The 72089-nt window shown below is 39.1% G+C and overlaps 1 protein-coding gene and 2 long non-coding RNA genes across 5 annotated transcripts; 2 read left to right on the forward strand and 1 right to left on the reverse strand.

Annotated features, from left to right (window-relative positions):
* Positions 1-6523: 6523 nt before the first annotated feature.
* Positions 6524-10618, forward strand: LOC148803267 (uncharacterized). The gene is made up of 2 exons (XR_016085471.1): positions 6524-6946; positions 10479-10618. It is a non-coding gene; the product is annotated as an uncharacterized LOC148803267 (long non-coding RNA).
* A 10882-nt stretch (positions 10619-21500) lies between these two features.
* LOC148803268 (uncharacterized) lies at positions 21501-47745 on the forward strand. Its single transcript, XR_016081431.1, has 2 exons — positions 21501-22164; positions 47424-47745. It is a non-coding gene; the product is annotated as an uncharacterized LOC148803268 (long non-coding RNA).
* On the reverse strand, positions 45770-53133 carry LOC104590805 (protein FLOWERING LOCUS T-like). Of its 3 annotated transcripts, XM_088896754.1 has the most exons (5): positions 52870-53117; positions 52565-52626; positions 49958-49998; positions 47391-47607; positions 45770-45935 (listed from the first exon to the last, which is right to left on the reverse strand). In XM_088896754.1, exons 1-5 carry the CDS (start codon positions 53065-53067, stop codon positions 45920-45922), a joined length of 534 nt encoding a protein of 177 aa, XP_088752880.1. In that variant the 5' UTR covers positions 53068-53117; the 3' UTR covers positions 45770-45919. The 3 variants fall into 3 exon arrangements, with proteins under 3 accessions (XP_088752880.1, XP_010247850.2, XP_010247853.1); XM_010249548.3 differs by lacking the exon at positions 45770-45935 and having other exon boundaries at positions 47089-47607; XM_010249551.2 differs by lacking the exons at positions 45770-45935; positions 47391-47607 and adding an exon at positions 49049-49495 and having other exon boundaries at positions 52870-53133.
* Between the last annotated feature and the right edge of the window lie 18956 nt (positions 53134-72089).

Raw genomic sequence — 72089 nt, forward strand, 5'->3', positions numbered from 1 at the left:
TGATCCTTACGAAGGATCAAGTTCTTTTGAAGAACGTTGCTGATTCTGCTCCACCCTGCACTGCGCCATCTTCAGTGGGAGCAGATTTTGGATCCTTCCTTGGGCGTGAACACCTCCATTGGGAGATAGTATTTCTCCGTATCAGGTATAATCCTCTCCCACTCTTTTGGTTCAGATCTGGTTCAGTTTATGGTTCAAGATTGATCCTTGAAAATATGATTTTCTAAATGGGGAATACGATTCTCAATTGAAGGGAGAGATAAAATTTTTGAAATTCGCCCCTTATTCCGCAATCTTTGGGCATCCATAGGATGGATCTCTCATCCCTTCAGCTAGGGGCTCCATTGGCCTGATACGGATCAACATTAAGAATGAGGTGTACTCTTGTACATGCACCCTCACAATCTACCGGATGGTCGCCAAATCCTCTTTGGATAGCTCAACCTTAGTTGGTGCCTTCACCTTGGTCTTCAAGATTGACAATTTGGCAGGGAACGCCTAGCCCCCTTAATGGCACACGAAGAAGAACCCCTCTTTCCAGTGCTTCACCAATAGTAGTATCTCTACTGGTTCTTCTTTAGGTGTAGAAAATATGTGAACATCGGTAGGGTGAAGTTCACGTCATGGATCATGTAGTTGCAGAGGAGACCGATGAGGTACCTAAAGGAATTTGGCATAAGTTGGACCGGTTAGATGCGGTGCCACCTCAGCACGATCATGATCTAAGCATTCAAAGGAAACCTCTGCCCGACTATTAGGCTATGTTCATAATTACAAAGCTTGCCAGGGCATGCCAAAGTTGCTTGTTCACCTATTCTGGGACACCTCATCTCATACTAATATAGAACAACTCTCTAATAGGAGCTAGGTCCCGAGGTGTCAAACTATAGGGAGAAGAAGCAAAGCGGTCACCAAACCACAAAATAGTACCAGGCCCCTCCTCAACCACTATCTTTACATCTACATTGACCTCATTAGTTCCCTGACTTCGGCCTCTCGAGGAGCCTCAGTCTCCTCTGTCATTCACCCTCATCTTTAGGCCCCTTGACCTCAGCCTCATGGGCATTGATTTCATGGACCACGAGGTGGTAGCCTTTGGATGAGATCACAGCTCAGACTCACTACTCAACGAGCCACTAGAGCAAGAAGAAGAGGAAGAGGATGAGGAGGAAGAGGAACAAGACATCTTACCGAAGCTAAAGACCATAGAACATGTGAAGCACTAGCCAAAGATTAAGCACATATCGAACTCCCAAGTTCCTCAGCCAAGGACCTCAGAACTCTTCCGCTGCTTGGCCATGCACTCCTTGACTTCAGAACTAGGAAAGTGGTGTTTGAGTAGTGCCTGAGCTGGCCTAGATCGCCATATGTCAACTTTTGTGGCTGACTTCCTCGAACCAGGTCAGCACCGCCTATTACGGCCGCTTGACAGAAGGGTGTGCCAAGGATGTAGAATTCTACACGGACAGGGAGACACACTCCACCAAAGGAGAGGCAACCTTCCTAATACTTCGGAAGGCAACATCATCCAGACAACTCTGGAAGCCTAATCCAGATATGACATGGATGCTTGGCTATACATGGGCACCTACCACTCAAGGTAAAGGACTTTTGACTCTGAACTCACCTCAACACCTCTTTTGCTACCACATTGGCTCTTCTGACCGATCTCTTTCTCTTACTGACTTGAGCATCGAAGTGCCTACCTAGGGAATAACTTATCGGGCCTCTAATCTTCTTGTGGTTGCAGATCTCTTCAGTGCATGACCTCGTCCTTCCACTTCAGCTTCGTCTAGTTGGTAAGACTATCTGACTACATCCTTGGTTCGAGACACCTCGGATCAGACAACATCACTTGCTACTAGACCTTGACTACCCAAGACAAGATGATTCATACTAACTTGTCAACAGTTTTCAATCAAACATGTTTCTCCATGTGGCTGAGTCAAAACACATACATATAAAACAAAAGCAAATTTATTTTGAATAAGAAAATAATAGAAATAAAATTGTTTTGTGTGTAGAGATATTGTCTTTCTAGAGATTTTGTTCCTCTACTAGAATCTCTATTCTTTATTAATTCTATTTTAAATAGCTACCAATTCTTTAGCTATAATATTCATTTTTTAATGTGGTCAATTATTGATTCTCCTTCAATTAGTAGTTGGATAAACCAACTGAGCAATGTCTTGGGTGGCATGTTAGTGGATAGTCCTAGTAGAGATGCGGATTTGAATCCTGATGAGAGTAGAATTCATCACATTTTTATCCCCAAATGTTCTGTCTTGCATACTTAATTAGTACTTAATTGGACTCATATTTCTTGTATTTCGGTTCAGGGCATGAAAGAAGGCATCAGGAGCAAAGAAAGGCAAATCGGACGATTTTTTACAGTTTCGGCACCATTCAGTAATCTGGGCCTAACTCGCGTATCCGAACTCTGATTGGGCTGATTCAAGACCCACTGGATAGATAAGAGAAAAAGCCACAACTTTTATGTTTTGGGCTTTCGCATATTCGGCCTTCATCGAAGTTAAATCTGGGCCTGAAGTCGGGGCAAATTCGTAGGAATGCCCAATCCGCAGCTGAAGCCCAACTTGCAGGAAAGCCTGGCAGCAGCCCAATTCGTAGAGGAGGTCTAATACGAATCCAAGAACAAGAAATTGAGAAGAGTCTTATCAGATCTAAATTTATGATGTAATCCCATAAAGATAAAGAGATTGAGTTCATTAGATAAAGAGATAAGAGTAGGATTAGACTAGGACTTTCTATTTTTGAGAGATTAACTTCAAGAAAGAGTAGGAGACCACCCCCTCCCCTTAAGCTATATAAAGGGGTAGAGGGTGGACTAGAGGGGCATCAAGAAGCAGAGGAGCAATCCAGCTATCAAGCAAGAAGTCTGCAAGAAGGAGGTGGTAGCAGGGAGAAGAGGAGATCTCAACTCCAAGGGCGAAACCATGAGTTCTTTCTTTCCTCTTGTTTGTTTTATTTTTGCTAGTATGAACTAATTTATCTGTAGTTAGGGTTGTGGGAAGCCTAATCATATCAATGAATATATTTTTATTCTGATTTATTCAAGATCGTGATTTCCATATAGTATATGAATTATCTTGCTTAATGCTATTAAGAGTGACCATCTCTTAATTGATCAAGCGTATGTGAATGAATTGAGAGAGGAATTCACATAGCTGACCACATAATTCATGGTGTGAATTGAATGGTATATAAGGGGTATATACACATGATTCATCTGAATATAATAGTTTTTCCTTGGACTTAATGCGCTTCTATCTTGAGAACTCTAGTCGAGAGATCAAGGGGTTATCTGACAGAAGTAGTTTTAGTATATCTCGAGAGAGAATATTAAATAAAATTGGAAAGACTTCAGCTTATGGGAATGACAAATTATCTTGGATAATCTCATCCGTTAATATTCATTGGAATGGTTAGGTGGACTGAAAGCTCTAGCGAATTCAACCAATCGTTACATACTTCAGCATTGTTACTTCTGCTCTTGTTTTCCTTTTTCTATTTTTCATTAGTTCTTATTCTCAAATCTGAAATTTGATTGTCCAAATAATTAGGGAATGTTGTAGTTCTAATACTTATTTTGTTAAATCCCCGTGGGAACGATATTTTTATACTACTTGATAACTAGTGCACTTGCTAGGGTTATATTTATAGCTATCAAATCCCATTATTAACACCTAGTTGAAAAGCCAATGTGTTGTATTAAGTACTATTTTCACCCAATTTCTACTCGGTTCCTTCACCCTACCTCTCCGTACCCTCCTCTTAGACCCTAGGAACTTAGAAAAACAACCAAATCAACTTAAGACTTTCCAAAACCCAAAAATACCCTCCTTTGACACAATCAACTAGCCGAATAAGAACCTTGAGATCAACATCAATGTCCGATCAAACATTATCCCCAGACTTGAAAAACTACAACTTAGTTATATATCAATTTTCATGATTAAACTCCAAACATGCATCATTCATTACGCCAACTTCCTTTTTAATGGCTCTGATCTATGCGATATTCAAACTCCAACTCCCAAAAATCAAATCCAAATAACCCATCACCTCAAGATCACTAGGAAGCAATCAACTAGCAAATCCCACTACAAATCTACGACAACCAACTGCAAAGATATCAAAATCCCATTCTGATGGCCCTGAGTGATACCAAGATTGATCATATCTTTCTCAGATTAGAACCATCCACTTGAATCCTCCCCTTAATCTGTACCTACCCACCAAATTGTAGCTCAAAATTCACCCGTTTGACCTACCATTAAGCCTAGATCCTATTTCAACAAATCTCATTAATTAGAGCATACCGTCTATCATTCCGACTTCATATGACCAATCAGAACTTCCACTATATTCGGAGACCCAAAAAAACACCACCATGTCAAATTTCACAACCAAACACCTCCATTTGACCATTGAAAAAATAAGATTCCATTTTAGGCCCTCTCGTTGATTGGAAAACCATAAGCTAAGACCATGATCTGAACTAAATTTGTTAATCCAGACCTATGATCAAAAAATTGTAACTTCCATCAAATTCAGGACATTCAAAAGTACAAACCCACCAAATTTCATCTCAAAATTCTGTTATTTGACCCTTCATCAATCAAAGATTCTATTTCAGCAAATCTTGTTAATTTGAACATGTCATCCATTGATCATAATCATCCCAACCCTATTTGACCAATAAAAAAATAGTACTATGTTCAGAGACCCAAAAAGCCCTAGCATGTCAAATTTTGCATCCTAATTCATCCGTTTGACCGTTAAACTAGAAAGACGTTATTTCAACACACTAGATTGAATCATCACATCAGTTGTCTAACCCAGGATCTTAAGAGGGTGGGGACTGACATCTGCTCCTTTATTGATCCCATTAAAACACCTGGACCAATGAATTAGAGCCTAATAGACCCAAAAATCCCAAAAACCCTAAGATACCCCTACTTAAAACCAAGAAAAGACAAAGTAACATTTAAAAGTTCATCAAATTTACATTTCCTGCCACTGATAACCCCAAATACGAGACTGCCATTACAGACACGCCCTAAGCTCCCATTGGATGCACAAAACCCATGAAAGCCACCCCCAAATCGAAGAAAATGTTTCGCCAAACAAGAAAGCTTGACTAGGCATCTATTTCTTTGAAGAATTTTTGCCTATTTGTGTGAAACCTCTATTTTATCCCAGGCATTGTACCTGAACGAATTTAGACCTGACCCCCTCCCTTTCTCTATAAATACTAATTTAATTCAGAAAGAGAGAGAAAGAGAAAGGAGGGAGGAGGAAAACTTGAGAGAGGAAACCTGAGAGAAAAAGAGGAGAGGAGGAAACCTGAGGGAAGACCCTAGAAAGTGAAAACCAGAAAGAAAAACTCAGAGGGAAGGAGGAAAGCTAGAGAGGGACTGAAGAGAGAAACCTGAGGGAGGCCCCTAGAGAGAGGAAAAGAGAGAAGAGGGTTTTCTCTCAGCCTATATACTGCCTCTTATTCACCCGAAATTCGGAGGTACTTTGAACCTTAAATTCCAAACTCGTCTCCACCATTTTCAAGCAGAAGTTGTTGCAACCAAAAGAACTCCCTAGATTAAGGACTCATTTGAACTTCATTTTACCTCATCCTAGCTGTTGAAAACTTTTGACAAGGTATATACGAAAGGTAAGTCTTTTTTTTTTTTTAGTTTTTCTGTGTTGCTTAAGGTTCTAAAATGTTAGAGAACCATCGGTTGTAATTTGTTCTTGACTAAGAATAGAGGCAAAGAGGCAAGGGTCTTAGGGAAATCAGTACCTAAGACTCAATAACATCACATCAAAATCGGTCTTAGGAGAAGTTGGAAGTATGTTCCTCCAGATTTAGGAAATTCCTACAACTATTTCTGTTTTCCTTCGAAAGAAACTGAGCCTAAACAACTCTCTTATTGGGCTGATATAGTAGCTTGGAGAGAGGGGTGTCTAATACCTTCCCTCTCCCAATCCTTGGGACCTGAAATCTCTTAGTTATGTGCCTTTTTCCATGGAGGACCGAGTCACTATCAAAGACTTAAGTCGAAAATTTCAAATCTAAAAATGAGGGCCCACTTCCTCTAAAAAATGTGTGGCGACTCCATCTCTTTGAGCCGGCCAAGAGTTTCCCGGAGCTCACAAGTACCAAGTACCAAAAACAATTGTAATTGGATATATGTTTCAATAACTTTACCATAGAATTCTTTCATAGCTTCAAACAATTCCTTAGCTTTTATATACTATTCAAATATAACTTCTATATTAGGCTCCATAAAAGTTAATAAACATTATTTAGTTTTCTTATTTTCTTTTTTCACATTTTTGATATTCACGTATAACATTCAATATATCACAATTAGTTAGAATAGTAGAACATGTTTTTTTTCTAAAAAATAATCAACATTTCTTCTTCTAAAATAAGAATTATCCCAGTTTGTAGGTTGGGAAATTTGCCCTCTGTGTTCTGTGCACCCGTGGATGCATTGGACGAGTGCACCCATGAATGGCAAAATGACACGTCAACCAGGCCAACGTTAATGAACGTTTGAGTGTTAACGTGGTCTGGTCTGGTTCACACAGACATGAACCAGTTCGTGTGAACACGAATCGGTCTGGAACCCAAGCAAAAAGCCCGTTTGGCCATTTCTTCAATTTCTTTCTTCCATTTCTTTCCACCAAACCCTACCCATACACAAAACTCTTGTCCATCGGCGGCAACAAAGCTTCGACGTGTCATCGATGGTGACAGAGCTCCGGTGGAGACGTATCCTTCTTCTCTTCTTCTTTTTCTCTCCATTCTTCTTTGCCTCTTCTCTTCTTCTTGGACAAATAGCTCCGGTGGTAGGGCCGGTGACCATTATTCTTCTTCTTCATCTTCTCCGGTGGTAGGTCAGATCTGAAGGACGAATAGGTATGACCGTTGCTTTCTCTTCCATGTTATTTTCTTCTATGTATTTTTTTCTTCTAGGTTGCTCAAATATGTATTAGGTAAAACCGAACCCTAAGTTATGTCTTATTATCTCATAAATCAAATATGCTCCTGCAATCCAGCTATTGTAAATGAATTGTCATCATAGGAGGCAGTATCTTCATTGTATGGCTGCCAAGGAAAAAACCCTTCGCTCCTAACTAGTGTCGTCTTCATTAGTGAACTTTGGGCACCAATCTATACAAAAATTTGGATAAATATGTTAGAAATAATTGGGAAAAAGGAAAATAGACATTAAAATCTTGGAAAGTTTTGATACCATCATCACCGTTCACATACTTATCTCATGAAGAAGACCAGTATGGATTTCTTTTGAATTGTTGTTCTAGATAAAAATATATGTAACATTTTCTTGCAAAAAGGGGTTGAATTTTTAATACTATTAAAAGTTAAACGAAACTTTAAATGTACTATTGAACTGATCTAATGACCTATACAGCAATAGACTGCCGATACCAAACTTACACTAGAGCACGGTTTTACGAAATATGGGATAAAACATCAGTGTGAGTAAACTTACAAGATGAAAGTAAACTGAACAATTGACATTAGTGTAATTCAAGAACAAAACTTACAGCAAGCCACCCATTACTATGGTTAGCTCTACCATTAGCAGTTGTTGCTGCATAATTTGGAGCCTTAACTTTCCGTTTTCTTTTGGATGCAAAGACATGTAGTTCAAAGTCAAACAAATGGTATCCAAAAGACAGTTATTTTCTGTTTTTGAATTGCAACTGAAAAAATATTTAATTAATAAAAAGAGAATATTCAATCATAAGAGCCCTTCATAGGCTAGCCTATCCATCAAATATAAAATAACTATATTGGTCAGTTTACAATGGACTAACCAGCCCTTCATAGACAGTTTTTTCTTGTTTTTGTAGATTTGTTTTTACCTGATGTGAATGATTAATTCTATCATCTTATATAGCTTTCCTCCTTTTAGAATTCTTAGAATGGGTACTTAAGATGAAGATTGTAGTAAGCTTCGCAGTAAAGATGAAATTCTTTCAAATATTGATTGGCATGTTGCACGTAAGTTAGTTTTTGATGATGGAAATGATGAGGAGGTAGACAAAACAATAGAAGAACCAGGGTAGGAAATGATGTTTGAAAACTTGGATGATGCATATTGTTTTTACAATGAATATGCTAGAAGAGCAGGGTTTAGCACTCGGAAGGGCAAGGAACATAAAACAAAGAGTGGGGTAATAAAAGACAAGACATTTTGTTGTTCTGCCTAAGGTTTTTGCAATCTCAAACCATGAGATAGTGTAAAATACTATCATGACAGTACAAGAACTAGATGACAGGCACACATGCTTGTTGAATTGAAAGAAAGTGGTCAATATAGCACTGTTCATTTTGAGAAACAACACAATCATGAGGTTGTAACTCCAAGCAAGACACACATGTTAAGGTCACATAGGAGAATGATGGTGGCCCAAACTTCTCAGGCTATTCTTGCAAACAAGTCAGGGATAACACCAAAAGCCACTATGGAGTATATGGTCAATCAAATTGGAGGTGCTAAGAATATGGGATTCACTCATTCTGATTATTGCAATTATCTATGGACAAAGAGACAAAAATATATGGAAATGGGAGGTGTAGGAGCCATTTTAAAATTTTTTGAAAAGTTGCAAATGGAGACTTTTCATCATTCCACTCCATACAACTTGATTCTGAAAATCAGATTACAAATGTCTTTTGGGTTGATGCAAGAATGGTAGTTGACTATCATTTTTTTGGTGGTGTAATCTACTTTGGTACCACCTTCAGAACCAATCGAGATCATCGGCCATTTGCACCGCTTGTTGGTATTAATCACCATAGGCAAACAGTAATATTTGGTGATGCATTAATGTACGATGAGACTGTTGAATCATTTAAGTGGGTTTTTGAAGCATTCTTGAATGCAATGGGTGGCAAAAAACCAGTAACAATCTTAATGGATCAATGTGTAGCAATGGCAAAGGCCATTCAATATGTTTTCCCGGAGGTTAATCATCGCCTCTATATTTGGCACATTTATCAAAATGCAGTTAAACACTTGTCCCATCTATTTTGTGTTTCCAAGACATTCGAGAAAGATTTCAACAATTTGATATATGATTGTGAAGAAGATGATGAATTTCTAAAGGCATGGGAAGAAATACTTTGTCAATATGGTTTGAAAGAAATTACATGGTTGAAAGGGTTATTTGAAGTGAAAGAGAAGTGGGCATTGGTTTACAGGAGAAACTATTTTGCTAGTAACCAAGGTTCAAAGTATCGACACGTATCGGCCCATATAGGCCGATACGTATCATTCTGAGACCCCTCCGATACACCCCTATAGTGAGTGTATCGGGGGTCTGACCGGTTCAGGGGGTGGAGGAGACCTAAATCGGCCCCCCTGAACCAGTTTCAGAAAAAATAAAAAAAAATAAAAAAAAATAGTATCGATTCGCTCGATACACCCATAGCGGCGTATTTCAGGCACATTTCAACAACAAACAAGCCAGGTATATCTGAAGTTAAATATAAAAGTTGTGAAGATAAAATGAGTTGTTTTTTTTCAAATTATTCAACATTTTCCTATTTGTTGTAGGGAAATGTTATAGATTCACAAAACTGATGTTTTGGCACAAATTTAATTGGAGGATGCCAACCAACATCTCAAGATAGGCAATAAGACCATGCTAGTGAGTGCACATTTTAAAAAAAATTGTTACTTGATCCACTTTTTTCACCGATCGAGTTCATATACTACCAGGAACTAACCACTTCTTCACTAGCTATCTATGGATCACTAACCCCTTCACTTGTTAGGTGATCACTCCTAGATCCTTTTTTTCTGGATGGGAGATCTTAGAGAAAAAGATCCCCACGGGAGTACCACCAATACACAGCAAACATGAATCTAAAATTTAATGAAGGCAAAAGTTGACTGATTGCATAGTGGTTATTTCTCAATGTTTTCTCAGTAGAGTGGCAGGGCTTTAATCCGGCATTCCTTCATCTTCCCAATGTTTTCTCAAAACTGGCTGATTGCATAGTGGTTATTTCTCTTTAGGTCCTACCTATTCTTTTGTTAACAAGTTTCTGGGTCTATTTGTTTAATTAAGAGCATGCTTTGTCTTAGTCTTGCAACAAAGTCCAAAATGGATTTAGTTTATTTCTTCTTTGAAATATTCATTCAAGTTAAATTCTTGTTTGGAATGTTTGTTTAGGTCTATGGCTCTAATTTGGTAGGTTGTGAAGTGGACAACACTTTTATATCTTTATGCATGGGTCTCTTTAAATTCCACATTGTTTATAAATCATGCATTGTCAAAGTAAACCATAGAACTTTCATGATATTTGGTCATTCTTTATTATAAATCACCAAAGGTGCTGAAGATGACAACTTTTGGAATACAGTTGATGCATTATTTTATAGTTAAGTACTAATTTGAATTTGTTGAAACAGGGCTTTCTTAGGGAGCGTGTGTGAAGAAACAAGAAGAGAATGCGTGAAGAGAGAATGATTTTCGGTTTTGTAAGGAAGACAACTATTATGTATATCATTGACATTGTTTTGTAAGGAAGGCGACTCAACTATTGTTCTAATCATGAATTTGGTGTTAGGGGGCCCCAACCCTAAGCCAAACCCAGCCCTGTTCAAGCTATCCATCTAATCATGCTGATTCTGTAGGGGGCCAAGTTAAGTTGGCTAAATTCGTCTAATTGTTTATATATCTCAATGGTAGCTCTAATCATGAGTCTGGTGTTAGGAGGCCCCAGCCCCATGCCAAACCCAGTCCAGTCCATTTATGGGTCCTGTTATCCTGACCGAGGGGCTTCCATCAAATAAATAGCTATTTGTGGTTTCTGTTTTAGTTAAGCCATACGGTATCCACTATCTTGTACTGGAACACAGTACTACATGAGCGTGAGTGAGGGTTCCACTACAGAGAGTACTGAATTACATCACTGTTGTTGTGGGTAGGGGTGCCAATTGGACTGGATTTGGTCCAATCCAATTCAGTCCAATGTGAGTCCATTATAAATGGACCAGGTCCAATCCAATCCAATAAATGTTTTGGACCGGTCCAATTCAATGTCTGGACCGTCCAATCTGTTTAAATTCATTTTGATTTAGATTGGTTTCAACCCAAACCCAGTCCATTGACATATATATTTGTATCTTATATCAATGGACCAGATATTGGCTTAATCCAACCCAATCCCATATAAATTTGTTACGGACGGACCAGGTCCAATCCAATCTAATAAATATTTTGGACCAAATTGGTCTAATCCAATATATCTTGTTGGTCTGTCCAATCCGTCCAAATTGATTTTGGACTGGACGGGGTCCAAACCAAAACCGGTCCATTGACACCCTTAGTTGTGAGGATTCACAACGATCTCAATCCATATCAAAGAATCTCTCTTGGATTAGTCATTCAATTTCTGGTTGGTTGACTCATTATTCTCAAAGATGGTTCCTTTTTCACAGTAATCAGGATCCATATCAAAGAATCTCTATTGGATTAGTCATTCAATTTTTGGTTGGTGAATTACTCATTTTTGGTCCCTATGGTGCAAACAACATTAATAGACAAAGTATAAACAACTAAATATTTTGCTGGTGTCCATCCACATTAGTGCTCCAAATCAAAAATTAAAAATTGTTTCACATAGGCCATTAATGATTCATGAATAGGAGTTGGAGGTTATGTTGGGATTAATTCTTATGCATTATACACTAAAATGAACCTAATCATAAAAATAATAATTATAAAACGTGTCATCTTCATTCCTTTAGTATGTTTTTGGTGCGAAGATAGCAATGATTCCAGTATCTTCAGACGACCATCCATATTAGCCACTAACTTGTCAAGCTCATCACTTCAGCTTTCTAGATCTTGATTACGCATGTTTGAAATGCCATCATCATCAAGTCATTCGGAAATTGCCCACGCAAAATAATCACACCGCTTACCATCTGATTTGTTTGCCTGCATAGATATAACTTTTCCCGGGCAAGTGTAAAACAACTTGTGCCAATTTTGAGGTGTTTTTAATACTTGAATTACGCAGCTCCTTCCACAATCACAAAACATTGGACTATATTTCAAGTCCTTATATGATGAATGATCACACGTGGACTGAAAACTCATACCTTACACAATAATGTAAAAAGAATTATAATCCAAATGTACGATAATACTTGGGGATTCTTCAGGTCAAAAATGTCACATGCTTAAGTGAAATTCAAAGACTGACTCAAATGACCTTCTACAAACTGCAAAGGGATGCTAAAAGTGTTGGTAAGTTATGTATCCTTTCAAGAAAGGATTGTTGAAGATCTAAAGGACTACTTAGTGTAGCATATTCTTGCTGGCAAAAAAAGATGGGGAATTTGCATAAAGTTGTAAGAACATCCTTGGATATAAACAAAAGTTGGCAGAATAGACAAAAAAATAAATCCTATGACTATAAATTCTCTTATTTATATATGTTTGCTTATTTAAAGAAAATCATACACATAGAGACATATAGAAAAATCCTAATCCTACAAATTCTCAAACATACAGAAAGGTAGTTGTGTCATTTGATATTATATAAGTATATGGGTCAACTACTCTATGAAGGTAGTTCTTTATACCCTCTCTTGTTCTTTTGTTCAAGTGAATCAATTAAGTTGAGGGGGCTGGTTTTTTCTTTATTCGAGACAATCTTGCCTTCTCTCTTTCCTTTTCTCTTGATTCAAAATAGAAACTTATAATTTGGCATGTGAACCCCAAGGCTAACCCTCACTAATTAAAGTTGATTGGGTCATAAAGCATCTGAAACATCATATTGATGTAATGCTGATGCACTCCAACAAAATTACACAGCTAATTCCAATCAACAGTTATGAAGTCTTCAAAATCATGCATCACATGTCAAATAGATTACCAAGTTCTAAATACCACTGAGGATGGTAATCTATTGCTTCTTTTACTAAAGGTTTTACCTAATGCATATTTGGGCAACCTAGAAGAAAAAGATTTATGAGATAATTAGCGAGGACCCGTGCGATGCACAAGAAAATCTAAAAGATTTAATTATTTTATTTATTATTAATTGATATTAAATTAATAATCAAAATTTTTGTTAATTAACAAAAAGTATTCAAAGTTATTGTTAATATCTAAACTTTTAATAATTGTAATTTTCATTTAATGTTCATTTACAGAAAATAGTTATTGTTAATTTAGTATGAACAAATATTTTTTAATAAACTTAGTTTTATTAATAATTTGTAACAATTTGAATAATTGTTATTATTTTTAAATGAAATTTTGATTAACTTTAAATAAATAAAAATAATTTCAAAAGCTAACATTTTTATTAATTTCACTAATAATTAACAATTATATAGGAATGACAATAAGGCGGGTTCATGGTGGGGCACCCCATCCCTGTCCCTGCCCCATAGTGAAGACATTCTACCCCATCCCCACCCCATCCCTAGTGTCAGGAGGGTTCAGGGCAAGGCAACCACTCAATGTTTGGCAAGTTCAGGGGCAAGGAACCCTACTCCACATCAAAGATGGGAAATCCTCAGATTCCCCCGCCCTGTCCCCTATATTGGGTGGGTTCAAGTAGAGGTGTAAGTCGTGTCATACTGGGCCGAGCCTTGGGCCAAACCAGGCCACAGACCGGGCCAAGCTATGAGAGGTCCATTTAAAAAAAAAAAAAAAAACAAAAAAAAAAACTGAGAAAGATGTTTAAATTTTTATTTCATATGATTTTTTATGTATATAATTATTTATATATACAATTAGACCTATTCATGGGCCAGGTACCCCGATAGCTCAGCCTGACCTGACCCGTTATTTTTCAAGCTTGGACAAAATTTCAAGATCGTGGGCTCAAGCTCAAGCTTTCTCAAATAAGCCCGACCCAATACTATTACATATATAAAAAGTTACTTATGTTATATATAATAAATATAATATATATATATGCTTCTTAAATTATTAATAAATGTCAATTTACTATTAGGAAATATAAATTATTTTATTAATTTATTAAATTATTACTAAACTAATATAATATTAGTTTTAAGTATACTAAAAATAAGACATTTTGTGTACAAATCGGGCTTCGAGCTTGGGCTCGAACTTTAGGCTTTATATAAGGGCTAGGCTCAGGCTCGAGATCTAGGCCCGATGGTCGGGCAGAATTCGAGCTCGGGGTTGCACATTTTCTGTTGATAAAGAGGCCTGTGTCAATTATAAAACTGTGATTTTTTATAAATTTAAATTTTTATTTAATTCTAGTCTAGTATAAAAAATATATAACATTTATATATAATAACATAAAATTTGTTATTTAAATACTAAATAAAAATATTTACCATATATGCATATAACTTCCAAGTTGAGATTATTAGGGGTTGTTTAGCTTAGGCCCTATCCGCTAAAGCCATCATTGGACTCCAAAAGTCTGATACCCAATTAGACTTCGGATCAGATTATCCTTGATAATGTGTGGGCATGGTGCATATCTCAGCTAGACCTAACTCAAAAGAAAATAGTTGCTTGAGCCTATAAATTTATAGACATAATCGGGTTAGGTTAAGTTATAAACGGTTTGTTACTTTTTAATATTAATTATTAAAATATTGTTAGCTATTAAAATATTGTAATAATTAAATTATTATATTTATTTAAAATATAGTAATTTTTGGAAATTATCATATTTTCAGAAATATTGCTAATTTCTTGGCTAAAACTAATTAAATGTAATTTTTTGGTAATTAAATGTAAATTTCTACTGTTTATAGCTTAAATTATAATTATTGTTAACTATAGTTTAAACATAATCATGTTAATTATATTACTATGAATAATTATTTTTTGCAATAAAATACAATTAATTTAATTTGTTAATTATTTTTAGTATTTTAATTAAGCTTTAGGTTTTCAAAATTTTAATTAATTTTTGGAATTTTTTCATTATTATTTGGTAATTTTTTGCATGTGAGTATTTTTCATTTTCAGTATTTTCATCATTGAAATAACTAAATAAATACCATAGTTAATAAAAAATATAGATAATTTTCAATATTTTTCAATAATTTCTGGCTTCGGTATTGTTTTAATAATTTTTTTTTGTATTTTTAATAATGAAATATTATTAATTGTACTTTTAAATTATTTTTAGTAAATACCCTTATTAATATAAAATATTGTTAATTTTCAATATTTTTTAATTATTTTTAGTATTTTAATTACGTCTAGGTTTTTTAGAATTTTTTGGAATTTTATTTAATTGTTGGTATTCTAATACTATCAATTAATATTGTTATATTTAAATTTCTTATTTTTATTTGCGTTTATTAAGTTGTATTTTTAAGTGGAATTGAAACACATTTTTAATATTTAGTAGGCTTTGTTAATATTTATTTTTAGTGAAAGTTTTGTGGATTTTTAAATTAATTATTTTTTGATTGTTTAACCTCAACCTATTTATATTATTTGATTTATATCATGGTTTTCAAAACCAGACCAGACCAGAAAAACTAGGAACCGCTTAGGTGACTGGTTCCGTTTTACCCATTTCGCTAAAAACCATGATTTGGTCAGCAAATCGCAGACCCGAGCGGTCAAACCATTTGAACCATCCAATGGTTTTGGTCATTTTTTATTTTTTATTTATTTTTTAGTTTTTTGTTAGAACGGGTCGTCCGCTCGGTTCGAACGGTCAGACCGTTGTCCGGTTCGGTTTTAAAAACCTTGATTTATTTTATTACTATTCTCTCTCTTTCTTTTAAATATAATAATAACATACATTAAAATAAGAGGCCTTGAAAAACCCAAATATCTCTCTCTCTTAATGCTATGTTTAGAAAAGATGCAATTAAATGTGAATGCAAATATGTAGAGTGTAAAACGGTTCATATAAATTGCAAAATTGGGTTAGTTTTGCACTGACAAATTTACCTTCTTACCAAACAGGCTTTTAACTATAATAGATGCAAACATGAATTGCAATAAAGCATATGCTTTTTTTATCAAAAGCCCACTTGAATGCAAACTTACTTCTTTTTTATTGATGTATTTTTACATCTTATTATCAATGTAAATATGCATTGATCTGTCATTTATTTGTCAATGCATAAATGTAATGTTGCCAAACATAGGCAAAAGTGAACCAAAGTACAAATTTACCTTGAATTGGGATTTACACTCCATTTGCATTGTTTCCAAACGCAACCTAATGGCGCTTCTCCTTAAAATACATGGCTACTCCTTCAACTTGAGAATACAGTAGGGACTATATATGTAATGTGGAGTGTGTCCTACGCTACTCTAGCTTTAAAATCATCTTGTTTCTTAATTCAAATAAAAAACATAGGCTGTGTTTGGAAACGATGCAAATAGAATGTAAATCCCGGTTTAGGGTAAATTTGCACTCTGGTTCACTTTTATTTGTGTTTGGCAACACTACATTTACGGATTGGCAAATGACAGAAAACACATTTTCCAATTCATATTTACATTGATAATATGATGTAAGAGTACATCAATAAAATGAAGTAAATTTGCATACAAGTGGGATTTTGATAAAAAAAATAGCATATGCTTTATTGGAATCCTTGTTTGCATCCATTACAGCTAAAAGTCTATTTGGTAAAAAGGTAAATTTTTCAATGCAAAACTAACCCAACTTTGCAATTTATATGGACCATTTTACACTCTACATATTTGAATTCACACTTATTTGCATCGTTTTCAAACACAACCTAAATATCTTTTTTAAATGTAATAATAACATGCATTAAAGTTAAGAGGCCTTTGAAAACCCAAAGGTCTCTCTCTAATAGTGTGCAACTTTATTAATCTAATCAAGATAAGCAATGATTACTATTTTATATTTTTAAAACAAAAGAAAATAAGAAAAAATACAAAAAATGGAGAAAATAAATAAATAACATCTCTCAAAGGAGAGGGTGCTGACATGAACAAACCAATTTTAATAAGACATAACTTAGGGTTTGGTTTTACCTAATGCATATTTGAGAAACCTAGAAGAAAATAACATGGAAGAGAAAGCAACGGTCATACATGTTTGTCCTTCAGATCGAACCTACCATTGGAGAAGAAGAAGAAGAGAAGAAGAATAATGGTCGCCGGCCCTACCACCATAGCTATTTGTCGAAGAAGAAGAGAAGAAGAATACGTCGCTGCCGATGGACAAGGGTTTTTTGTATGGGTAGGGTTTGGTGGGAAGAAATTGAAGAAATGGCCAAATAGGGCTTTTTGCTTGGGTTCCAGACCGATTCGTGTTCACATGAACCGGACCAGACCACGTTAATGCTCAAACGCACGTTAACGTTGGCCCTGGTTGACGTGTTGTTTTGCCATTTGTACCAAGCAAATGGTACAAATTGTATAATCAGGATGTGAGATCCCAAAATTGTATAATCGGGGTCGCACCAAAACCGTGCGACCTAGGTGGAAAAACTCGAGAAAAATCGAGTTTCGTCTTCATCCTCATCATTGCTGGTAATTGCCACCACTGCTGTTGGTAATCCTTGCTACCAGTAATCACCGTTGCCCTTCTACCTTTTGTTGTCATTGTCGCTGCCCTTTCCCCTTCTACCTTCTGCATAAGAAAACCGACAACAGATGGTTTCAGGAACCTAGATCTGTCACTGCTGGTAAAGCATGCGCATGAGGATGAAGACGGTTTGAACTTGATGGTTTCAGAAACCCAAATCTGCCGCTACTGGTAAAGCATATGCATGAGGATGAAGACGGTTTGAACTTGATGGTTTTAGGAACCAGATTTGCCGCTGCCCTTCTACCTTCTACCTTCTACATAAGGAAACTAGAAACAGATGGTTTCAAGAACCCAGATCTGCCACTGTTGGTAAAAAATATTCATGAGAATGAAGATGGTTTCCCTCATGCATATGTTGGGAATCACTACTAGTAGTGCTGCTTCTGGCGATTCCAGTTTCGCACGAGGTAACACCATTGATGACGATCCTTGGTAGGCATTCACCAGTGATGAGGGCGGATTGATCTCTGCAGATTGAACCTCCGAGATCTCTGTTTTGTGTTGGGTAGTTTTCCTATTATTTTCCCATGTAAAACCTAACAATGGAAAGTTAAACTTTTACACTTTCCCATCCCATCCCATCCCATCCCATCTCTTTCCATCCCACCCAAATCTTCCCACAAACCAAACGGAGCCTTAGTTTCTCTATCTTAATAAGTTCTTGAGACATAGCAGATGCAACCATTATTTTAGAAATAATAATAATAATAATAATAACAATAATAATAATAATAATAATGTTAAGAAACTAAGGCCACGTTTATTTACACCATAAATTGGTGTAAATAATCAGTGTAAAATATACATTGAAATTGTCAGTGTAAAATTAACGTCTCTTTCTTGTCGTTTTTTCTCTCGCTAGCATCGATGCATCTCTGTCAAACATCTAGAAGGAAAACCCAACAATGATAGTATAAGATTTCTCTCTCCTAGGGTGGATCTGAAACCAAGGCGGCAGTGGCAAAACCCAGTTGTAGCGGCAATATGAGATTTCTCTCTCCTAAGGCGGATTTGAAACCAGGGCGGCAGCAGCAAAACCTAGTTGCAGTAGCAGTATGAGATTTCTCTCTCCTAGGGCTGATCTAAACCTAGGGCAGTAGCGGAAAAACCTAGTTGCAACAGCAAATCTATGAACTCACCTCCGACCTTTCTCTCTCCATCTGTCTCTCTTTCGTTCTCTCTCTTTCTCTCTTCTCCTCCTCTTTTTTCTTCTTCTTCATCCTCTGCTTCCCTCCTCCTTCTGTGTCAACTACAACAACTCCCATCTCAGGTTTTATCAGTAACTCCCATCTCACCGAATTTACACCTTGACAACCAAACATAATCAGTGTAAACTTTCAAAATCTATCGGTCCCAATTTTCATCGACAACTAGACTGGTTCACATTTCTTGTCGGTGTAAAACTGAATTTACACCTAAAACAAATGCAGCCTAAGCTTTTTTGCACAAATCCAAAACTGGGGCTTGTTCTCAGTCCTTTGGCTAGTTCCAAAATACACAGCTGGCTCGTTCCAAGAGAGGTCTTGTGTTTAACCAAGTTCAAGAATTATTTTAATAAGAAGACAATCATTCTAATTTATTCTAGATAACAAGAAGCATTGACTCAAGAACCTATAAACGAAAATGTTTAGAATGCTTGTTTGGATTAAATAACCAATACAGATCCTGGGTAGGCTATTTGGTTTATCAAAGGCTATTTGGTTTATCAAATAAACCCCAAAACTTACAGATTTGCTCTCTAGAATATTCCAAACACTTTGCTATTTCGATCTAGAGAGAGAAAATCGCAAAAACCCTAAAAACATTTTAGGTTTTGCTATTAATATCACCCAATTCACCTATTAATAATCAAAGGAATCCGATGAGTTTCCCTTGCCACAGCTTAGAATACAACCAGGATTGGAGTATGAGGACTCTATCACCATAATAACTGGGACAAGAGTTATGGGCCTTGAGGCCTATTTATAATTTTCTTTTGCGGGAACATTGGGCCTCCTAACTTACTCCAACTTCTCTTGGTTCAGTCCATTCTCTCTTGATTGAGACAAGTGTCTTTATTCTCTGAGGGTTGGGATTTCTCCTAAGAATTTGCCACTAGTCCTTGACTCTATTCAAGTTATGATGATGCATGCTGACTTGGCAAGACCCTCTAATCAAACTTGTTTTTCCATGTGATTGAGTCAAAACACATACATATAAAATAAAAAAAAATTGAATAATAGAATAAAATAATAAAAATAAAATCAATTTGTGTGTGTGAACGTAGAGAAATTAATCCAACGGTTGAGGCTATGCATTGGGCTAAATGACTTCACACCTAAGTGTGGGTCACGAGTAGACCTGTTCATGGGTCGGGCCGGGTTCGGGCCAGGCTTTCACTCTGCATTAACAAATTTTTTTTAAGGCCCGAGCCCGAGCCCAAAGTATATAGTTCATGCCACTGCTGAAGCGGCTGAATAGAGAGACAGAGAGAAATTGTAAAGAAAAAAATAAAAATGCATTTATTAAATTATTAATATATATATATATTATAATAAATATTATATATTTTATATTATATAAATGAGTCGGGCTGGGCTCTTTTGACAAATCTCGAGCCCGGCTCGACACACAATCGGGCTTGGTGTTTTGGGCCTAAGGTCAGGCTCGTAGGCCTAATTACATGTCCAAGCCTGATCAGGTGCGGGCCGGGCCATTGAGCTACCCATGAACAGGTCTAGTCACGAGGGCCTATGGCCACTTGTTCCTTCATTTATCTCCCTCTTTGGTTAGGGGAGAACTTAACCTTTGCACACCCAAGTGTGGGTCACGAGGGCCTATGGCCACTCGTTCCTTCATTTATCTCCCTGTTTGGTTAGGGGAGAACCTAACCTTTCCACTAAGAGACATTACACACACACACACTCTCTCTCTCTCTTTCTCTCTTGCGCGTGCACATGCACACACGTTGTGGCTAGAGGTGAACACAAATCAAGCTTTTCACGAGGTATTGGAGGCTTGGAGCTTGGCACATGAAAAGCTCAATTCGACTCGATTTAAACGAGCTTTAAGCCGAGCTCGAACCTCATATATAGGCTTATTTATTGATCGAGCTGAGCTTGAGACCAATGAATCTCGGCTCGTAAACCTAATCAAGCATATATATATATATATATAGTATACTAATAAATAATTTTTATAATTCTTAATCAAGCATATATGTTTGAGCTGAACCAAGTTTGAGTTCAAAACTCTCCTAGCTTGAATCGAGTTTAAGCCTCATTTTTTTTCGTTTTTTTTTTTATATTTTTTACAAGCTGAGCTTGAATAACTAAACTTCGACTACACTCAATTCAAATCTACCCATAGTTGTGGTTTTAACAAATATTGGATTTGGCATCGATTTCTTATATAGTTATTATATATGAACCAGATGCATAGACAACCATCATAACATCTTTTATGATGAATTGGTTGCATATATAATCACTGCGGCAGTAGTCCGAGATATAATCATTTCTGTCAATTAGAGAAGGAGACTTTCACAGCTTTACCACACCACACAAGCATGATTGGAGTTGGGCGTTTAATGTAGAAAGCCAAACACAAAGACGAAGACACAAACCTAATTTGGATTTTGGATCTAACTGCCATTAAATTCCATTAAGATCCTTCTCCAGTCCACAAGGCGAAATGCTATTGGAGGGTTCATTACAATAGAGCATTATCATTTCGAGTGATGTGGTCGAATTCTATTGGTGGTCGCAAGTCAATAAGCAAGAATTGGGATCTGCTCTTAAGCGCGCTTCACACGGAACTCACAGCCACATCTCACCCTACGAATAATAAATTCAAGAACGAGATGCTCCCCAAGTAAGGCAGGACATTCTGCGAGGTCGGTGTGAGGCGCGCATTGTGAGTAACAGTTCTGGACGTGATGGGATTCAGTCAGATAGCCTTGCATTGGGTGGGAACTCCCCATGAAATAAGCAAATGAATACGGATTGAAAAGACAAATAAAATAAAAAAGGAGAAAATCGAAAAAGAAGAGAAGAGATGCGATCCAGGCAACACGGGATCGCCAGCTGGTTGGTACCTCCCGCCACCGTAAAATGAATACGGATCAGTTGCTACTTAACTAATCGTTCCGAGTACACTAGTGTTCCGAAAAAATGGAACCACTCCCATCTGTACGGAATACAACGTACATCATTATTTATTTATTTTGGTTCTTTCAGCTCTCTGATCGTTCTAGAAAAGTGTGAATCCTCTCCTCATTTCTCTTCTTCGTCCTTCGGCCCAGCGCCCATCTCCCTTCGTTCTCTCCATTTTTCCTCCCTTAATCTTTGCATTTCATTCCTTAAGATGGCGAAAACCGCCTCAAATCCGCCATTTCTGAGATAGATACCCACCTCTAAATCGTTCTACAGATAATACTTGTAGATGGAGAAGCATTTGCTTCATCAAATCGTATTTGGAGAACCTTTCGATCCGTTGGTAAACCATTTTTCCCGCAGCAGCACGCTTCAGAGCATTGGAGACATCTCATAAATTCGTTTTTCCTGCTTTAGGTATATGTGACCATGTGGTTTCTCTATTTGCTTGATTTCAGCTGGTTTTGGTAGTTTTTGTTAAGTTGATTCCTCTCTTATACCCATTTTCTTTCTTACGTTTGTGCAAAATCTTGGTTTGCTTCTTTAGCTTATTATTACTAGATTTTCTTTTTAGAACCATTCTCTTGCTTGTGCTTAGCAAATACTTAGTTAAGATCTCAATTTCAAAGCTGATAGCTCATGTTTCTTGCTTAAAGTTGATGCTAGAACGTGATTACGTGCACTGTTTTATGTTTTGTAATTGTCTGTTGCTATTTCTTGTTTGTTTTCGTTTAGAAATATGGATTACGACCTTGTTTTTGTGATTGGGTTTGTTTCCATTAGCACTTTGATTGCATAAATTTGACTTTTCAGTTTTAGTCAATTCTTCCTACATAGGGGTGAAGTGAGCAGTGTCGCTAAAAGTGCAGGGAAGTTAGTATAGCGAAGCACTGTTGGTTATTAGAAACAAGAACATTGGTGGCCATTGGCCACCTCCTTCCGTGTCTGATGTGGAAAACAAGATGTATATATGCTAAGATTTTGACTCAGAGAAGCCGATTAATGTTGTTCTAGCAAGAGGCTGAAATCATAGTTCACCTGAAGGATACCTTAAACCAAAGTTCAGAGGTACAGTTCACCAGTATGATTATATATAAACTTGTGGAGTGTACAACTTGCTACTGGCCAAGCCAAGCCAATACTCTGTCCATCTTTTGCAATACCTTCAGGGCCATCAAGTACTCCTCACTGTCTGGTTTCTTACAATGTGCATCTGTGATGCCACACTCATTGAAAAACCTATTCTATCCTCCCATGACCTTCCCCAACTTTACCCACTTAATCCCATCCTTTAACATTGCAATTTCTGAAGCAAAATGTCCACATCTCACACCAAATGAGTAAATAGTACATTCTTACATCACCATTGCTGTGAAAATTAACTCGTCATGTGGTAACAAACAGATAGTCCCATTTTCACCAAATCCAGTATAAAAAAAAGTGCACCTTTGTGATGTTGCCCTTCAATTCAAGCCTAGTGATGACTATCTTGAATGATTTCTAGGCTTGGAAATGACCTAAGATTGCTCTTTTGGATGTCTTCTTTGTCATTTTGGTGGACCCTTTTTTGGGTTTTCTACATTAATTCCTGAAGTGACAGAAAGTTCCACCTTCATCATCAACATGGACATCATCATCATCATTATCATCTAAGCCTTCTCTCAACTGGGATCAACTTCTTAAATCCTGTTTTGCTATTTCATTCTGTTTTGTTCCATATCCATTGTTAGAGTTTAAATAATTTCTTGCTACTTCAACCCATGTCCTCTTTGGTCTGCCTTTAGCTCTCCTACTCCCTTCAACTTTTAGCAAATCCTTCTTCTTATGGGTGTTGTAGATAGTTTTTTATGCATGTAATTTCACCATCTTAGTCTACATTTCTTATCACCTATTGGAACTACTCCTAGGTTCCTTCAAATGACACTCTTTCTAATCGTTGTCCTGTATGGTCTTTTCCACTCATCCATCTCAATATATGCAATTTTTCCATATAATTGTATATATTTCTTAACTGCCCAACACTCCAATCCATCAGCATTATTCGCCTTACAATTGTTTTATAAAAAGCTTCACCTTCTTAGAACTAAATTTAGTGCAATAACGTTAGTAAGCAACGTTTGAGCCTGTAAGTTTAATTGTATTGAACTTGATTAGAACTTTGGAAGTCCAAAATACATGCCGAGTCAAAGGCTCACTAATCCTTGCATAAGTTCATTTCCATACCTACATTGATGTTCTTTTATAGTTAATTATCCCTATATTGATGTTCAATTGAATGAGTTTTGCACGATACCACTTTGGTTGGGTGTAAGCATAAAGATTAATGTTAGTATGATGAGATCCGTTTGGTTTGTGGTCAAGATCAGAATTGGAATAGAATCAAAATCCTCTAGAATCAGGAATCAAATTTATCTATTTTTGATGCCTGTTTGGTTCAGATAGGATTCATAGTCGAATTCCAATTGTTGTTGTTTCGTACATTTGGAAGTTGGAATCATAATCAGTCAAAAACTTTCAGTTTTGTATTAATTTATTAATATTTTATTAGTATTATCTTATTTTTATTTTAATAATATTTTATTGATATTAAAGTTAGGTGTATTAGGGTTTGGAGGGTATTTTGTTAGAAATTCTTTACTTTTTAAAAAACTTTGGTATGGGAATGAGAATCTCATTCTAATCAAACAAACTGCTGGAATAGGAATGGGCCTTTCCAATTCTGAATCCAATCCCCTATTCCAGTGAACCAAATGACAAAAGTTTTAAACCTTGATTCCTTCATGGCCAATTGCAAACCGTAAAAACAAACTTGCATGTAGTATAGGAGATTTGATTACGTATGCATCCACCCCTATACGAATCAGTATAGCATACGTAAGAAAACCAATGTAAATAATCCATAAAAAGAGGAGCACAAGAAAAGATGAATGATTTATGTGCTTAGGCCTTTTGGCTATATACATATGAGAGAGATCTATTCTTCACCTCCATGAAAAATAATGTGAAATGGTACACACAATTATTTATCAAAAAAAAAAAATGGTACACACAATTCCCTGTGGTTTACACTTCAAACCAACAATGATACTTTATATGTTCGTTCTCTCTTTCCTCTCTCAAACTTGAAGAACCCTTATTAGAGATAATTACTCTCTCACCAAGAGTATATTTCTTTATCTTCAAAAGATATCATTCTTTCTTCTTTCAAAAGAAATGTTTAGTTAGAAAAAGTGTCTCTTTGGTATATATGATGCTTCGAGGGTGAGGTTGACTTTATAATGACAAACCGTCGGGTTTGCGATGAAATGAGAAAAGAGTTTGCGATAAGATTGCATCAGAGGAAAAGCAAATGACAGTAAAAGGAGTTTGCGATAAAGTTGCAATGAAAGAAAATCAGAGAGTTGTCAGATGTACTTCTCTATTTTGCATGTATTAAATACAAGAGAGATTTACAAATTTACAAGTGACGAGAAGGCAAATTAGTTGCAATCTTGAATTCTGTACAACTGTCTTGCCAACTCAGCGTATATTAGTTTTAACTGCCTAATTGCCGTGTGTTCTTGCTTACATATAAGAAGTGTGTTTTTCTATGTTGAGACAAGGAACACTTGAATCAATGGTGCAAGATTCAGACTACACTTGAATCAATGGAAGCAGGTTTTTTGATACTCCAGTATTTCAAATTTTTGAAAATGAACAAATCGGTGAAAAGTTGGTGAGAACCATTGAAAATCAGCCGGTTTTTAATGACCCGCTTGGGTCACTAAATTACCACAAACTTTAAAATGACATTAAGAAGACTTCAACGACCTGTTAACATGCCACCACTAATCTATCATGTTGTTTATGCTTATTAAAGTCTTTTTAATATGTATTTCAATTTTGATTAAATCCGAATATTATTTTGGATAAAATGTGAGTTAAGAGACTAAGAACCCTCATCACTTGAGTTAAGAAATAGACCATCTAACCACCACTTAGACATGTAATATAAAATATATTTATATGTATTTTTTATTTGACTTGTGGTCAGACCATTTAACTCGTGGACAAATTTGTATCCTTTCCGAATCTTATAACATTGATTTAAGTAATTTCCATATCTTTATTTATTTTAATCTAATGGAGAGGGTGTGGTTTGTTTCATAGACTCAAGTATGGAGAGGTTTTAGACTTTGAGTAGGAATGGCAACGGGGTGGGGATTATATTCTGCGTCCCTGACCCTGATTTTGAAATGAAATTCTATCCCCGATCCTTGAAGGAGACAGGTTCTTTGTAGAGACCTGAATCTCCCAAATTTTTTAATTAACAGTATTTTTTGAAAAGTAATATATATATATATATATATATTCAGGGTCGGGGCAGGGCTGGAACTTCATTCCTCATCCCAGCATCCCCAACCTAATGGGGTTTGAGTAATTTTCCCTTTTACTAAGGATTTAATGTGTTGTTTACTTAAATGGCAAAAACGTTGAGAAAAATAAATTATTGTACCACTAAACTGGATGCGCTCAAACTGTCATTGGAAAATAAGTGCACAATATATCCTTTCACGCTGTCTTCTTGTATAAAGTAATTAGATTTTTAAAAGGAAAATGCCAATAAAACTCACATAGTCTCAATATCTTCATATGGTTTAAAAACACAATCATCATTGATACTAGACCCGTGAGACTATTTAGAAGATATCCTTGGTCTATAGAATTAGTCACTTTGTGATACCATGGTGACTAACCGTTAGGAATCTGCCCAACTCAGGGCTCTTCGAGGGAGCCAACCTCCTGAAATCGTTGGAAGGAGAGAGAGAGAGAGTTAGAAAGATTAATGCCGAAAGAATTACCGTCTTATTTCTCTTTGTGCTTCACTACTTATATTGTTTACAATCTTTGATTTCTTTCTGTTACAGCTGTTGCAAGTGGACAATTAGTTGTGCTGATGTGGCCTCTTCCTGTAAAACTGATTAACTGTTTTTTGTTGGTCTGTTCCAGTAATCTTTACAATCCCCCCCTCCTTTAGAGTGACCTTGCCCTCAAGGTCTAATGTGGGAAAATTTGATTGCAGATCTAAGTAGGATTCACAGGTTGCATCCTCTCCTGCGAGTTTAGACCAAACAACTAATGCTTCTGGTATTACTCTTCCACTCCGGTGCACCCATCTGAAATCAATGATGCGGGCTGGCTCATTCTGCACTTGTCCTTCCTTTGAAAATGTGGGAAGGGTCGCACTTGTAATGACTCCTGGCTTTGGCCCTTTCTTCAGTAAGGAGATATGGAATACAAGGTGCAGTTTTGATGTTGCCGGTCCAACTTGTAGGCCACTGACCCTATTCTCTCAAGGATTTTAAATGGTCCAAAATAGCACGGGCTGAGTTTGTTCCACTGTCGGCATGCAACTGAAATCTGTCTGAAAGGTTGTAATTTGAGAAACACCCAATCACCGACTTCATATTGGACATTCTTGTGACATATCATAGGTGTGCTTCATCCATTGCTATGCCTATAAGAGATGATGTCTCAGTTCCTTTAACACCTTATCTCGTTGCATCAGCTGTTCTTCTAAGGCCGCTACTGCGGTGGTCCCTTTTTCATAAGGAAGTAGAGGGGGAGGGTCCCGACCATATAGAGCTCTGAAGGGTGTCATCCCAGCGGTGCTATGGAAAGTGGTGTTGTACCACCATTCAGCCTAGTGGATCCACTTCATCCATTGTCTTGGTCGATCTCCCGCAAAGCATCTCAGATATGTTTCGAGACTCTTGTTAACCGCCTCTGTCTGTCCATCAGATTGGGGGTGGTAGCTAGTTGACTTGAATTAACCCCGTACAGGCGAAAATGCTCAGCCCAGAAATGGCTCATAAAAATAGGGTCCCTGTCTGATACAATTGAGCTGGGGAGCCCATGTAGGCGCACAATTTCCCGGAGGAACAATTCAGCAACTGTGACTGTTGTAAATGGGTGTGATTGAGGTAGGAAATGACTGTATTTCGTCAATCTATCCACTACCACAAGGATAACTGTTTTGCTGGCAGAAATGAGCAATCCTGTGATGAAATCCATTGATATATCATCCCAGACTTGGGTTGGTATTGGGAGTGGTTGCAAGAGGCCTGCTGGTGTTGTAGTGGCCGATTTGTTTTGTTGGCATACTGCACACCCGGCTATGAAGTTCTAGATAGGTGTACGCATGCCTTTCCAATGGAATTGTGTGGCGATGCGTTTTTGTGTTCGTAGGATGTTGGAGTGGCCACCTGTGGGTGAGGCATGGAATAATTCCAGGAGCTTCCTAAGATGAACAGAATCTGCCGGAATTTCCAGGTGTCCTTTGAAGAAGAGTAGATCATTCTTAATGGTGTACCCGGGGTGCAGTGAGGGATTTGCCAATACTTGGGCCTTCAACTATTGTAACTCCCTATGGGACTGGGCTTCTTTTCGAAGTAGATCCATGTTATGGTCCCACGCGTAGGATCCCATCACGGGTCGGTCCACGGTGCGAATGCCCTGCCTTCCCTTGCGTCTTCCTTTGCGTGCAGACCCTATTGCGGGACTGAATGGGTGATTTGTCCAAGAGACCACCCGAACTCTCCTCACTCTTTTCTTGGCTGAAAAACTGAATGCTTTATTTCAATTCGTAGCTCCTTAAATAGGAGATTACAGAAGAGAATTCCTTGTTGGATTCGGCTAGGCTAGGGTAATCCAACTTAAACTAAAACTCCTAATTACCTACTCCTAATGGTAACACAACTCCTACTTAAGAAGATAAAATAAGACAAGGATAAGGGGTAGGATAAGATAAGGGATAGGGATAAGATAAGGATAAGGTAAGCTGGCGGCGAGTTGGCTTGACGTGTCCAGATAAGGGTGGGCCCACCCCTATGAGCTGTCGTGTGGCCCCCGCTCTGTTGCTGCTGCCGGGTGAGTGCGCGCGGCTCATGGTGCCGCTGCCGTGCGGTGCCGGGTGTGTGCGCAGTGCGTGCCGCCGTGCGGTGCGTGCGGTGCGCGCTGCTGCCTGGCGGTGCGTGTTGCGCGCTATCGGTGCGTGCTGCTGTGCGGCCTGTCGTGCGTGCTGCTGCCTATGACTGCTCCGCAGTGCGCTGTCGGATGGTGTGCCCATAACATTACACCCCTCCCGGACTACGAGCTTGTCCTCAAGCTCGTGTTCAGGATAGATGGCTTGGGACTCTACGAATGGATCAAACGGTTGCACGCTATTTCTTAGTCCACCAACAGTATGAACAACAGGGACTGCCCCGTCTCTCAGTGCATAACGCTGGACTATTTGATGCAGACCCCAGCCACCTTCTTTAGTTTCCAGCTCCCAGGCGTAACCATGGCTTACAGTGACTACCCGCTCTGCTGCACTCAGGCTAGCCACAAGGACATTGAAGTGTTCCCTACCTCCTGGGTCATATAGTTTGAAGTAGTTTTGTGGAAGATCCACATAACAAAAATCACGTATTGAACCACGACCCCGGTGTGCTATGTTGTAGATAATAAGAATGCATCGGGTATGCTTACAGTCGAGGACCTCAAGAGCGACCTTACCGAAGAGAACCATGCGTTTTAAAATATCCTCTCGGCCTTCCCCATATATATTTTCCTCAATATTACGAAACATAGGGCTGTCCATGAACACAAAATCTATGCCATCAGTATAAGCTTGGAAGAAAATTACCTCTATATCCTGCCCCTCCACCTTACATCTCTTGCACACTCCTGTTTCTTGGGTTTCTCTATAGTTACCATACTGTGGTGCCGCAACCATAGCTTTATTTCCACGCCGAGCCAAGGCCTTCGGTAAAGCCCCAGCAACATCGCCAAGCCCACCTGTCTCCGTCAAAGGAGTGCATTCTGCGGGTTCTACTATAATTTCGTGACATCGTCCCCGGCCAAAGGAGGAGACTTTATAGTTTCATCCTCCGTGCGCTGATCCTTGGAAATAACTGCGGCTGTAGGGGCAGCGATCTGTTGTTCGCTGCATGCCTCTGCCCAGTCCGGACGGAGTCTGTTGGTGTTGGCGATTCCCCCCGAACTCATTTCTTTGTTGGAGAGGAATGCTTCCAGCAGGCGTCGCATCTCCCGGACGTCTTCCCTGACTTCACGAACCTCAATGCTGGTTTCTGCAAGTTGGTGTTCCAGTTCGTGGACCTTGGAAGACAGCTGCTCCATATCGCCCGTGACGTTTGGCTCTGATACCAATTTGTTATGGTCCCGCGTGTAGGATCTCGTCACGGGTCAGTCCACGGTGCGAATGCCCTGCCTTCCCTTGCGTCTTCCCTTGCGTGCAGACCCTATTGCGGGACTGAATGGGTGATTTGTCCAAGAGACCACCCGAACTCTCCTCATTCTTTTCTTGGCTGAAAAACTGAATGCTTTATTTCAATTCGTAGCTCCTTAAATAGGAGATTACAGAAGAGAATTCCTTGTTGGATTCGGCTAGGCTAGGGTAATCCAACTTAAACTAAAACTCCTAATTACCTACTCCTAATGGTAACACAACTCCTACTTAAGAAGATAAAATAAGACAAGGATAAGGGATAGGGATAAGATAAGGATAAAGTAAGCTGGCGGTGAGTTGGCTTGACGTGTCTAGATAAGGGTGGGCCCACCCCTATGAGCTGTCGTGTGGGCCCCGCTCTGCTGCTGCTGCCGGGTGCGTGCGCGCGTCTCATGGTGCTGCAGCGCGCAGTGCTGCTGCCGCGCAGTGCGTGCGCGCGGCTCATGGTGCCGCTGCCGTGCGGTGCCGGGCGTGTGCGCGGTGCGTGCTGCGATGGAATGCATGTGGTGCGCGCTGCTGCCTGGCGGTGCGTGCTGCGCGCCATGGTGCCGTTGTCGTGCGGTGCCGGGTGGGTGCACGGTGCGTGCCGCCGTGTGGTGCGCGCTGTTGCCTGGCGGTGCATGTTGCGCGCTATCAGTGCGTGCTGCTGTGTGGCGCTGCCAGGCGGTGCCTGCTGCTGTGCGGCCTGCCGTGCGTGCTTCTACCTATGACTGCTCCGCAGTGCGCTGCCGAATGGTGTGCCCATAACAATCCAGGAGTGGAGAAGTTGGGGAAGATACTAGTAATTGAAATGATTGTGGGTGTCGTGAGAGGGCGTCAGCCACCCGGTTAGCAGCCCCTGCTTTGTACTCAATTATGTAGTCGTACCCCAGTAGCTTGGATATCCATCGTTGTTGTTTCGGGGATAGGACTGATTGATCCAATAAGAACTTCAAACTTTGATGGTCGGTCCGAATTATGAACCGTCTACGAAGCAAGTAGGATTGCCAACGTTGGATTGCTAAGACTAGTGCTATTAATTCTCGTTCATAAACTGATTTGGCTTACTTTTGTGATAAGGCCTTGCTGAAAAAGGCTAGTGGTCGCCTCTCTTGCATGAGAATAGACCCAACACCGTGATTGGAGGCATCACACTCAATGATGAAGTCTTTTGTGAAATCGAGCAATGTTAATGTTGGAGGGCTTGCAACTGCCTGTCTCAACTACTTAAAAGCTTGTTGGGCCTGGGTTGACCAGTGGAAAGCATCTTGTTTCAGCAATTGGGTCAACGGAGTAGCTATTAGGTCGTAGTTTTTTATGAAGCGGCGGTAGTACCCAGTCAGGCCCAAGAAGGCCCTCAACTCTTTCACACTTTTGGGTTGCGACTAGCCCATTATACTGGAGATTTTATCTGGGTCGGCCACTACAGTTCCATTCTCTACAACATGTCCCAAGTAGTGAACTTGGTTTTGTCCAAAGGAGCACTTGGACTCTTTAGCGAACAACTGGTGGGCCTCAAGTGTTGCAAGGGTGACCTGTAGATGATTCAGATGTTCCTCCCAATTGGGGCTATAAACCAATATGTCATCAAAGAAAACAAGGATGAACTTACGTAAATATGGCCAGAATATGTCGTTCATTAATGCTTGAAATGTGGCTGGAGAATTGGTCAGCCCAAATGGCATGACCAGGAACTCATAGTGGCCATCATGTGTCCTAAAAGCAGTTTTGTGAACATCCTCCCTATGTACCCTTATTTGATGATACCCAGCTTGTAAATCTAATTTTGAGAATATAGTGGCTTGACTGAGTTCATCAAGCAGCTCATCAATGACCGGTATTGGAAGTCGGTCTTTAATGGTGATATTGTTAAGGGCTCTGTAATCAATAAAAAATCGCCACATCCCATCATTCTTTTTGACTAATAATACCGGTGAAGAGAATGGGCTGTGACTGGGCTGTGTTATCCCTTGCTTAAGCATATCTTGAACTTGCTTCTCGATTTCAAAATTTTGAAAGTAAGGGTATCGGTAGGGTCTTACATTGGTTGGGGCAGCTCCCGGCATGAGGGGGATGCGGTGGTCATGCTCCCGGCGTGGTGGAAGTTCTAGGGGTTCTTCGAACATGCTGCCATATTGCTAAAGGAGTTGTTGTAGGCGGCTTTGGAAGTCTCTAGGCTCATTTGGGCTGTTGTTAGCTAAAGATGGGCTGGTCCAATTTGAGTCCATGTGCATGAATATGGGCTGATCCGGATCTCCTATTTGCTTTGTTAATGCTACAAGATTGATGGGCTTTGGACCCTTGCATGTTTGCCCTTGTAGGTGGACTGTAGAGTTCCCTGATGTGAAGTCCATGGTTAGACGGGCCCAGTTACAAATCACGGGCCCTAGGTGTCTTAACCATTGAATGCCTAGCACCACGTCCGCTCCACTGAGATGAAGAGGATATAGGTCCACTGCAAACTGGTGATCCTGAACCTTTAGTGGTAAGCCCATGCAAATGCTATTGCAGGATAGGCTATTACCGTTGGCCACATGAACCGTAAAAGTCGTTGTTGGTTGAATTGGGAGTCCCATTTTATCCACCAAGACTTGAGTTATGAAGTTAAGGGAATTGCCACTGTCTATGAGGATTGACACTTGGCGTCCCTGGATTAGCCCTGCAACTCTCATTGTTTGAGGGGACGCAAGTCTCGTAAGAGCTTGTAGAGATATTTTAGGTGTGTCATTGGGTTGTATTTCCCACCCTGGGTTAGATTCCCCGCAACCGGTTAGGTTGTCTTCCTCTTCGGCATCTGTTTGGAGTTGAAATGCTTGTTGTTTCTTGCACCGATGGCTCGGCCCGAATTTCTCTTTGCAGTTGTAACAGAGTCCTTTGTCTCTGCAGGCTTGCATCTTTGCCCAAGTCAGCCGTTTGAAAGGAACCAATGGGCTTGGGCCCAGTATTCCTTCCTCCTTGTCTGGTGCTGTTGTCCTGGTTCCTGGACCCCATGGCCGTTGCTCCCTTCTTGCCTGAGCAAACTTATCCTCGTACAATCTTGCTAGCGCTGCCGCATTTATGACCGAAGTGGGCTGCATCGCCATCACTTCCAGTCGCAGTTCTTCTTTTAGGCCGCCGACGAAGCTTCCCTTCCCACCAACGTCTTCTTCGTCCACCCTTGGACTCTCACGGCTAGCTTTTCGAACTCCACCGGTAATCTTTAACTAATCCTACCTGCCATAGCTTTGTCAAACTCTCATCATGATCTTCGAACCCAAACGATCCAAAACGGATAGTCATGGCATTAGTGAAGTCTGCCCAAGTTTGACGAGGGTGCCCCCGTCAGTACCATTGAAACCAGAGGATAGCTTCCCCTTCAAGATGCGTAGAAGCCAAAGCTACCCTGTCTTGCCCAGGTGTCTCATGGTAATCGAAGTACTGTTCGGCTCTGAGAATCCAGGGAGTTGGGTCGCCGCCTGAGAAAATGGGGAAATCGATTTCGGCTGCTCTCGTTGCCGCCGGCCCTGTTTTGTGGTTGTTTTCATTGCTACGCTCTTCTTGGCTTCCTCTGTCGTTGTCCGTTGCCACCTGCTCCAGCCGATTGAGGAGAGCAGTGAAACTTTCCTTCATTTCTTTGAGATCTGAAGACATTCGATGGATCTCTACCTCCATCTAATCCACTCGGGTGTCTACTGACGTGTTTCTTGTGTTGGTCATGCTAGCTCTGATACCAACTTGTTAGGAACCTGCCTAACTCAGGGCTCTTCGAGGGAGCCAACCTCCTGAGTTCGTTGGAAGGAGAGAGAGAGAGAGAGAGAGAGAGATTAATGCCGAAAGAACTACCGTCTTATTTCTCTTTGTGCTTCACTACTTGTATTGTTTACAATCTTTGATTCCTTTCTGTTACAGCTGTTGCAAGTGGTCGATTAGTTGTGCTGATGTGGCCTCCTGTAAAACTGATTAACTGCTTTCTGTTGGTCTGTTCCAGTAGTCTTTACACTAACCATTGGCTCTGATACCAAAATTGATGTAGCAGGGCTGGAATAAACTATCACAAGATGGAAAAGGGAGAGGAATAAATAGAGAGAAAGGGAGGAGAAAGGGTGGAACCACTCCAAGGGTTCTAGAATCACTCTAGGGTTTGTAGGAATCACCCCATACAACAAACTTGCAAAAGAACTTTCAAGAAATCTTCATTTATTAGCTTCACCATAATTACAAAAATGTCATTCCTTGTGTATCAAGAAACATAATATGTTTCTACCTACTAATGCAAATAAACTAAAATTTGAAAGATAAGCCCTAAGAAATATTATAGGAACAAGATGCTATGGTCCATGCCCACATGGGACAGGTTACAATGACGAAAATATCCCTACTGTCCAAAATACAAAATTACATAAAATTTCAGAAAATTCCAAACTTGATTCTTGAGCTCTTGCATTAAGTTGTAAACCTAAAAAACGAATGGAAAATTGAGTTACTTAATAGAAAAAAGATTGTTTTATGTTTTTTAATTTTAAATCATATGGTAGGGGTACTTTAGTTATTATGGGTCAAATAAAATGATTAAATTGAAAATCTAATAGAGCTAATAGAGTTCTTAGTTTCTCTCAAGGTTTTAGAAGCATTCAATGCAACAAGGGCAAAGGAGAACCTTCATCATTCTCTACCCATTCTTGGTCAATTTAGTGTGAATTTTTTTCTTACTATTCTACACTTTTTGGGTGACTAGAAATCTAGCATCCTAACTTTGTCATTATTTCTATTTTCTCTAATAGAAAACAATGTTGTCAAAGTCGTACTATTATTCAATACCATTCAAATAAATTCAATTAAGAATTAGTTCTTTGTAATTTTTTTTTTGTTTATATTTAGTTTTGCCAAGGGAGGCTTTTTTTTAAAGTCCTTATTAGAAAATGATTTGTGTACATTTTTTAAGACTAGAAATGGAGTTTATTTTCTATCATATGTAGGTTAAAGAGCCATTGTATGTATATTTGTTTGATTTTTAAGTCAAACTTAAATGATAAATTCTATTGTTTTAAGTACATATATGGTAGATAGAGATTAAAAATCGGGTAAAGTCACTTTCCTAGTCTTTTAATATATCTAGCCATCCTTTTTAAAACCTTGTTATTTAATAGAAAAGTTGATTGCTTTGTGTATGTGTGTGTGCTTAATTTTAAACCTTTATCCTTTTTAAAACCTTGTTATTTAATAGAAAAGTTGATTGCTTTGTGTGTGTGTGTTTTTAATTTTAAACCATATGGTAAGGGCACTTTGGTGATTATGGGTCAAATTAAAAGATTAAAATTGAAAGATAATAGAGCAATAGTTTCTTTTAAGGTTTTAGAAGAGTTCAATGCAAGAGGTGCCAAAAAGAACCTTTATTCTATGTTTATTCTTGGTCAAGTTTCGTGAAAATTTTCTTATTATTTTACACTTTTGGAAACTAGAACTCTAGCATCTCATTATTTCTATTTTTTCCACAATAAAAATACTGTCTACCCAATATTTGCCTCTAAATTATCTTCCTAATGGATTTCTTTTTTTGTTTGTTTTTTGGATAGATTAAACCAACTAAATTAGACCATCAAGTTTCTCCAATGACTCTCCCAATCTTCATTAAAGAGGAATCTATCTAATTTCGAACAAAGAGGGTTTTCTTGGAAATTAGACCAAGTAAAGTTGGCTTGTAAGAGAGGTAATTCCTTTAGGCCATAGTCACTAATAAATTCATTGAACTTTCTCTTGCTGGTAGTAACTGTTCTTTGGGGGTTATTAGTTTCATTACAGAACCTAATTGCATTGAAATCCCCCCAAGGCACCAAGGACCCTCCCATAATCCTCGTATTCCATACAACTCTTCCCACATCTCATTCCTCTCTTAGAACCCAAGTAAATCCATCCCCCACATTCCTGACCTTTACAAACACAGAGAATCTCCCTATTAGCTCCTCCACTAATTCTACCACATCCATACACTCCTCTTGATCTCCAGAGGCTCCCCAGGAGGGGGCCAATGTCCCACAAACTCCTCTTGATCTCCATACACTTCTCACCCACCTTTTATCCATTTCTGCCAACTTGGTCTCTTGTATCAACACTGTCTGGTTTCTCTCTTCTTGGTCTCCAATGACTCTCCCAATCTTCAGTTTATTTACAGTTGGGGGCTTCCTCTCACATCTTCATTGTGTGTATCTGATTGTGCTACTTCAAATCGAGCTCTAATAATATCATTAACTGAAAAGGCTATGAACATTTCCAATGTTTTTACCCAGTAAGTAGTTCTCACTGAGATAGCCTCCACAATCTCCTCCTTGGAGTTGTTTTTTTCATTGAAAATTTTGCTATTTCTTTCCTCCTAGATCGTCCAAACCAAGGCAGCTCTTAGTCCTTCCCTTCTAACTTAGTTCATTCTAATATTCTTGAAAGACAAAACACAGTTGAAGATCCCTCTCTTGGGTAGTGTTTGGTACCATTGTCATTTTTTTTCGTTTTTTTTTGAAAAACACTATCAGGTTGAGCCATGTAGGAGTTTTTTGCGAAGGAAAATTGCTTCTTATTTTATTTGTGTGGGGGCAATTGTAAAAAATAAAAAATAAAAAATTTTCATTGCCATATAAAAAGTTTCCAAATTTCAATGGGGCAATTTCCCACACTCACATATACATAGATATACCAATATTTGTGTGATATCTATCATTGGAATGGGAGGCTTAGGAAAAACTACACTTGTTAAGGAGATTTATAATAACGATGTTATTAAAGTCCATTTTGAATGTCTTGCTTCGATTTATCTATCTCAAGTGTACAACACTCAAGAGCTTTTGCACACCATAGCTAAGAGGGTTATGGGTTGAGCAATTCCCTTGAGAAGATGGATTTAGACAAATTGGAGGAGAGAGCTCCATGAATTCTTGAAGAAATGCTGGTATCTAGTGATTATTGATTGTTTTAATGGTTCAGGCCAGTCTTGTTTTGAGAGAAAGAAAGAGAAGAAGAAGAAGAAGAAGAAGAAGAAGTACAAGGTCAAATATGCCCCTACTTAAGTATGAGACAAGTGAACTAAAAATGTCAAAACAGATTTGTCACATCATCACATAACATAAAACATAATGAAAAGACTAATCTACCCTTACTCAACCAATTCTAATACTCTCCCTCAAGTTGGAGAATATATGTCATATAATCCTAGCTTGTTACATATATTGTTCACAGTCCCTCAACTCAAACCATTTGTGAACAAATCTATCCATTGATCACTTGAACTCGCGTGTTGTGTACTTATCTCTCCATTAAGGACTTTCTCCCTCACAAAATGGCAATCAACCTATATGTGTTTTGTTATCTCATGGAAAACTGGATTAGATGAGATGTGAATTGCAGCTTGGTTGTCACAATACAATCTCATAGGTTTGCTAATTGAGAATCCAATCTCTTGTAGAAGATTTTTCAGCCATTGTGCCATGGCTCTGTATTCGGCTTCAACACTACTTGCCACAACAGTCTGCTTCTTACTTTTCCATGTCACCAGATTTCCTCCAAGAAATATGCAATAACCTATAGTAGATCTCCTATCAGACACCGAGCTTGCCCAATCTACATCTCTATACCCAAGTATCTCAAGTCTTCCTCCTGGTTTGTACAATAACCCACGGCTTGGAGCTTCCTTCAGGTACCTTACAATTCTAAGAACTGCATCCCAGTGAGGTACTCGGGGATTTTGCATAAATTGGCTCAGCACACTAACAACAAAGGAGATGTCTGATCTTGTAATGGTCAAGTAGTTCAACTTCTCCACTAACCGTCTATATCATCTAGGGTCATCAAATATTTCACCTACATCACTGTTCAACTTAGCATTCGGTTCCATGGGTGTTTCAGTTGGTTTTGCACCCAACAGTCTCGTTTCATCCAATAGATCAAGAACATATTTTTTTTGGCACAAGTTTACACCTTGTTTCAACCTAGCAATTTTTCACCACGTCACTAAACTTCCCAAACCAAGCACGAGGAGATTGTTTTAGCCCATAAATTGCCTTTTCCAGTCTACACACCTTACCATCCTCCACCATCCTCTCCTTGAGCAACAAACCTTGGTGGTTTCTCCATATATACCTCCTCCAAAATGTCACCATGGAGGAAGGAATTTTTAATGTCAAGCTGAAACAGAGGCCAATCATACATAACTGTCAAGGAAATTAAGACACGAACTTGTTATGGATACATTCGTGGGAAAGACTTACCGCCGCCGACAGCAACAATAAGGAGGGGCCCACACGACAACTCATCAGGGGTCCACACTTATCTTGCCACGACAGCTCGTCTTGCCAACTCGCCACCTGCTTACCTTATCCCTTATCCCATCTACCCTTATCTTATCTTCTGTTCTAAGTAGGAGTTTGATTTAAAGTTGAATTATCCTAGCCTAGTCGAATACAATAAGGACTTCCCTGTTGTAATCTCCTATTTAAGGAGCTATGAATTGGAATAAAATCATTTAGTTTTCAATCTAGGAAAGAGTGAGGAGAGTTTGGGTGATCTCTTGGACAAATCACCCATTAGGTTACCACAATAGGGTCTGTACGCAGAGGGAAGGGCAAGGGGAAGCTAGAGATTCTCCCCGTGGACCGACCCGTGACGAGATCCTACGCCCGGGCCCATAACATTCTGGTATCAGAGCCTATTGTCATGGGGGAACAGGAGCCGCTGTCATCCAGAGTCCACGAACTGGAACATAGGCTCGTAGAGACCAGCATGGAGGTTCGTGAAGTCAAGGAGGATGTTCGGGAACTGCGACGCCTACTGGAAGCGTTCCTCTCCAACAAAGAAAGAAGTTCCGAGGGAACTGCCACCACCAACAGTCGCCGGCCGGACTGGGCAGAGACGACCGACGGACATCAGGTCACCGCCCCAACAGCCGCTGTTATTCCCAAGTACAGTCGGCTAGAATTCCCGTCCTACAACGGGACCAGAGACCCATTGGGATGGTTATATCGCTGCGAACAATTCTTCCGTAACCAGCGCACTGATGACAAAGACAAGATCAGTCTGGTCGCCTTCCACCTAACAGAAGAAGCACAACTCTGGTTCTACCGTCTGGAACAGGAAGAACCCGAGCTCAGCTGGGAACAATTTAAATCCTATTGCCTCCTCAGGTCTGGGCCCCCGCTGACAAGCAACCCGCTGGGCGAGTTAATTAACCTCAAGCAAACCGAAACCATGGCCGAATATCAACGCCAGTTCCAAACCCTTCTCGCCAGGGCAGTCTCGGTACGCCCAGATCAGCAAGTCGATATGTTTACAACAGGGTTAGTAGAACCCCTACGAGTGGACGTAGAGATGCAACACCCTCCTAACCTGGTCACAACAATGAACCTCGCCCGCGCCTTCGAACGGAAGATGCAGCTCTCCCACGGAAACCTCAGTATAGGTCGGCCGGCAACGACCTGGGCACCTTTGAAGATAGCAGGAGTGTCTCATTCTTCGACCGCCAGCAGGGAACAGAGGCCCCCTGCCGGTAACCCTCCCAGATCGGCATCAAGTATAGGGAGTAGCAGGACAGCACCCCCCATTAGACGGCTGTCCCAAGCCGAGATGGCAGAACGGTGCGCAAGAGGGCAGTGCTTCAACTGCGACGATCTGTACTCCTCTAGGCACAGGTGCAAGAAACTATTCTGTCTGCTGGTAGATGAACCCGAAGAAGACGAGGATGAACCTGCAACATCTGAACTAGAGATCTCCCTCCACGCCATCATAGGAATCAAAACATCAAAAACCATGCAACTAAGGGCACTGGTAGCAGGGCAACCAGTTCGCATTCTCGTAGACTCCGGAAGCACCCACAACTTCGTCAGTGAACAGGCTGCCCGTCAATTAGCGTTACCGATGGAAATCAGGCCACAGTTACAGGTAGCCGTGGCTAACGGGGAAAGAGTTCATAGCCCCGGTATTTGCAAGGACACCGAGATTCAGGTCGGATCAGAATCCTTCTGTGCTGTTTATTCGTACTCTCCTTGGATGAATTCAACATCGTCCTAGGAGTCAAGTGGCTGATCACTCTAGGGCCCATCCTATGGGATTTCAACACCCTGACAATGACTTTCCACCTGGATGGGAAACCGGTTACATGGCAGGGAACCAGAATAAGAACAAAAACACAGCTACATACACTCCAAGGTGAGAACTCGCGCGCAATAGATATGGAGAGGCTCCTCACGGATTTCTCTACAGTGTTCAAAGAACCCAAGGGGCTCCCACCTTCCAAAGCCTGCAATCATCGGATCCCTCTAATAGCCGGATCGGGTCCCGTTGTCGTCTGACCCTATCGCTACCCACACCAACAGAAAGATGAAATAGAAAGACAGTGCGGGGACATGTTACAGTAGGGGATCATCCGTCCCAGCCGCTCCCCCTTCTCATCTCCGGTTCTGTTGGTACCCAAGCAAGATGGGACTTGGAGATTTTGTGTGGACTACAGAGAACTTAACAGCCGGACGGTCAAGGATAAATTTCCTATTCCCGTTGTAGATGAGCTATTGGACGAGCTCCATGGTGCACAATACTTCTCAAAATTAGACCTCCGGTTGGGTTACTTCCAGGTCCGAATGACTCCCGAAGATGTAGAGAAAACAGCCTTCAGAACACATAATGGCCATTTTGAATTCTTGGTTATGCCATTCGGCCTCAGCAATGCTCCCTCCACATTCCAGGCCCTGATGAACGAGGTGTTCCACTCCCACTTCCACAGATTCGTCTTGGTATTCTTTGACAACATCCTAGTCTATAGCAAGTCGTGGGTAGAACACATGCAGCATCTACCGGTCGTTCTTGAACTCCTGCAGCAACACCAACTCGTCCTTAAGCGATCCAAATGCTCCTTTGGGGAACGCCGGGTCCTTTACTTAGGACATGTGATTAGTGGGCAAGGGGTCACTATGGATGACTCCAAGATTCAGGCAATCAAAGAATGGCCCAGACCACAATTCGCCAAGGCTCTCCGCGGGTTCCTAGGGCTGACAGGTTACTACCGCAAGTTCGTACAAAATTATGGACTTTTGGCGGCCCCACTAACCAATCTGCTCAAGAAAAATGCCTTCCACTGGGATAGTACAGCCGATGAGGCCTTTGTAAATTTAAGAGAAGCCCTCTCCTCCACGCCGGTTCTACAGTTACCAAACTTTGATCTCGAGTTCACAGTAGAATGCGATGCATCCGGCACCGGCATCGACGCGATACTACAGTAGCAAGGGCACCCGGTAGCCTTCTTCAGTCGCAACCTGGCCGACCGCCACCTTAAGTTACCCGCCTATGAACGTTGTAGAGAAGATGGGCCGAATGGCCCATAGGTTGCTTGTTCTTTCTTGTTATTTATGTTTTTCTGTAATGGGCCTTATTCTGGGCCCATCCTATCTATATTAAGTTCTTTGTAAATTCTTGCCCAACTAAGGGCCTCTTTGTAATTATTCAAATATATCTTAATAAAATAGTGTTAGGGTGCTGAGAGAGTGTAGGCTCGAAACTCTCATTCTCAGACCCTCATTGCCAAACTCTCAAGCTCTCCTCTCTTCAGTTTTCTTCATGGTATCAGAGTATACCCGAACTTCAATATTCTAGGGCTGGAAGCTTAGGCTCGTATTGCCTGATTCTTGGAGGTCATTGGAAGTGCCCAAGACTTGAATCTCTTGGAGAAGTAGTTCGGTGGCCAGGAAGAATCAGAGAAAAAAAAAAAGGAAGGAACTGTAAGTTGTGTTCAATTCTGTTTTGAAGCTCGAACTGTAAGTTGTGCTCAATTCTGTTTTGAAGCTCGAACTGTAAGTTGTGCCCAGTTTTCTAGTTGTTCTGTATTACTTTCGACTGTGTTTGGACTGTTGAAGTGTCTGAAAAATCTCTAGTTGTTCTGTATTACTCTCGGCTATGTTTGGACTGTTGAAGTGTCCGAAAACTCTGGTTGTTCTGTACTACCTTTGGCTGCCATTGAATCTGGTTTAACCCAGAAATTTTTGGGCTGTTTTTTCACTCCTTGGACTGTCAAAACTGCCGAAACTTGGACTGTCACATCCTTGTAACAAGGTTGTGGATTATTACTTATATTTGGCTGTTTTTTGGGGGTTGTACAAATTGTTCTTGAGGCCTTTTCTCTTTTTTGACAGTGGGGTTGTCTCTATTGCCCACACTGTGTTTGTAAAAAGGGCTATTTCAGCAATACCAAGTGGTATTTACCTTGAAGTCCAGATTTGAAAAGTGTGTTGCCTTCTTGTGGTCGGCTGAACTCTGTTATTGCTTGTCCTCATTCAGTATACTTGTAGAAGTCATCTGAAATCATATTTGGAGTGTTTACATGATGTACTCCTCAGAGTTTGAAAACAAAAGTGCTGCTGAATATGGATTGGTTCAGGGGACTCCAAGTGATTCCTTATTGACTGTGACCACAGTTAAACTAGATGGAACTAATTATCTGGCATTGTCACAATCAGTAAAGATTCATGTATGTAGTAGAGGAAAGTGGGGGTTCATTTTCGGGAGTAAGAAGGCTCCCCCAAAAGATAATTCATCCTACGAGAAGTGGATGCAAGAAAATTACACTGTCATTGGGTGGCTTGTGAACTCAATGCAGCCACAAATCAGCCAACACTATCTATGGATGAATTCTGCAAAAGAAATTTGGGACAGTGTTGCAGAAACCTATTCCCAAAAACTCAATGTGGCCCGGGCATATAAATTGAGAAGTGATGTAAAGAATTTAAGGCAAGGGGAGAAACCTCTTGCTGTATATTTCTCAACCCTAAAGTCCCTATGGCAAGAGATTGACCTAATAGAAGCTGTAACTTGGGACACCACCAATGATGCAGAGACATACAGAAAATTGGTTGAAAGGAACAGGGTATTTGAGTTCTTAACTGGACTAAACCCAGAATATGATATCACAAAACAGAATATTCTTTCCAAGGAGTGTGTCTCTTTGTCACAAGCTTATGCATTGGTGAGTAGTGAAGAGAGCAGAAGGGCTGTCCAGGTTCAAGGGGCTGATATTAATGATCACTTTGCCAATATGGGGATTAAACCTAAAGGGAATGCTGGAACTTCTGGTGGCACAGGAAAGAAAGAAGTTATATGTGAGTATTGCAAGAAGCCGAAGCACAGCAAAGACAAGTGCTGGAAATTACATCCTAATCTTGTTCCCATTCGGTTTCAGAAAAAAACATAATAGTAAAAGATCAGGAAGTGCAAATGTAGCTGTCGGGCCAGATAGTGAAGAGATGTCTGCTTCTACATAGTTGGCAGCCATGAAAGCACAATATGAAAACTTTGGGAAGATGATCAGTCAGCTGAGTGATGTGACCTCTCCTTATTCTTCTAAACTGCTGCCCAGTTGGGCTTCCTTGTATGGCGTGGGACCCAAACATTGATCTACACATCAGCCACATGGGTTCAGCCCAACCTTTGTTACAAGGCCTGGCCGAATACATTGTTATGGACAGCACACCCCTTGAAACCCATCTTATGGGCTCTATGGGCCCAACACTTACCCTAAGTGGTCCCTGGGCCAAGCCACCTTGTACACCCAGGGACTGTGGGCAGATGCAAGATTAGCCCATCAGGTATTATCCTCAATGGTCTTACACATAACCTCTCAGTCTATAAAGATCATACACTACCTGACAAGAGAGGACCTCTCTCTCGGCTGCAAGGTACAGTGTTGCACTCTCAACTTACATGGATCCCGGGAATTAAAACCTTTTGCAAACCATTTCGAAACCATAACATATATATATATATATAATATATATATATATCTTTATATAAATATATTTTGCAAAACAAAATCTCAACAATTGAAATCGGCTATCGGCAGTCTTGGTTTCCATTAGTGAGAGTGCATCCTTGATCATTACCTTTGTCCGACAAAGGGGCTGATCCTGTCACTACGATCACCCACTCAGATGAGCTCTCAGACAGTCCCAACATACCCAGGTTTTGACCCCCGCTAAGGATCTCACTGATTGGTACATCAAAGACAGCCCAATCTAACATCTAGTGTAGTATCATAATCGAGACTAGGGGTTAGGTGTAACTTTCCAGTTTTGCCCATCTATCTCCAAGGTCCAGGGCAATACTGGAAATCTAGTCCTGTTCAAAGGTTCTATTAATCCTACACTGTATGTGCCTAGGGTCTCACCCTGGCAGCTGAGACAGGCCACCCCAACCGACTTGGTGGCACCACAGTGTCAGCCTTGTCAGGATAGGTCTCCCCAGACCGATCCACTGGCTGTGAACATTCTAAACTAACACAAGTCTCATTAAGTGTCCAGTTTAAGGGTATTACACAGAAACATACCAAGGGAACATGAATCAAATATGCACTTTTATTCATTTACAATAAACTCATAAAGTACATCATTCTGATTGAAGCTAGGGGCATACAAAATTGTCTAACATGTAGATCATAACAGATATTAACTGAATGTCTGTTGGTTATCACTCACATCACCTCCACTAGCAACTGCATGATTAGCTCATGTAGGTGGGCCATGTAGATCATAATAGAAATTAACTGAATGTCCTTCCCTGCCATAATATGTACACTTCCTAGTAGTGTTGCCTCTTCCTTTACTACGACGTCCCCCTGAGTCACGATCACCACTACTTCCATCACCACGACCAAACATGGGACTACCACGACCTCCTCGAAATGCATGTCCTCCTCCTCTATTACCACGTCCACCTCCACTCACTACAACAAATACTGATTTGTCAGACGTTGTGGTACTCTTTGTGGGTCCCAATGAAATCCTACGAAGCTGAGCAAATACTTCCTCAAGTGTAAAAAGGGTAGAACCTCCCAATATTTGTGCTCTAACAGGTTCATACTCTGATTTCAGCTCCACTAAGAACCTAGTTACATCTAGTTGCTCCCTTTGTTGTTGTTGAATTTTAACATTTGGAGTTAGGGGATGATAGACTTTGAGTTCATTTATGAGGTTTCTCATACTGGTATAATACTTTTCTAGGGTTTGATTCCCTTACTGTAAATTGAAATACTCCTGATAGAGCTGTACTCTCATAGTATTATCTTGTCCAAAATAAAGTTTCATAGCATGTTCCCATATTTCCTTAGTTGTATCTAAGAACATAATGTTGACACTTATCTTGGGTTCCATACTGTTCCACAACCATGTCATGATTTGGGCATCTTCTTGTTCCCAGTCATCAAACCCTAGAGATTCAGCTGATGGTTTATCTTCCTTCACATGTTTCACCTTCCTCTTCGCCTTGAGAAAAACTTCTACTAACTTGGCCCATGGCACATAATTTTCACCATTAAGTTTAATTGATGTCATCTGCACACCTAGATAGTTTGAGGGGATCATCAAACCAGATTTCTGATCACTACCACCATCTCCAGTTTCTGCTATTGTGTTCCCCAATACTATTTCTAATTCTGAATTATCAACCACCAAACAAATACTGCCATTGTCTCCACATCACTTATAACAATCTCTCAATTAGTCACAATCAAAGAGCTTGATGTAAACCACCATTCAGACACATTCGGCCACTCTTTCAGCCCAATTTGTTTTTCTTTTTTTTTCACACCACTACTGATAACCAACCACCATGACTGTTATTCAAACAACCACCAAGAATCCTCTTGAAACTGCTCAATAGAGGGTCTGGAACACCACAAACACCACCACATGACTACTAGGGCTGTCACTCATGGTGACAACAGTATTAGAACTGTTGTCCTAGAGCTGCTGCACCTTCTTAACACCTGTAATGAGGATTGCGACAGTCCTGGATTACAAAAAAAACCTCGCCACAGCAGCCCAGAGAATAAGAAAAGAAGAAGAAGAGGAGATCGCAGGTCAGGGTACTTGAAACCGCAGCCTTCTTCTCCTTTTGTTTAGCGCTTTGATACCATGTTTTAATGGTTCAGACCAGTCCTGTTCTCAGAAGAAGAAGAAGAAGAAGAAGAAGAAGAGGAAACTGTCAAACTAGAGAAATTAACCCTACTAGTCGACCATAATCTCTATTATAATGTAATTAGAGTACAAGGTCAAATATGCCCCTAATTAAGTATGGGACAAGTGAACTAAAAAAGTCAAAACAGAATTGCCACATCATCACATAACTTAAAACATAATGAAAAGACTAATCTATCCTTACGCGACCAACTCTAACATTGATGAATGGACCATTGATGATTGGGATAGTATAAAAGCAGTCTTTCTTGACACTGTGAATGGAAATAGATTAGTTATTACCAATTGTAACAAGGAAATTGCCTTGCATGATCATCCTTTAACACCCTGTATGAATTGAATCTTTTAAGTGGTGAACATATTTGGATTTTGTTTTCAAACGAGGCATTTTTTGGAGGAAACAGGTGTTGGTATAGGGATGACTCCCAAGCAAGCAATTAGAAGAGGCTCCGATGAAGATTGTAGACAACTGCGAGGGTTTGCCTCTTGCAGTCGTTCTGTTGGAAGGCTTGTTATCAAGAAAAGAGATGAGCTGATCGCATCAATTGGCAGATTGAGCAAGACCAAATACCATGCTCTCAAATTTTGGTTTTGAGCAATTATGATTTACCCTTGAAAGTCATGCTTCCTATATCAATAGTGGATCAAGTAGATTGAGGATGGAAATCAATTTTTTGTTGATTCTCAATGATCTTGGCATGATGCAATAGTATGATTATCGTGACAATTCTGTCCATGGTATTAGATCTTGGTTCTTGACCTTTAGATTGTTGAAAGGGTAATGAATTTAACTGTGGAATTGCTGAACTGGATGGTCAGAATTGACCTTCCACTGTCTTTGGGTGATCTAGGAGCATTGAGAAGGTATATAAGGTGACATTTTACCTATTGGCAGTGAATTTCACGTGCATTTATTGATTTTTTTTTTAATTGATGTGTATTTGTTGAATATTTGGATGTATTTCCATGTCTACGATTTCAGGTTCTCAATGTGGTTTAAAGGGTTCAGACAGATCAAGCCAAGCAATAATCAAGAGCTAATAGACACTAGCCATTTTTTCTGTTAGAGGAAAAGGAAAAAAGTAATTAAAGAAAGAAAAAGATGAAAACACATAATACTAACACACGTAAATATAGTATTTTATTGATCCATTGATTTTACACCAGTGTTAATTGGTTTTATGACATCATCAACATACATACATACATATACCCCTACTCTTTCACTTATACACCTCATGATGAGAACAAAGGGATGTGATGAATAGTCTAGAAGCTCATAAATACCTTTATTTGTTTACAATTGCTATTATATTATGTCTCATCCATCCATGGATGAGCTCTATAGATCTTGCCATTTTTGCTGTTTTGTCTTTTTTGGGTAAATATTATTATTTTTGTATCTAAGAAATTCTATTTACCTCCTTCCACCACAACCCCCCTCCCTTTGGCAGTTGAAATAGACAGCAGCAGATGGTAGCCCGAGGTTGTAAAGCTCAGCAAAGTCTCTGGTGCTGAAATTTTGACGCCACCCTGGAGCATACACAGTCTGCTTACCCAGTTGCCGAAACAATGCAAATACAAAGCGGTGGATCCCAGATGTTGGATTTGGTCTCTCATAGCACACTATCTCTTTACCTGGAACAATTAATATAGGTTAGTAGTTCTAATTTCATAACTCAAGTGTGCCCATCTTACAGCCCAAACTCGTGCCTAAAAATATTGTTTCTCATACTATGGAAAGAAAGATGAAAGGAGGATGGTTTGCTTGACCCACGTGTATTGCTTGCTAATAAAACTTGAACAATAGATCACCAAAGGCAACATACTATTAACGACTGAGATAAAAGTGAGATTAGGGGTGCATGTTAGGACCGGATTAGGTTGGCTTGAGGTCAATCCTAGCCCAACCCGGCCGATGTTTTGAACCTACAACCCTCAACCTTAACCCAATCCGATTTAGTCAACCCTAATCCAACCTAAAATCCTGAACCCTCACCCAACCCAAGGCTTCGGGTTGGACCCAACCTGACATTAAACCTCTCAAATTCTCTTCGTATTTGATCAAGAGATCTGAACATCACTTTTATGACCATATGTTGAACATATTTTTTAGTTGATAATTAATTGTTTAATGATTTTATTGGCTCTTCCAGTATAAAAATGTAAAAGAAATGCTTCAAAAGACTAGAGTCCTATGAATTATAATAAACCTCTTATTAAAAAATCTAAAACCATGAAGTCAGCAATAGTAAAGCATATAATTATGGATTGAAAGTTATTAATGATGACTTGTTATTAGAATTAGGGGTTAAGAATTAAGATAAATGGATTATGATAGTATGTAGTAGGAATATAATACATACAATAACAATAGTAGATTTGGGTTCGGGTTGGCTAAGATCACCCAGAAGGCCAACCCTAATCCAAGCTGAAGTTGGGTGTGTAAAATTCAACCCTAACTCTAAACCTATCATCAACCCAACCCAACTGACTAACCCAGCCCAAAGCCCTAAGTGGGATGTATCCTTTTTTTTTTTTTTATATGAATAAGTGGGTTGTATCCTTTTTTTATATAAGTGGGATGTATCCTCTTACCTCTTTTGGAGTTTTCTCACGGTTGTACTGTGATTCCGTGTAACCCTTTAGCTTGAGAACCATTGACTCTCAACGGTCTATAACATGCACTTGACCTTTTCTACAACTCTTCTTTTAAATAACTGACTCTTAATATTTAGCATATATATCAATGACTTTGCAAATCGAGATATATTGTACGAGACACACTGATATGGTATAATAATATAAACCTTGCTTGGGGCTACAAACGGGAATTGTCTTGTCCCCATACCTATAATCTCACTGAGTTCGGATTTTTTACCCACGGCAACTCTATCCAAATCTATTTGCATAACATTACAGCCACATAATATAATGAATCTAATCCTCTTATATGCTATTATATAAGGGGAGATGTTCTCAATACATGGAGGTAGTTTTTTTTGAGCCTGAATCTTCTATTTATGTTTATCGCAGTCACACATAGAGAATTTCTCATCTTCTACATAATATTATGCAGGGGGAGATATTCCCAATTCACGGGGGTGATATATTGTGAGTAGACATGGGTAAGATTCTAGTGAAAAGAAGATCCAGAGTCGAATTTTCTTGTAGGTAGGAGATCCAGAGTCAACCCCACTAACCTTGGTGACAGCCGGCTTTGATCCCAAGTCTCCGATAAACCAGAAAGATTACTTATAATTGACCCACCATTAGTTGATGTTTGTAAGAGATTTTTTTTTTCTTTTTTAAATGCATAATTGTTGGTATCATCTAGTTAGAGTAAAAAATGATTCATTCTGAATACATAAAATCTTGTTCACCAAAAAAGAAGAAAAATATATAAAATATTGTCCACCAAGAAAAAAAACAGAATACATAAAATGCTCATCAATTACATCAATTACATCAAGGCTATTGACTTCTTTTCCATTTGGACCCACCTGACGCCAAATCTCTGGTAAACCTAAATCATTTGCATTTACATTGGTGTTAATGCATGGGAATGATGGTGGGAGGAATTTTATATCACCTTTTAACCAAAAAATAAAATCCTAGGCTGTGAATAAATCCTTAACATCTTTTTTTTTTTTTTTTTTTTTTCTTCTTTCCAATGCGGGAGATACACTCATACATGCATCCCGACAAGTTGTATTAGAAAATTAAAAGTCATTTGTAAAATTTGTTTCAGTATTTGCCATTCATTTTATTTTTTCTGCCTTTTAGAGAGGCTGGGTGGCATCATGCTTACGTCCTCAATTTCACGAGTAGAATGGAACAACGCAAGTTTAGACTGGTTTCAATTTTCAAGTGGTAATCTCTAAGTCGCAGGTCAGTTTTTTGGGGGAATTAGTCAACACATCACGTAAAAAATGAAAACTAAAGCTAAAAGATATAAAAAGAAATATACGGTGGTTGTTTTACTTACCGAAAGTTGCATCGGTTCCTTCAGGGATGTCAGTCACCAGCCTAGAGTGTTAAAAGTAAACAAGTTAGTACAACCATGATAACAATTATAATAAAAATCAGAGATTCATAGACACACCGAAAGAATGGCTAAATATACTTATCTACAACTCAGTTTGGAAGGAATATAAATACATATATGTACAGTATAAATACATACAAAATATAAGATTTTACACTATATTTACATTTCTACTCCTTCCAAACTCAGCTTACAGGAAAAATCTATACTGCTGCTGGCCAGAAAAAAACATGATACTTTGGACCAATCAAATTTTGTATGATACTGGTTAATTGTTACTTATCACTTCTATGATACTGGTTGATACCATTCTAGTCTCATAGTCAAGCCCCCTAAATCTCCAACAAAAATGCCTTTTTGAATCTTTTTCGAAATGCATGAGAGTGTAAATGGGTAGAGTAGATATTCTAGTTTACTTTTTATGAAAATTTTACAGAGATAGGAATACAAATTACCATTACTGATGAATAGATGTAACACTGAACGTGGGCTTGCGCTGATTTTAGTCCGGTTTGGATATGGGTTTGGGCCCAAAACATTAGGCCTGACTTTTTTTTGGGTCGGGCTCAGATTTCTCAAAAATCGCAGACCCAATAATACTTTATATAACAAAAAATATTTTATATAATAAAATTATATATAATATATATACTTTTTTCATCATCTCTTTTCTCAAGCCATAGTGAGATCTTTCAGTATTTTTGGGTTTTGAGGTTGTTTAGTATGAAAATAAATCAGTTTCCTTGAGTTTTTTTTTTTTTTTTTCACAAGGCTTTGAGCTTTATTGAGGGATGGGCTTAAGTTCAAGATTTAGGTTGGGTCTAGCTGGGGCTCAGGCTTGAATGCGTTCTGTTAATATAGAGGCAAAGCTGGACCCAAACCTTGCTTGTGAATAGGTCTAATTCCAATAAAACTTATCATGGACAAAGATGCTATTTAAAAATTTTAAAGCGTTACATTAGAATTAACAGAAGGGTTGTATTTGTATATTTAATTATTTGAAACATGGAGGGTGGTTTTCGGAGGTCAAAATAGAGGGGAAGCTTTTCTTTTCAGCCAAATATAGGGGAAGTTAGGTTTTGTTTGTTTGCAATGCAAATCTGAACCAGATACAAATTTTGCACTCAGTTCAGTTTTGCATGTATTTCTTTGTAATTATGATTTGTATTCTTATTTGAAACAAAATTTGTTAATTTTTGTCTCATTTGCAACAATTAACAGTACAAATTTTCTTCCGAAAACATCGATGCAAAATTTACAACACCATGCACATACTTCAATTATTTCTCATATAAAGTGGAACCATATAATCTAGCTTTCTACCTCACTATTAAACAAATAACCCTTTTACCTCTATTCTCTTGCATATAAGGGGGAGACAACATCATCTTAATTCATGTTTTACTTCTCACAGACAAATAAGACAAAATCAAATCTGAACCAAAAGAAAAATCAGCCTGAATTTACACAGCCTAATTGCGCTCCCATGCATTTACCCTAATGCAAATGAACAGCAACCAAACTATGCCCTAAGTATTTACTAAGAATCATAAGAAATGTTTTAATAACTTTCCATAATGTTCACTAAAAGAGCTACCTTCAAGTTAGAAGAAAGTAAAAAGTGTCTTATAAGTATATCATCTAATTTTCTAGAATAAGGAAGATCAGTCATCAAAATATCCATCCATAAAGTAACTTATTACTCGTATATCACCCAATAATTTATGTTCATTGAAATTTTCTAGTAGACATCAGGCTTTAGAATGCATGCCAACTTTTAATTGGGACCAAATAAATTTTACAAGTGGCATGTTTAGAGGATGAACTTCAATATGAATAGTTTTTGTTTATTTGTCATAAAAAAATTGATATGGCCATATTAAAAACCAGGAGAGATTACGTAGTAGGGCAGTTTCGTATCAGGTTCAGATATCCAAAACCCTACAAGGGCATTACAATGCAAATCTGAACTGGATATAATTTTTGTACTTGATTCAATTTTGTATCTATTTATCTGTTATAATGATTTGCATTCATTCCTGATACATTTTGTACTTGTACTTTTTGTTTCATTTACACAGTTAAACAGAATGAAGTGCAATTTTTTTTTTATGGAAACAACTAACTTAAAATTTGCATCACCTTCCTCCTATCTCAATCATCTCGTATATGGTTTGGATTACATCATCTTGCTTCGGTGCTTCTTATAATATAAACAAAAAAAATCTCCTATATTCTTTCTCATATAAAATGGAATCCACTTTATTTTACATCTTATTTGACTTCTCACATACAGAAAAAGACGAAAGCAAATCAAAAGCAAAATTAGACCTAAATTTACACTGAGCCAATTTGCATTTCCATACATTTACATTAATGCAAATGAAATTCACAGTGCAAACAACTAAACATGATGATTTTTCCCTACTATATTTTATAGATTCTATTTTGAAATCCCAAAAAAGTGGTTCCAACTTAAATATTTGCAAGGATAGAAACTTAGGGCACGATAAACTTAAGATTGAGAGAGAGAGAGAGGAAAATAACCAGTGCAAATACTCTCTCAGGTTTGGATCACTTGGACTTGGAGCATCAGGGTCGACCATTACCTACAACATGAATAACCAACCTGAAGCCACAGTTCAAGAAAAAAATGTAAAGCTATTAACAACATAAGCATCGTTGGATCAACCACAGCAGATGCAGGAGATTATATTTAAAGAAATATAAAATCTCCATCTAATCTCTCTATAGATTGATTTAGTAAATCATATGATGGTGTAAGAAAACCACGAAGGGTAGGAGTAACAAGAAAAAAATCCTGATTGTGAATTAGAATTGTAAGGACATACCAGCGTGTAAAAGATCCTGAGATCATTGCCTCCAATTTCGACCCTAGGTTGGTTTAACAGGGCCAAGGGCCGAAAGTCATAGCCATTATTGACCTCTCTATTGTTGTAAGTGATCCTAATAGATATGGATCGTTCAAAGGGATCTAACACATCCCCTATTACACGACCAACAACCAAAGGATCCCTTACCCTAGACATGCTACGTGAATGGGTAGAATTCGTTACAATTGGAGGGTGGTCGATGAGATCAGGTTGCCCGTATAAATAGAGGTCGCACTGGCTAAAACTGCCATTACATGTATTGCTGTGGCCCCAACCTTGATGCTCAAAGCGGTGCATGCCAGTCACAGCAATACATCGAAGGGCCTTGATTTACACAAAGTCGGTGCAAAAGTGGATTGCTGGTATCTTGGAATCTACTTTTTTGCACCACCCTAATGTCAAAAAGCTATAGACCAGTTCCATCATTCAACTGATGGGGGACTATTTGTGCTTTGTGCTTGTGGAGGTTAAAAATTCGGTTCAGTTAATTTGAAAAGATTACAAATACAAATGCGTAGAGTTCAAAACTTTATATTTTATATTATTTTGTATATATTTATATTTGCACTCCTTGCAATCGAAGCCTTAAATACAAATTATAAGGATTTGCATTGTAAATATTTGTATTTATAGTAATTTTACGGAATTAAAGCTAAGGCTGCATTTGGAAACAATGCAAATGGAGTGTAAATCCCAGTTTAGGGTAAATTTACACTCTGGCTCACTTTTGCCTGTGTTTGGCAACATTACATTTATGCATTAATAAATGACAGATCAATGTATATTTACATTGATAAAAAGATGTAAAAATATATCAATAAAAAAGAAGTAAATTTGCATTCAAGTGGACTTTTGATAAAAAAGCATAATCTTTATTGGAATTCATGTTTGCATCCATTACAACTAAAAATCTGTTTGGTAATAAGGTAAATTTGTCACTACAAAAATAACCCAATTTTGCAATTTATAGCAACCATTTTACACTCTATATATTTACATTCACATTTATTTGCATTGTTTCCAAGTGCAGCCTAAAGGGTAAATTACAGGGAATTAGCTTGTATTTTGATTAGTGACATTTAAGGGTTTGAAATTTTCACTTTTAACACACATCTATCATGTATTTTCGGATTCTAACACTATGCTCCTGCCATTAGCATTCCATCAGCTAAGTGGAGAAGATTTGCACATGATGTCATGTGGGTCTATAAACATTTCAAAAACACTAAACTACCCTTTCCTTATTTATAAGACCGTTTTATCCTCTCCTTTCTTATCTTCTTTCTTACACATGAAGAAATAGAGCATTGAAGTAACACATTCACAGAATATACCTGCATTTGCTCATCAACCTAAATATCCCAGAAGCTAGCGGTTTCATTCTCAAGCAAGCAGGTATGCACTATGAACCTATGTAGCCGTTATTCCAACCTTCATTTCAAAATGAGGTTTTCGTTTGAGCTTCCATTTAGGGTTCAGACACTACGTCGTTGCTCTTATCAAGAACTCATTTGGTGATGTTTAGCAATTTAGACTATTTCGTTTTATCTTCCTTAACAGGATTTTGGTAAGTTTTCCAAAATTTTGAGATTTTAATTCTTGTTCTCTATTTGGTTGTTTCTTTCTCCCTTTATTGGTTGATGGGTTTTGTGCTCCCTATTATAGAATAAAAATTTATTTGGGGCCCTCACCTAACAGCTTAAGTTTTAGGTTGAATTGTCACCCCATAAGGATGGCCATGTTAGATGGCTTCCCTTGTTCTATTACCTCAACCCTATATTTATAGAGAGGGTGCATTATTCCCTTTCCAAGCCTCTAGAGTTGTCACTTCGGCATGCCCCTCTCCCTTTCCCACCCCTAATAAATACATGTTGCATCAAAATTGTTTATTTCTACTAATCCTCACTTCACAATTTCCTAGAAGTCTTTCTAAAATCTCTCTCTCTCTCTCTCTTCACACCCCTAAAACCTCTCCAACACATTAGGAAACTTCTCCGATTTTTATGCTACCCTTAGTGGACCTTATCTTTTTGATCAACCTCCTATCATATTTATCATCTTTCCATTTTCTTCTTTCTCTCAACGTATTCCTCTTGCTTTCTTTTCATCTCGATGATCACATGTTAGATAACCCATTTTTTAAATAATGTTACATAAACATGACCCATTAAATATAATTATTGCCTTTAATCATGTATTTTACATATGCTACATGTAAAATTACATAATTAACCTGAACTTCCCTAAATTAATATCAATTTAATTTAATTTAACTTAGATTAACTTAAATTAACTTAAACTTCCCTAACTAGTGCTAATTTAATTAACCTAATAACTTAATTCAAGTTTAATCTTTTCTTGATACTATTTGCTATGTGTAAAGTCACCTAATTAAATTAAAGAACTAATTTATTTTAATTAGAACATTAATTAAATTTAGCTAATTAATAAATAAGCTATTTGAATAGCTAATTAAAGTATTACCTAATTAAATTAAGTAACATAACTATCCAATTAGTTCATTTAATTAAGTTAAATGAACTTAAATTAAGTACTGTAATTAATCAACTTTAAATTAAGCTACCCAAGTTAATCTACATAACCTAATTAATGAAGTTAATCTTAACCCAATATTTTAAAAAGTCAAATTGAAAATGGAACCATCTTTGCCTCTAGGTTCTAGGTTAGCAGTTCAATCATTGGGTTTGAAATGGATCCACTTATGATATTCATCCATGTTACCACTAGTTTAGGGCTATAGGTTCAATCATCATGTTTGAAATGGATCCACCGATGATATTCATCAATATTTTAAGGGAAATTGTCTAAAACTCACCATGAGTTTTCAACATTTCTCTTAAACTCACAACTTTTCAAAATGTCTAAAACTCACCATGTTAGTAAGTTTTTATTTTCCAAAACCCACCCTTCATTAGTGCACCGTTATGCTTCTTAATAGAGATGTCCATGTCAGCACAAATAACAAATTTCATGACCAAATTACCCTTGAATGGCGAGTTAGAGGAAAAATGGTCCTTCTTAGTTTTCAATTTTCTTATTTTTTTTGCATTTTTAGTGTTTTATTATAATTTCCAATGTTTTTTATAATTTCTATTTTTTTACATTTTCTATTTTCTAGAATCTATAATTTTTCCTATACTTTTTGTTATTTATTTGTAATTTTTGTGTTTTTCTATAATTTTTGGTGTTTTTTCTACAATTTTTATTTTCTGATTTTGTTTTTCAATTTCTATAGTTTCTATAATTTGAAAATAATTTTTTATTTTGTTTTGCAATTTCTATAATTTTTATATTTTTTTTGTAATTTCTATGATTTTATGTATTTTATATTTGAAAATATTTTATGAACTTTTTTCTTTTTTTCATGTCTAAATATTAAAATGGAAATATATTAACACACTGTTATTTTATTTTTATATATTTTATATTTTTCTATGAAGGTGAAAATGGTAATATATTAACACCCGTTGGTTTGTTTAATGTCAAGTTAGTGACATGGTGAGTTTTAGACACTTTGAAAAGTTGTGGTGAGTTTAAGAGAAATGTTGAAAACTCATGGTGAGTTTTAGACAATTTCCAATATTTTAAAAATCTACCTGCATCAAAACCACTTTGGCCACTGGATTTTGGGTTAGCGGTTCAATTGTCGGGTTTGAAATGGATCTACTTATGATATTCATCAATGTTTTAAAAACCAACCCAGACCCGGAATCACATTGGCCACTGATTTCTGGGTTAGCGGTTCGCCCATTCTTTTTGAATGGATAACCCATTCCTATTTAAAAAATAAAAATAATTAAAATTAAAAAATGACCAAAAATTGTTGTTTGGCTTGAATGGGTCAATGGTTCAACCGTTTGGATTAGTAGGTTGTTGATCAAGTCAACTGTTTTTGGCCCAGAAATGGGTTAAGAGTGAAATGGAACCGATTGCCTCGACAATTGGCTGAATGGTCTGACCATCCTAGTCAACGACAATTCGAAACCATGGTATTCATCATTAATATAACAAAATATTTAAATTATAAAAAATAGTTATCAATCTATGAACGATTATCCACTTTAAACAATTCAATCAATATACAATCTAGATCAAAGGTCCACTAACCAAATCAACTATATTTTACAAAATAATGAGCCAAGTGGTAATTAAAAAAATGTGACTGATGAGGGGTAATTTGTATTGACCCATTAGCATGTGGACACGTGGAGCAACCAGTTGATTAGATGACATCTCAACATTTTCTGAACACTTCAGCAGGCCAGGTTAGTTCGGGCACCTCGAGTACCTCGGCTAATATCGAGGTCTGAGTAGCTTATCGTGTCCCGACTTTCCGAGCTGCCACGTAAAGTCCTTCTAGAAGGGAGCCAGCTGTCTCCAATCTCTTTGGGATCACGTCGTTCGGTAGTAGGGCTTATCTATATCCCGTCCGAATTGGACGGACTTGGCTGGATAAGCCTTATCCACTCAGACAACTCTTGCCCTCAGATACAGAACAAAATCCCAGTCTAGCAGGCCAACGATCTCGGAGGTGTTTCGTGAGGACTATGGAAGCTCACCTATATAAAGGGACCACCATCATCCTTCTGAGGTACACGATTTAGCTCTCATACTCTCATACTTACAAAAAAACTAGCTCGCTACAAAGCTCTTTGTTGTTAGACAGAGTATGCCCTTAGCTCCAATCCGAATGATGTACATTATGACATTTAATGTAAATGAATAATGTACATATTTGATTTATATTATTATGGTGTGTTTCTGTGTAAACCCTTAAACTAGATACATGAGACTCGTGTTAGTTAGAATCTTCATAGCCATTGGATAGATTTGGGGAGATTTATCTTGCCAATGCTGACATTGATGTGCCGCCAAGTTGGTTGGGGTGGGTTGTCTCAGCTGTTAGGGTGAGACTTGAGGTACATGTAATGTGGGTTTTCTTGAAACCCTGAACCGAACCAGTATTGCCCTGGACCTTGGAGATAGATGGGCAAAACTGGAATGTTACATATGACCCCTAGACTCGATTATGATACTACACTAGGTGTCGGATTGGGTTGTGTTTGATATACCAATCAGTGAGATCTTTAGAGGGAGTCAAAACTTGGGTATGTTGGGACAGTTTGAGAATTCATCTGAGTGGGTGATCATAGTGATAGGATCAGCCCTTTTGTCGGACAAAGTGAATGATCGGGGATGCACTCTCTCTGATGGAAACCAAAACTGTCGGTAGTTGATTTCAACCGTTGAAATTTGTTTTGCAAAATACATATATACATATATATATATATTATATATATATGTATGTATATATATTAAGGTTTCAAAATGTTTGCAAAATGTTTTAATTCTCGGGATCCATGTGAGTAGAGAGTGCAGCACAGTACCTTGTAGTCAAGGGAGTGGTTCTATCTTGTCGGGCAGTGTTTGATCATTACGGACTGAGAGGTTAAGTGTAAGACCATTGAGGGTAATACCTAATGGGCTTAATCTTGCATCTTCTACCCACAGTCATTGGGCTTTTGTAAGGTGGCTTGACCCAAGGACTATTTAGTGTAAATGTTGGGCCCATTAAGAGCCCATGGTGATGGACTCAGGGGTTCACTGTTTCCTACAAGGAACTCAGCCAGGCCTTGTAATAAAGGTAGGGCTGAACCCATGTGGATGGTGTGTAGATCAATGTTTGGGTCCCACGCTATACAAGGATATCCAACTAGACAGCAGTTTGGAGGTTAAGTGAGCACATAGACTTAATGGGCCTAAAGCCCAATTGGAATTGGCTTAATAAGATTAATTAACGAGAGGCGGTTCTGGGTTTTAGATCAACAGATAGGATAAGGGATTGTCCCTATCCACTCAGAGAGTCCATATCCAAATAAAGATTTGGATCAAGAAACTCCTAATTAGATTAAGAGAGCTAATCTTTATTTACAGATAAGATAAGGGATTATCCTTATCTCTTAAAGAGAGTCCAAATCCAAATACAATATTTGGATTAGGAAACTCTTAATGGGATTAGGAGATGCTCTCTTTAAAACTATAAATAGAGGAGTAGGGCAAACCTCCAGATCATCCTTCAGTCTATTGATACAAGAGAGAAGATAGCATACAGTTGGACTGCCTCTATCTTTTGCTCTTACTGTCTCCTGATATTGCCACCATACTAGTTTGATCTCCACTCTGAGAGCGATCAAGAAACGGTTCTTGATATCACCTTTTGGCAGAAAAAGTGATCTGAAGTCGTGCTTGTTAGACAGTTGTATGCCCTTAGCTTCAATCAGAATGATGTACATTATGAATTTATTGTAAATGAATAAAGTAGATATTTGATTGATGTTCCTGTGGTGTGTTTCTGTGTAATACCCTTAAACTGAACACTTATGAGACTCGTGTTAGTTTAGAATGTTCACAACCATTGGATAAGTCTGGGGAGATTTATCCTACCAAGGCTGACACTGGTGTGGTACCAAATGTTGGGGTGGCATGTCTCAGCCGCCAGGGTGAGACCCAAGGCACAAGCAGTGTAGGATTAATTGAATATTTGAATCGGACCAGATTTCCAGTATTGCCCTGGACCTTAGAGATTGATGGGCAAATCTGGAAAGTTACACCTGACCCCTAGTCTCGATTATGATACTGCACTAGGTGTCGGATTGGGCTGTATTTGATATGCCAATCAGTGTGATCCTTAATGGGGGTTAAAACCTGGATATGTTGGGATAGTCTGAGAATTCATCTTAGTGGGTGATCATAGTGATAGGATCAGCCCATTTGTCGAACAAAGGTAATGGTTGGGGATGCACTCTCTCTGATGGAAACCAAGATTGCCGGCAGCCGATTTCAATCATTGAGATTTGTTTTGCAAAATATTTTTTTAATATGAGATATAAAAGTATATATATTATGGTTTCCAAACATTTGCAAAATGTTTTAATTCCCGGGATCCATGTGAGTAGAGAGTGCAACACTATTCCTTGCAGCCGAGGGAGAGGTCCTCTCTTGTCGGGTAGTGTTTGATCATTATGGGCTGAGAGGTTAAGTGTAAGACCATTGAGGGTAATACCTGATGGGATAGTCTTGCATTTGCCCACAGTCCCTGGGTGTTACAAGGTGATTTGGCCCAGGGACCACTTAGGGTAGGTGTTGGGCCCATAGAGCCCATGTGATGGGTTTTAGAGGGTGCACTGTCCATAACAGTGTATTCAGCCAGGCCTTATAACAAAGGCTGGGCTGAACCCATGTGGCTGATGTGTAGATCAATGTTTGGGTCTCACGCCATACAAGGAAGTCCAACTGGGCAGTAGTTTGGAAGGCTAAGTGAGCACATAACCTTATTGAGCCGAAAGCCCATTTTGAATTGGGCTGATTTGATCAGTTAAATAAGGGGCGAATTCTGAGATTAGATTAGCATATAAGATTGAGTCTTAACCCTATCCACTCAAAGGGTTTAGATCTGAATCATATTCAGATCTGGAAACCTCCTAATAGGATTAGGAGGGGGTTGATCTAATCTGCAGATAAGATAAGGGTTTACCCTTATCACTTAAAGGAAATTTTGATCCAAATATGATTTGGATCAGCAACTCCTAATCCCCCTTTAAGCTTATAAAAGGAGGAGGGGACGGCAACCTTTAGAAGATTTTTTATATTCACATCCTCTTCAGAGCTGAAATCACAGAAGAGAGAATTCAACATCATTGCGCTAAATCTCTCTTGTCGCCTCCTTCTTGCCGTCGCCATATTTGCCAATTTGATCTCCTCTTATTAGTAGGAGTGATCAAGATTCGATCTTGATATTAGTCCTTTGTGAAAGGGCTAATTGGAAGAAGTGCTCACGTGTCGTCCAGCTGATATTTGCGAAGGATCTGGTTCTTTTGAAGAACGCTGTTGATTCTGCTCCATCCTACACTGCGCCCATCTTCAGTGGGAGCAGTTTTTGGTTCCTTCCTTGGGCGTGAACACCTCCATTGGGAGATACTATTTCTTCGTATCAGGTATATCCCTCTCCTACTACTTTTGTTCAAATCTGGTTCGGTTCTTGTTTCAAGATTGATCATTGAAAAATATGATTTTTCTAAAATAGGGAATACGGTTCCTAGTAGGATGGAGAGAAATTTTTGAAATTTGCCCATTCTATTCCGCAAGATTTGGGCGTCCATACGATGGATATCTCATCCTTTCAGTGCTCACTCACCCTCCATCGAATTCTTGCTGAAGAATTCGGTTCTTGCTGAAGAACCACCTTGCTGATTCTGCTCCACCCTACGTTGTGTCATTTTCAGTGGGAGCAGTCTTTAGTATTCTCCTTGGGTGTGAATACCTTCATTGGGGGTTACTACTACTCCGTATCAGGTATATCCCTCTCCTTCCCTTTGGTTTCAGATCTGGTTCGGTTTGGGTTCAAGTTGGTCATTGAAAATGCAGTTTTCTGAAATAGGGAATGTGATTCCCACGTGGGAGAGAGAAATTTTTGAAATTTCGCCCTACCTTCTTGCAGGGTTCGGCCATCCATATGATGGATCTCTCATCCCTTCAGTGGTATTAGAGCCAGGTCCAAATCTTGAACCGAAATTCGCCAGATCTGAAACTGCGCAAATGGGCAGAAGGCGTTCTACCCGATTTGCGCAGATTGTTGATTTTCTAGGAAATCGGTTCCTAGATTAAGGGCAATTGATCTAAAATTATATCTTTTTAAATCTGATTTATATTTAGCATTGTTCTTTATATTTATCTTGATTTATGGGTTGTTCGTACGGTGGGGATCGAAATCTTGATTGACACAAGAAGTCTACGCTCCTACTATTCTTTCATTCTTGTTTGTAATTATTTTTTTTTTTAATTTTAAGACAGAATGTATAGGAATTATTTTTGATGTAATATTAATAGATAATTAGGGTTTTTTATTTTATTTCATTCAAATTCGAAGCAGATCGCGCAGAAGGAAGGAGTTTTGCAGATTAGGGTTCGGCTATCTGTAATTTGCACTTTGAGAAACTGCAAACTGCGAACCAACCTCTGTTTTGCAGGATAGAAGATCTATGAACAACCCTTCTACTGATTCTTGAATGTCTTTTATCAGTAATTTAATTTCATATCATGTTCTTGAATTAAAGATCAAACCCTAGACCCATTCGAACCAGATTAGACCAAACTGGTTGGACCGAATCTATGGTTCGATGGGGGCTGTTCTCAGCCCTTTTTTTTCACTCTTGGGTCCAGGAGTTGATAGTTAATTGCAAGATGCAGTTCAGACCACACCCGTAAAACCCAGTTTTAATGTGTTAAAACTGTTTTGGCCCATTGACTACATAAAAGCTATATGGGCCGAACTGCTCTTTGTAGTTCAGCCCATATACCTAGATAATATTAATCAGTAATATTATGGATAATTTTGGGATTTAATTATGGGTTTTACAGATATTAATTAATTGGATCAATTATGTTTTTCATGCATGTGACGTATGGATGTGTGATGTGCAATATTCATGGGCCATAAGTACTTGGCCCATGCTGACACGATAGTGACTCTTACGCACACCATGGTTGAATGCACATCATTGCCATGGTGTCCTTAGGATCATTGGATGATCTCCCTTCATGGTGGGCCCCACACTAGCTTCCTCCCCAAGAGGAATCGTGCGGATCCTAGGGCCCATTTAAATCTGGTTTTATGAAAACCAGTGAGAGCCACTTTGGTTTGACCTAAATTAAACTAGGGCGTAATATTTCGTTCCCTCCGCTGAAATATGAGTGCATGTGATAGGGAGATTCATATGATGAACTCTCTAAAGGCCTTCCATCATTAGCATGAAGATAGGTCATTCAGTAATAAGGAAACACACCATAAAATTGGGTTATCCATTTGCTGTTGGATCTGTTGGAATGTTTCATAAGATGATGGGGGCGTCATAGACCGATGTGAGAGGGGTCTATCCTAAAATGGAAGACTCTCTCACGGTACTTTGGCGTTTACGAATATGATGGGTGAGCACTCATTGGACAGAAAGGTTTAACCTAAAATGACAATGAACCTTGTCTGACAGAGGCCAAAGGGAAAGCTCATAAGATGAGTGGATATGATCATTCACAGAAAGGTGATGGGGTAATGCAGCTGAAACAGTTGGCTCCATGCACCCTATGTGTGAGATAGGAGGGAAATCTCGGAGATGAATAAATGGAAATGGAACATAGATTAAAAGCCATATCTATGTAGATAATATGAATCAAATAAGGTTGTTGACTAATATTTTCTTTTTATCAGAAATGTCAAACGAACAATTGGCAAAATTGTTGGATGACAATAAACTTAAGAGCCCAAACTACGCTGACTAGTACCGTAACCTTATGCTGGTCCTAACATATGAAAAGTTGGACAAAGTAGCTAAAAACCCTGCCCTGGAACGTTCGGAGATATGGCTTCTGAGGCCCATAGGAGGGACACCCCGGAATGGGAAGAGAAAAATTCCCTTCCTCGCTGCTACATCATAGCATCCTTAGACAATCCGATACAACGATAGTTCGATCAGATCGAATTGTCCAATGATATCCTAGACAGTCTGAGGATGATGTATGAAGAGAAGAATCGTTCTACTCGACAGAAGGTATTGAAACAGTTCATGACCGCGCAAATGTCCAAGAACCAACAAGTTCATGACCATTGTCTTAAGATGATGGGATACATCAATGAACTTGGATCCAAACTTGATCATGCCACTAAGGTTGAAGCCATCCTAAATTCTTTGCCTCCTTCCTTCAATCAGTTCATCATGAACTATAACATGAATAAGCTAAATGTTAGCATTCAGGAACTCAGCAATATGTTGTAGAGGGTCGAGGAACTGATCAAGAAGGATGAGCCCATTGCCATGCTTGTTGAAGCAGGTAAATCGAGCAAGAAGAAGAGGAAGGCAAAGAAAAAGCCTTAGAAGAAAGCTTCTAATTCCAAAAGGCAGAGGAAAGACAAAGCATCAGATGCTTGTCACTTCTGCAAACAGGCCGACCACTGGAAGAGAACTGTCCTCAGTACCTGGAGTCCAAGAAACAAGGTATTTTCGAATCCTTTGTCATAGAAACCAATTTGTTGGTAACTTCTGCTTCCTGGTGTATTGACTCCGGGGCTTCAACACATGCATGTAACACAATGCAGGGGTTCAGGACAAGCAGAAGGCTGAGTGACGGAGAGGTGACTCTTTACTTGGGGACTTCTACAACTGTTGCAGCTACAGCCATAGGAACTTTAGAGTTAATTTTTAGAGAAGGAATCATTGTACTAAAAGATTGTCTTTATGTATAGAATTTGAGAAGAAATTTGATTTCTGTTTCAAAACTATGTGCGGATGGATATTCTGTTCCCTTTAGTAATAAGATTACTATCAAAAGAAATAACAAATTCCTCGCATACAGAGAACTAGAGAATGATCTCTATGTTCTCCATCCTTCTCTGGAAACTAACATAATCGAAACTACGTCGGATGATATCCCCAAGAAAAGAACCCGTGATACAGTCAATCCCACATGCCTGTAGCATTACCGACTTGGCCACATTAACATAGATCATATCATAAGGTTGGTAAAGGATGATCGTTTGGATTTCTAACTATAGAAGATCTTCCAACCTATGAACCTTGCCTTCAGGGAAAGATGACAAAACGACCATTTAACGGTAAGCCTGAAAGATGTGCTGGCACGCTTGACCTTATACATACCGATGTATATGGCCCCATGAGTGTTAGGACATGTAACCAACACGTTTATTTTATAACGTTTACCGATAATTACTCTGTTAGACAATTTTGTATGCCCTTAGCTTCAATCCGATTTGATGTACTTTTGTTATTTAGTGGAAATAAATAAAGTACATGTTTGATTCATGTTGTTTGGTTTAATTCTGTGTAAGACCTTAAAACTGGACACTTATAAAGACTCGTGTTAGTTTTAAATATTCACAGCCATTGGATAAGTCTGGGGAGCCCATGACTTATGCGGAAGCTATGTTAGACATAGACTCCCAGAAGTGGGTGGAGGCCATGAGAGCTGAGATGGACTCAATGGAGACTAATGAAGTCTGGACTCTAGTAGATCCGCCCTCCGGGGTAAAAGCAATTGGTTGCAAATGGATCTACAAGAGGAAGAAGGGCTCCGATGGCAGGATTGAGACCTACAAAGCTCGATTGGTGGCGAAAGGGTATACTCAGAAAGAAGGCATCGATTATGAGGAAACCTTTTCGCCCGTGGCCATGCTTAAATCCATTAGGATCCTGCTAGCTGTAGCAGCGTACCATGACTACGAGATTTGGCAAATGGATGTCAAAACTATGTTCCTGAATGGAGATCTTAGTGAAGACATCTACATGCAGCAGCCGCAAGGCTTCATTGCTGCTGGTCAGGAACATATGGTATGTAAACTTAATAGATCCATATATGGACTTAAGCAGGGTTCTAGGAGTTGGAACATCCGATTTGATTCTACAGTCAAAACGTTTGACTTTGAGCAAAATCTGGATGAGCCCTGTGTTTACAGGAAATCCAGTGGGGATAAGATCACCTTTTTGGTGTTGTACGTGGACGATATCCTACTCATTGGGAATGATGTAGGAATGTTGACTTAAGTCAAGGTATGGCTATCACAACAGTTCTCCATGAAAGATCTTGGAGAAGCTTCATACATACTGGGTCTTTGACTCTATAGAGATAGATCGAAGCGGATAATTGGATTATCCCAAGCTGCTTATATTGACAAAATTGTCAAAAGATACAGCATGAAAAACTCCAAGAAAGGAAATGTTCCTTTCAGGCACGGAGTCACTCTCTCCAAGAAGATGTCTCCCAAGACTTCTGGGGAGATTGAGAGCATGAGAGACGTTCCCTATGCCTCAGCCGTAGGGAGCATCATGTATGCCATGCTGTGCACTCGCCTGGACATTGCTCAGGTGGTGAGTGTGGTAAGCAGATTCCAGGCAAACCCAGGGCAGGAGCATTGGACTGCTGTGAAAAACATACTCAAATACCTTCGAAGGACAAAAGAGTTTTGTCTGGTATTCGATGGTAGTTCACTACAAGTTCTAGGGTATACCGATGCCGATTTCTAGTCGGATCCAGATGATAGAAAGTTTACATCTGGATATGTTTTCACGATAGGATCGTGTGCTGTTTCTTGGAAAAGCAGCAAACAGGGGTCCACTGTAGACTCCACAACCGAAACCAAGTACATTGCCGCAAGTGAAGCTGCCAAGGAAGCCGTGTGGATGAAGAAATTCATACACGAATTGGGAGCGATTCCATCCAGCACATCACACATCCCGTTGTTGTGTGACAACAATGGAGCGATCGCCCAGGCTAAAGAGCCTCGGGCTCACTCGAGGTCAAAGCACATCGGGAGAAAGTACCATGTACTGCGGGAGATCGTTGGTAGAGGGGACGTCCTGATTCAGAAGGTAGCATCAGTGGATAATGTGGCAGACCCATTGACTAAGCCACTGACACAGAAGGTGTTTGAGAAACACGTGGAAAGTATGGGACTCCAGCTTGTACCAGATTGGACCTAAGTGCAAGTGGGAGCTGTTAGACTATTTTGTATGCCCTTAGCTTCAATCCGATTTAATGTACTTTTGTTATTTAGTGGAAATAAATAAAGTACATGTTTGATTCATGTTGTTTGGTTTAATTCTGTGTAAGACCCTAAAACTGGACACTTATAGAGACTCGTGATAGTTTTAAATATTCACAGCCGTTGGATAAGTCTAGGGAGATTTATCCTGCCAAGGCTGATACTGGTGTGCCACCAAATGTTGGGATGACTTGTCTCAGCCACCAGGGTAAGACCCAAGGCACATGCAGTATAGGATTACTTGAATCCTTGAATCGGACCAGATTTCCAGTGTTGCCCTGGACCTTGGAGACAGATGGGCAAAATTGGAAAGTTACACCTGACCCCTAGACTCGATTATGACATGTCACTAGGTGTCGGATCGGGTTGTCTTTGATATGCCAATCAGTGAGATCCTTAGATGGGGATCAAAACCTGGGTATGTTGGGACAGTCTGAGAATTCATTTGAGTGGGTGATCATAGTGATAGGATCAGCCCCTTTGTCGGACAAAGGGTAATGATCGGGAATGCACTCTCCCTGATGGAAACCAAACTGCCGGTAGTTGATTTCAATCGTTGGAATTTTGTTTTGCAAAATTAATATATTTATATATAAATATATGTATGGTTTCGAATTGTTTGCAAATAGTTTTAATTCCCAGGATCCATGTGAGTGGAGAGTGCGACACTATTCCCTGCAACCGAGGGAGAGGTCCTCTCTTGTCGGGCAGTGCTTGATCATTAAGGGTTGAGAGGTTAAGTGTAAGACCATTCAGGGTAGTACCTGATGGGCTAATCTTGCACCTGCCCACAGTCCCTGGGTTTTTATAAGATGGTTTGGCCCAGGGACCACTTAATGTAAGTGTTGGGCCCATAGGGTCCATATGATGGGCTTAGGGGTTTGCTGAATCTTTTAGTGAATTCAGCTGGGCTTTGTATTAAAGGCTGGGCCGAACCCATGTGGCTGGTGTGTAGATCAATGCTTGGGTCCCACGCCATACAAAGAAGCCCAATTGGGCAGCAGATTGGAAACTAGTTAAACACTGAACATGTAATGGGCCAAAAGCCCATTTCGAGTTGGGCTGATATGATCACCCATCTATGGGGTGAATTTGAGATTAATGTTAGTAAAAGGATTGGGCCTTTGACCTTATCCACTCTAGGAGACCAAATTCAAATTAGATTTGAATCTGGTAACCTCCTGATAAGATCAGGAGTAAACTAACTTAATCTGCAGATAGGATTAAGATAATCCCCTATCCAAATACAAATTTGGATTGGGATAACTCCTAATTAGGAGGTTTCTTAATCAAGAAGAAAGGAGGAGAAAAGAAAAACAAGAAAAAATACATCAGAATTCGAACTAGGGTTTTGGTGAAAAAAAAACTCCCTGCGAATTGAGATCAGATCTCATTCATACTCCAGAGAGAAGAAAAGCAGTTGAGCCATCTTCGTCCCTGGAGTTCTCCTCTTGACGCCGCCATTCACTATTGCAAGATTCGATCTTTGCAACAATAGGAAGTCAAGAAATCAGTTCTTGACATCAGTCCTGAATGAAAGACTGAAGAAGATTCGGTGTTCAGAGTTTCCAGAGGATTCTTGCGAAGGATCCAGTGTGTAGGACGCACCCTACTGGTTCCGTTCCGTCCACAGCTGTGTCATCTTCAGCAGGAACGGATCTTAGTGCATTCTTTGGGCGTGAACACCAACTTTGGGAGATACTGCTTCTCTGGATCAGGTATATTCCTCCCTTTTATCTTTTGGTTCAGATCTGGTTTGATTATGGTTCAAGTAGGATCCTTGAATATTGTATTCTAAATTTAGGGAATATGATTCCCAGTTGGGGGAAGGTAGGAAAATTTTTGAAACTCGCCCACCCATTCCGCAACCTTTATGGCGTCCATTAGATGGATCCTACCATTCTTTCATACTCTCGGTATGGCTACGTGTACCTAATGAGACACAAGTCTGAATCCTTTGAAAAGTTTTGAGAGTTCAGACAAGAGGTTGAGAAGCAGTTTGGGAGAGAAATTAAGACCCTTCGATCAGATCGAGGTGGCGAGTATATCTCTGACGAATTCAGGGACTACTTAAAGGACAATGGGATAGTATCACAATTAGCTCCTCCTGCTACACCACAGTTAAACGGTGTATCAGAGAGGAGGAACCAGACTTTATTGGATATGGTCCGATCACTTCTCGTACACTCAGAGTTACCCACATCCTTTTGGGGTTACGCATTAGAGACTGCGATATACGTGCTGAACCGGGTTCCAACCAAATCGGTTCCAAAGACTCCCTATGAGCTTTGAACCGGTAAGAAACCAAGTGTAAGACACTTGAAGATTTAGGGTTGTCCGACACATGTTAAAAGAATGAGTGTGGACAAATTGGAATCATAGACCAGTCGTTGCCTATTCATAGGCTACCCCACGACCAGTGAGGAGGATCCCGTGACTTATACGGAAGCTATGTTGGACATAGATTCCTTGAAGTGGGTAGATGCCATGAGAGCTGAGATGGACTTAATGGAGACCAATAGAGTCTAGACTCTGTTAGATTCGCCCCTGTGGTAAAAGCAATTGGTTGCAAATGGATCTATAAGAGGAAGAAGGGCCCCGATGGTAAGGTTGAGACCTACAAGGCTCGTCTTATGGTGAAAGGGTACACTCAGAAAGAATGAATCAATTATGAGGAAACCTTTTCGCCGATGGATCCTGTTAGTTGTAGCAGGGTACTATGATTACGAGATTTGGCAAATGGAAGTCAAAACTGCGTTCCTGAATGGAGATCTTAGTGAAGATATCTATATGCAACAACCGCAAGGTTTTACAGCTGTGGGTCAGGAACACATGGTATGTAAATTAAATCAATCCATATATGGACTTAAGCAAGTTTCTAGGAGTTGGAACATCCGATTTGACTCTACCATCAAAAAGTTTGACTTTGAGCAAAATTTAGATGAACCCTATGTTTACAGAAAATCCAGTGGGGATAAGGTTACATTCCTGGTTCTGTATGTAGATGACATTCTACTCATTGGGAATGATGTAGGAATGTTGACTACGATGAAAGTATGGCTTTCACAGCAATTCTCCATGAAAAATCTTGGAGAAGCCTCCTACATACTGGGTCTTCGGTTCTATAGAGATAGATCGAAGAGGATAATATGATTATTCCAATCTACTTACATTGGCAAGATAGTCAAGAGATACAGTATGGAAAACTCCAAGAAAGGAAATGTTTCTTTCAGGCATGGAGTCACTCTCTCCAAGGGTATGTCTCCCAAGACTCCCGAGGAGATTGAGAGCATGAAGGACGTTCCCTATGCCTCAGCCGTAGGGAGCATCATGTATGCCATGCTGTGCACTTGCCTTGACATCTCTCAGGCAGTGAGTGTGGTAAGCAGATTCTAGTTAAACCTAGGACAGGAGCATTGGACTACTGTGAAAATATACTAAAATATCTTCGAAGGACAAAATAGTTTTGTCTGGTATTCGATGATAGTTCACTACACATCCAGGGGTATATTGATGCCAACTTTCAGTCAGATCCAGATGATAAAAAGTCTACATCTGGATACGTTTTCACGATGGGATCGTGTGTTGTTTGCTGGAAAAGTAGCAAACAGGGGCCCACGACGGATTCCACAATCGAAACCGAATACATTGCCGCAAGTGAAGCTGCCAAAGAAGCCATTTGGATGAAGAAGTTCATTCACAAATTGGGAGTAGTTCCATCCAGCACATCACCCATTCCATTGTTGTGCGACAAGACTGGAGCCATTGCTCAGGCTAAGGAGCCACGAGCCCACTCAAAGTCGAAGCACATTGACAGGAAGTACCACGTACTGCGGGAGATAGTTGGAAGAGGGGACATCCTAATTCAGAAGGTAGCATCAACAGAAAATGTAGTAGACCCATTGACTAAGCCACTGACATAGAAAGTGTTTGAGAAACACGTGGAAAGCATGGGATTCCAGCTTATACCAGATTGGACCTAAGTGCAAGTGGGAGCTGTTAAATAGTGTATGCCCTTAGCTCCAATCAGAATGATGTACATTATGACATTTAATGTAAATGAATAAAGTACATATTTGATTCATGTTATTATGGTGTGTTTCTGTGTAATACCCTTAAACTGGACACATATGAGACTCGTGTTAGTTTAGAATATTCATAGCCATTGGATAGATCTGGGGAGATTTATCCTGCCAAGGCTGACACTGATGTACCGCCAAGTTGGTTGGGGTGGCTTGTCTCAGCTGCCAGGGTGAGACTTGAGGTATATGCAGTGTGGGTTTTCTTGAAGCCCTGAACCGAACAAGAATTCCAGTATTGCCCTGGACCTTGGAGATAGATGGGCAAAACTGGAATGTTACACCTGACCCCTAGACTCGATTATGATACTGCACTAGGTGTTGGATTGGGCTGTGATTGATATGCCAATCAGTGAGAGCCTTAGAGGGGGTCAAAACCTAGGTATGTTGGGACAGTCCGAGAATTCATCTGAGTGGGTGATCATAGTAACAGGATCAGCCCCTTTGCCGGACAAGGTGAATAATCGGGGATGCACTCTCTCTGATGGAAACCAAAACTGCTGGCAGTTGATTTCAATCGTTGAAATTTGTTTTGCAAAATATATTTTTATAGGGATATACATATATATATTAAGGTTTCAAAATGTTTGCAAAAGGTTTTAATTCCCGGGATCCATGTGAGTAGAGAATGCAGCATTGTACCTTGCAGTCGAGGGAGAGGTCATCTCTTGTCGGGTAGTGTTTGATCATTATGGACTGAGAGGTTAAGTGTAAGATCATTGAAGGTAATACCTGATCGGCTAATCTTGCATCTTCCCATAGTCCTTGGGTTTTTATATGGTAGCTTGAGCCAATGACCATTTAGTGTAAATGCTGGCCCCATTAAGAGCCCATGGTGATGGACTCAGGGGTTCACTGTTTCTTATAGTGAATTCGGCCAGGCCTTGTAACAAAGGCTGGGCTGAACCGATGTGGTTGATGTGTAGATCAATTTTTGGGTCTCACGCCATATAAGGATATCCAACTGGGCAGTAGTTTGGAGGTTAAGTGAGCACATAAACTTAATGGGTAAAGCCCAATTTGAATTGGCTTAATAAGATTAATTAAAAGGGGCAGTTCTGGGATTTAGATCAACAGATAGGATAAGGGATTGCCCCTATCCACTCAGAGAGTCCAGATCCAAATAATGATTTGGATAAGAAAACTCATAATTAGATTAGGAGGGCTGATCTTTATCTACAGATAAGATAAGGGATTATCCTTATCTCTTAAAGAGAGTGCAGATCCAAATACGAGATTTGGATTAGGAAACTCCTAATGGGTTTGGTGAAACTCTAAGGCAATGAACAACCTCTCTCAAGCGCATGTTCACTCTATGCATGAGTGATAATTCTTATATCTCTATCAAGAATCTAATCCCCATGCATGCAATAAGATCTAACAATTCTAGGGCATCATTTCAGCTAAATGAACATCATTTCAGTTGAATGAACACTAATCGAATTGTGCAAGTTATCTCTAACATCACACTC

Source organism: Nelumbo nucifera, chromosome 1 (genome assembly GCF_055504915.1).
Source record: "Nelumbo nucifera cultivar China Antique chromosome 1, China Antique-T2T, whole genome shotgun sequence".
Taxonomy (NCBI): Eukaryota; Viridiplantae; Streptophyta; class Magnoliopsida; order Proteales; family Nelumbonaceae; genus Nelumbo; species Nelumbo nucifera.

What these genes read in the sequence shown, in the direction of transcription:
- LOC104590805 (XM_088896754.1), bottom strand. Translation starts at nt 53,067, where the DNA reads ATGTCTAGGGTAAGGGATCCTTTGGTTGTTGGTCGTGTAATAGGGGAT. An exon ending in TCAGGATCTTTTACACGCTG is followed by an intron (nt 52,627 to 52,869) that starts GTATGTCCTTAC and finishes TTCATGTTGTAG; the next exon opens with GTAATGGTCGACCCTGATGC. An exon ending in CTGAGAGAGTATTTGCACTG is followed by an intron (nt 49,999 to 52,564) that starts GTTATTTTCCTC and finishes TTAACACTCTAG; the next exon opens with GCTGGTGACTGACATCCCTG.